This window comes from Schistocerca nitens, chromosome 8 (genome assembly GCF_023898315.1).
Source record: "Schistocerca nitens isolate TAMUIC-IGC-003100 chromosome 8, iqSchNite1.1, whole genome shotgun sequence".
In the NCBI taxonomy this organism is placed as follows: Eukaryota; Metazoa; Arthropoda; class Insecta; order Orthoptera; family Acrididae; genus Schistocerca; species Schistocerca nitens.
The window spans coordinates 611,004,142-611,069,413 of NC_064621.1; the positions used below are offsets into that span (position 1 = coordinate 611,004,142).

The following is a 65,272-nucleotide window of genomic DNA, read 5'->3' on the forward strand; positions in this document are numbered from 1 at the left end:
TGAGGGAACATTGGAAAAATAGGAAACAATAACAAACAAGAGAAGTTGTTATGTGCTCCCAGTTGGTGAATACGAAAGTAACGGTAAAAAAAAGAATTTTTAATTTTTTTGACGGGAACCGAAGAACATCAATGTTATGGATCAAAGACGTTTAAGCAGAGTTGAGGGAAATGGGAATAACTAAGGAAGAAGGAGGAGACTGAGAAAAGTGCAGAGCAAAAGGAAAAGTTTCAAGGGCTTCCAGGCGCAATACAGACAGTAGAAAGAGGAGAACAACATACGGAAAAGATGAATAACTACTGGAAAGTAAGGAGAAAAGAGAGAAGACATTAATTATTTCGTACGTTCGTCAGTGGGTGAAACCAATAAGAAATAATAATTACGTATTATTTAATTAATTAAACATACTACCAAAATTACGATCGTGTGAAAGTTAACATGAAACTTGGTAAATCCTCGCGGAGGTATACACTGTATCAACAAAATAGTACATCGAACTTTACCTAAGATACAGTTAAACTGAATTACTACTCGGTTCACTAGAGTGCCATCACTTCTAATTTTGATTTTCACTTCATTATAAAGTAAAATGTATTTACTGGTTTCACCAATTATCCTTACGCTCTTCTATATATAGAACCACCGAAAAATAGTTTCGGAAGTCTGCCTTAATCACTTTCGTGGTTAATATCTACATGATGCAGTCCATGATTAGCAATTTTCATGTTCGTGGCTCGACGTAAAAACTCATGGGTTGCTCTAATCTGATCGACATTTGAATGTCAGCGTCGCTAATATGTCCAGATCTGTTTGTTGCAGATAGTCAGTGTAACATCACCTCTCCTTGTAAATGTGTTAGTAAAGATTCAGTGACTTAGTCGGAGAACTATTTATGACTATCAGTTTTCTTTCAGATTGTGTAAATTTGCACTAAAGAAATTGCCATTGTCTACAGTTTATCCAGTGTAGTTATTAACATGGTTAGTTGGAAATATAAAAATAATTGATACCTTGCCAAAATGTGCTTTGACGCTAATAAATGAGAAGTAATCTCAAGTCTAAATCATCGCTGTCAAGTCCATCACTGGCCTGTTGGGTTAAAAGTCCAACCTCTTTCACAAAACGAGTCTTCAAATCATCCAGTGCTACCAAGGACACACAGCACCACAATTAGTTACACTGGCGACGAACACATTTCTCGCAACGAGAGACCAGTTTTTTACTACCGTCACTGTAGAATATTTGACTGTTGACAGAGCCACAACCTCACCTCTGCTTGCACTGCTTCATCTCTGTCAAAGTGAAGTCATCGAAGGTGTTCATCAAATTCTGGAAACAGATAAAAATCGGATGGGGCCAAGTAGGATGTGGAAGATGATCGATGACAGTCAACCCAACACATCGGAATGTTGCAGATGTCACAGCGCTCATGTGTGGTGCGGCATTGTCGTGGTGAAGAAAAGGAGCTCCATGTGTGGACGAACTCTTCGAATTCGTGCTTTCAGTTTTCTGAGGGTCCCACATTACCTTGCACTGTTCATGGTTGTACGTTAAAGCACGAATTACGAATGCATCACACCTTTAACATCACAGGAAAGCGTAAACATGACTTGACCTGCTGTTGGCATGGTCTTGAACTTTTCTGGCGTCGGTGATCATTCGTGGCTGAATTCTGTTGGTGCTCTCTTATTTTCGGGTTCAGAATGGTGAACTCAGCTTTCGTCGCCTGCCACAGAGTTGTTAAGGAACCCCTAATGGTACACAGCTTTCATTCTTCTACGGATTTGAATTGGAGGCAAGTTTTCTGCGGTTGGAAGCTAGATTACAGCACGCTGTTTCCCACGGGCCGACATAATTACGTTACACACCTTCATGTTACACGCTACAATTCGGAGCCCTCTAGCTAAAGAGTGTTGCAACTTGCGTCAGTGAAGCGGGAAAGTCGACCAAGTAATATGCATAGCATGGAATACCTCAACCAAGTTTGATAAGAGAATGAAAAATTGGAGGCATAACTTTTCAGCATGCCTTTGTACATTGTACTCTCTCTCTCTCTCTCTCTCTCCCCCCCCCCCCCCCCCCCCCGCTCTCTCCCTCTCTCTCTCTCTCTCTCTCTCTCTCTCACACACACACACACACACACATACACAGATAGATACACAGAAAACACACACAAATCGTTTGACAGGCTGACAACACTCACAACGTGAACGAAAACAAACGAACAGACAGTGCAGAATGAGAAACAGTTCGAGAAAGTGAATTGTAAATAGTGCATCGGAGAAAATACTGCAGAACGCCAAAAACCGCCAAGTGCAGATGTGAAAAGTCTTTCGACACCAGCCGCTGCTAGCATAGAGGAAAGGAGCAGAATACACAAAGAAACACCGTAAGTAACTTGCAGACCAACTTTATAAAGAAAACGCTGTTTTTAACCTAAAACAACCAAAAATGTACAAACGTATGTATCCAGTTTACAGAATAACCACGGGTGATGCTTAATAAATGAAAGATAAACGCGTCTGCTGTAATTATTTTTCATTAGACTGCAGTCAGCTCAAGACGGATAACCTGTAGTAACAGAACAAAACAGGATTGTTTGATTAAGAATGAAATTAATGTGGCAGGAATTACAGCCTGGAGAGGGAATTAAGTGTAATAAATCCTTTTTTATTCGTATTCATTAGAATTGCGCTTCATCTGTTATTAGTATCTATCTATCTTCCTGTGGCCGTCGGGCTGGGAAACCAAGGTTGGTGTGGGATCTGTTGCTGAATGACCCAGTACCACATGCATCTGATGTTACTGTCCATGTCTGCTAATTGTCTATTCCGTTCTTACCTGACTGACAAATCTAGTCTTATTTCTTTTTTGGATGACCTGGTACTCAGCCTCTGAGGTCAAATCTGGTGCTGCCGGCTGAAGAAGATGAGCTCATTAGAGACTGGACACAAGCTGGAAATGGGGATGGACAACGGCCATCTGCTTGTCACGGGAACCATCCTGGAAATTGCCTTGAGGGATTTAGGAAAACCATGGAGGAGAAACTGAATCTGGATGGCCAGACGCGGAGTTGAACCGTCGGCCTGCCCAATGGGAGTCAGTATGGCACACGTGCTCCTCCTGGCTCAGTTTCGCTGAAGAAGTGGCGACAGCCAAGTGCGAGCCGGGAAAGTGACATCAGTTTGAATACGTTCCCCTGGTCCTAACTCACGGGAGATTTTCCAAGCAAAATTAAATAAAAAATAAGTTTTCACTATAGTCAACATAATCGTCTTGAGAGATTCAGTAACTGCTTAGATAATTAAGAATTCTCATTTATTATTCTGTCTCAGTTGCACATTTTTAAAAATTAGATTTCATGTTTAGATCACTCTGGACCATCTTCACATCTAAGTAGTTGTGTCAGCAACCCGTGTTGTCTTCTCAGAAACACATATCAGGGTACAGTACTGTGACACGTGATTCCGAGCAGACAAGACGGGTTGCTGACGCAACTACTTAGATGTGAAGATAACTCACAGTGATCGAAACATGTAATCTAATTAAAAATGTGCAACTGAGACTGAACAATAAATGAGAATTATCTTTATTTAAAACATAAATCGTACCACTGCATTGTTTACAGAGCAGTGCGAAGACGACTGTATCAGCCTCTTTATTTGGTGCTGCTGAGCGGACTGTATGAACCAACATGTGACGTCCGCTGCCTGTTTTAGGAGAGGTTTATGTCAGGTTACGCAACAATAGGCTCTGGCTGTCAACTCGTGTCTTCGTCGGAGCCAGATAGCGAGCCCTCCAGCCTGAGTTTGGCCGGCAGAAGCCCTCAGTCAGCCATAGCAACCGCTGCCGACTGCACTATTCTCCCAAGGCATTGAAAAAGGTACGTTCCTAACCAAACGAAAAGAGGTACTGTTGGCGTCAATATTAGCTCTTGCTTACTTCTACATCTACGTCTACGAACGACTTTACTGTGTTTCGTGGGGGAGGAGTACCTGTGGAGTAAGTTTCATTTCCCGCCTTTCCTGTTCCATAAACGAATGGTGTGTGACAAGAACTCTTGTCGGCACACCTAAAAATGACTTCTCATTACCTTGATTTTCCCATCACGGTCATTTCGCGACATACACACTACTGGCCATTAAAATTGCTACACCACGAAGATGACGTGCTACAGACGCGAAATTTACCGACAGGAAGAAGGTGCTGTGATATGCAAATGATTAGCTTTTCAGAGCATTCACACAAGGTTGGCGCCGGTGGCGACACCTACAACGTGCTGATATGAGGAAAGTTTCCAACCGATTTCTTATACACAAACAGCAGTTGACCGGCGTTGCCTGGTGAAACACTATTGTGATGCCTCGTGTAAGGAGGAGAGATGCGTACCATTACGTTTCCGACTTTGTTAAAGGTTGGATTGTAGCCTACCGCGATTGCGGTTTATCGTATCGCGACATTACTGCTCGCGTTGGTCGAGATCCAATGACTGTTAGCAGAATATGGAATCTCTGGGTTCAGGACGGTAATACGGAACGCCGTGCTGGATCCCAACGGCCTCGTATCACTAGCAGTCGAGTCGACAGGCGTCTTATCCGCATGGCTGTAACGGATCGTGCAGCCACGTCTCGATCCCTGAGTCAACAGATGGGGACGTTTGCAAGACAACAACCATCTGCACGAACACTTCGACGACGTTTGCAGCAGTATGGCTTATCAGCTCGGAGACCATGGCTGAGGTTACCCTTGACGCTGCATCACAGACAGGAACGCCTGCGATGGTGTACTCAACGACGAACCTGGGTTTACGAATGGTAAAACGTCATTTTTTCGGATAAATCCAGGTTCTGTTTACAGCATCATGATGGTTGCGTCCGTGTTTGGCGACATCGCGGTGAACGCACATTGGAAGCGTGTATTCGTCATCGCCATACTGGCGTATGACCCGGCGTGATGGTATGGGGTGCCATTGGTTACACGTCTCGGTCACTCCTTGTTCGCATTGACTGCACTTTGAACAGTGAACGTTACATTTCAGATGTGTTACGACCCGTGACTCTACCCTTCATTCGATACCTGCGAAACCCTACATTTCAGCAGCAAAATGCACGACCGCATGTTGCAAGTCCTGTACGGTCATTTCTGGATACAGAAAATGTTCGAGTGCTGCCCTGGCCAGCACATTCTCCAGATCTCTCACCAATTGAAAACGTCTGGTCAGTGGTGGCCGAGCACCTGGCTCGTCACAACACGCCAGTCACTACTCTTGATGAACTGTGGTATCGTGTTGAAGCTGCATGGGCAGCTGTACCTGTACACGCCATCCAAGCTGTGTTTGACTGAATGCCCAGGCGTATCAAGGCCGTTATTACGGGTACTGATTTCTCAGGATCCATGCACCCAAATTGCGTGAAAATGTAATCACATGTCAGTTCTAGTATAATATATTTGTCCAATGAATACCCCGTTTATCATGTGCATTTCTTCTTGGTGTAGCAATTTTAATGGCCAGTAGTGTACATATCGGAGGAAGTAATACGGTGCCTATCCTTTCTCGGAACGTATGGTCTCGGAATTTTAACGGTAAACCCATTCTCTTGTAATGTCTGCCAATGGAGTTTGATAGGCATCTGCACGATGCTGTCGCTCTTGTTGAAGGAATGTTTAACGGAACGTGCTGCATTTCGTTACTTCTTCACTTTTTTTTCTATTAATCCCACCTATCACACTGATGAGCAGTCCTGAAAATAAATCTGTGGAGTGTATTGTAAGCCAATTCTTTCGTGGATGAATTATATTTCTTAGGATTCCTGCAATGATTCTCAGCCCGGTATCTGCACCGCTTGTAACTAGTGTTCGCTCCTCTTTGGGTTGCTTCGAACGGTTACTGCTAGGTATTTGGGTCTGTTACAGTTTTCAGTGAATTATTGCCATTAGTGTAAATGAACAACAATGTATCTCTCCATTAATTAAAAACAATAGCTTATATTATGTTGATAGTTATGACTTATGGTTGCCTGATTATAATTAAATAAAACGAATTTTTCATTTCATAAGCGCTTCACCTTTGTTATTTCAAAGGCGTCGTCAGTAGCCTGAAATATACATACGACGGTGGTTTGATAAGTCTACAAATACCCATGAAAGAATAGAACTTTTTGTTGCGCCTTCATGGTTGGTAACTTTGATTGCTCCAAGTATCGTACAAAGAATTTCAGTAATGTGCAATGTACAGTTCATTGTTGGCAGCCGTATGAATTGGCCAGAGTGTCAACTGCCACTGAAAATGGGGAAAACCGATTTTTGTACAGTTACTAAGCATTTTCATTTGACGGGCTGGAGTGCCTCACAAATAAAAACAGAATTAATACCTTTGTTTGCGTGCCCTCCCTAATGAAAAAAAAAAAAAACACCCCAACTCATCTCACAACTCTACCTACATACGAGACAATCTCACTCACTCTCTCTCTCTCTCTCTCTCTCTCTCTCTCTCTCTCTCTCTCTCACACACACACACACACACACAAAACACACACAAATCGTTTGACACTCACAACGTGAACGAAAACAAACGAACAGACAGTGCAGAATGAGAAACAGTTCAAGAAAGTGAATTGTAAATAGTGCAGCGGAGAAAATACTACAGAACGCCAAAAACCGCCAAGTGCAGATGTGAAATAAAGCCTTTCGACACCAACCGCTGCTAGCATAGAGGAAAGGAGTAGGATACACAAACAAATACCGTAAGTAACTTGCAGACCAACTTTATAAAGAAAACGCTGTTTTTAACATTGTTGTTGTTGTGGTCTTCAGTCCTGAGACTGGTTTGATGCAGTTCTTCATACTACTCTATCCTGTGCAAGCTTCTTCATCTCCCAGTACCTACTGCAACCTACATCCTTCTGAATCTGCTTAGTGTATTCATCTCTTGGTCTCCCTTTACGATTTTTACCCTCCACGCTGCCCTACAATACTAAATTGGTGATCCCTTGATGCCTCCGAACATGTCATACCAACCGATCCCTTCTTCTAGTCAAGTTGTGCCACAAACTCCTCTTCTTCCCAATCCGATTCAATACCTCCTCATTAGTTATGTGATCTACCCATCTAATCTTCAGTATTTTTCTGTAGCACCACATTTCGAAAGCTTCTATTCCCTTCTTGTCCAAACTATTCATCGTCCATGTTTCACTTCCATACATGGCTACCCTCCATACAAATACTTTCAGAAACGACTTCCTGACACTTAAATCTATACTCGATGTTAACAAATTTCTCTTCTTCAGAAACGCTTTCCTTACCCTTGCCAGTACACATTTTATATCTTATCTACTTCGACCATCATCAGTTATTTTCCTCACCAAATAGCAAAACTCCTTTACTACTTTCAGCGTCTCATTTCCTAATCTAATTCCCTCAGCATCACCAGACTTAATTCGACTACATTCCATTATCCTCGTTTTGTCTTTGTTGATGTTAATCTTATACCCTTCTTTCAAGACACTGTCCATTCCGTTCAGCTGCTCTTCCAAGTCCTTTGCTGTCTCTGACAGAATTACAATGTCATCGGCGAACCTCAAAGTTTTTATTTCTTCTCCATGGATTTTAATACCTACTCCGAATTTTTCTTTTGTTTCCTTTACTGCTTGCTCAATATGCAGATTGAATAACATCGGAGAGAGGCTACAACCCTGTCTCACTCCCTTCCAAACCACTGCTTCTCTTTCATGCCCCTCGACTGTTATAACTGCCATCTGGTTTCTGTACAAATTGTAAATAGCCTTTCGCCCCCTGCCACCTTTAGAATTTGAAAGAGAGTATTCCAGTCAAAATCGTCAAAAGCTTTCTCTAAGTCTACAAATGCTAAGAACGTAGGTTTGCCTTTCCTTAATCTTTCTTCTAAGGCGAGTCTTATCGTCGGTATTGCCTCACATGTTCCACTATTACTACGTAATTCAAACTGATCTTCCCCGAGGTCCGCTCCTACCAGTTCTTCCATTCGTCTGTAAAGAATTCGCGTTAGTATTTTGCAGCTGTGACTTACTAAACTGATAGTTCGGTAATTTTCACATCTGTCAGCACCTGCTTTCTTTGGGATTGGAATTATTATATTCTTCTTGAAGTCTGACGGTATTTCGCCTGTCTCATACATCTTGCTCACCAGATGGTAGAGTTTTGTCTGGACTGGCTCTGCCAAGGCTGTCAGTAGTTCTAATGGAATGTTGTCTACTCCCGGGGCTTTGTTTCGACAGAGGTCTTTCAGTGCTCTGTCAAACTCTTCACGCAGTATCGTATCTCCCATTTCATCTTCATCTACATCCTCTTCCATTTGCATAATATTGTCCTCAAGTACATCGCCCTTGGATAGACCCTCTATATACTCCTTCCATCTTTCTGCTTTCCCTTCTTTGCTTAGAACTGGGTTTCCATCTGAGCTCTTGACATTCATACAAGTCGTTCTCTTTTCTCCAAAGGCATCTTTAATTCTCCTGTAGGCAGTATCTATCTTACCCCTAGTGATAAAACAACCAAAAATATACAAACGTACGTATCCAATTTACAGAATAACCACGGAAGATGCTTTATAAATAAAGCGAAACACGTCTGCTGTAATTCTTTCTCATTAGATTGCAGTAGCTCATGACGGATAACCTGTAATGACAGAACAAAACAGAATTGTATGATTTAACAATGAAATTCGCCAACAGCCGTGCAGTTGAGATGTTATTTTATTTTATTTTTATTACCAGTTTCGGTATTCCATTATGCCATCTTCAGGGCATATACGTATCTCTAAAAAATAAACGATACTGGCATACTGGGCCATATGCTCCTGGACGTCGTAAATTCTAAACTGTATCCCGAGTACTTCTTCGAAGACCTGATTGCAGTTATGAGTGTGGTGGTGTCTTTGAAATTTTAAATTTGCAGGATCTCTCTCTGAAAGAACGCAACACTCACATTTTAAAATTGACATAGAAGATTCCATATTTCGGAAAACACACAACTTTATTATGGATAAATATTAATGTAGATGAGACAGTATAGCTGAGTGTTTTCCCAACTTCACGAGTTTGGAATCACCAGTAAAGTTGATCAGTCTTCCACTACAAAAGTTCTTTTTGATGATCAGCTGTCACAACTCACCGGAATATTTTGAAGCGGGTAATACTGGACAAATTCGCTTGGCTTCGAGCCTCGTTTAGAGGCAATGTTCCATCTCAATTTAGTTCCTTAGAAGACGGAATTCTTATTCATTGAAAACAAAAGTTGACAACATGGAATTTGACTAATTTTCTGCGCCAATAAGAGGTGAATATGCGCTGCTCAGTGGTAAAGCGCAACGAACGTTGATTCCATTTGACACAAGCTATTTCTACGGAGCTGTGTTTTCTCTGCTGCCAGAAAGATTGTACAGCGAGTAACAAGGTCAACCATTCTATTCGTTATTATTAATGAAAAATATGTTTAGTTAACCGTTTGATAATTTAAAACACGTGCATCAAATAGTCCATTGTTTCAGCTTAGGGTGTCGCGGAAAAATTCTAACGTAACAAGGGCTCTGGTAAAGGAGATAGTTTGGGAACCAGTACACTTTATAAGATACGTATATTGTAAATAGTGATGCCCCTTAGAATACTCTAAAGTTACTTTTACATTCGAAAATTTAGTCCGGTTTAGGAAGACTTAAGTCCCACCTGCTAGGAAGTCTAGAATCCAGTGGTAAACCTGGTATGAATTTCGGTAAACTCGCATTTAGTTCCTTCGGCAACAGTGCGGATCTGTACCGAGTGCTTCCCGGAAATGAAGTAACACCGCCTCCGTCAGGCAGCCGTTGCCCACTACCCTTTGGCACTCAGGGACGAACGGAGAGATCCGACTGCACAAGATCTCCGTTTGCGAATCCATGCTTCCCAGTAAGGCGATTTTCTTTCTCCAAAAAGAATATGCATGAGCACAAAACGTGTTCCACAGCTTTGTTACCGCCATAGGGAAATTAATGAATGCAAGGGGCGCTGAGTAAGTAATGCAACACTTTTTTTTCTCGGCCAGAATCAGTTGAAAACTTGGGTAATTTCTTGTGCGACATTGTGGAATATTCTCGCTTCAGCCCCTACAGTTCCGTGAAGTTCTGATTGGTGGCGGCGCTGCAAGTAAACTTTAAAATGTCGTCTGTAGCGGAAGCGCGTTCCAAGCAGAGAGCTATCATTGAGCTTCTTTTACCGCAAAACCAGAGCGTGGCAGATATTCATAGGCGCTTGCAGAACTGGCAGTGAACAAAAGCACGGTGAGTCGTTGGGCGAGGCGGCTGATCTCCCGCAGGCTGCTGCCGGCCGCAGACAGCTGTGACTCCTGCAGTGTTGGAACGTGCGGCCACTCTCGTTCGACGTGATCGATGGATCACAGTCGATCACCTCGCTACACACCTGAACGACCCTGTTGCTGACGCACTCGTTCACCAGTTGGGATACTCAAAGACCATAAAAAGCGCGTTTTACGAGACTGGTCGTGACAATTTTTGGGCCCAATGAAGGATGGACTCGACGTGAAGCAGTACGCGCATGATGGGGAGGTTATTGGTGCAGCAAGACGTTGGCTCTGACGTCGACCAGTAGAGTGGTAAAGTGCGGGCTACCAGCAAGGTGGCGTAAGGCCATTCCACTGAACGGAGATTATGTTGAAAATATGGTTTTGTAGTCAAAAGAGTGAGAAATAATATGATGTGTTGGAATCCTGAGTAAAACCAACCTACTTTCAGAAAAGAAAAATGTGTTGCACTTAGGGTTGCCATAATCCAAGGACGAAAATGAAGGACAAAATTCGGTGATTATAAAGATGTGGTTGAAACACGGACCGATATGTTGTGCAAGTGACCATTGGTTTGCATTTCAGTTGAATCTTCATCACTACTTTACAGTGGTAATTATGAAGATGTGGTTGGAACCTGGAATCACACAATGTCCTTCTTTCTGCACGTCAGCCAAATCTTCATAATTACCATAATTCAAATAGTAATTCTGTCAACAAAGAAGTTGTAATTAACAAGGAAAATTAATCCAAGCATTAATTGTGTCTATAAAGGAGTGGTCACTGATGAAGAAAATTAATTGCAATTGACATTAAATAACTTTATAATTAAAGCACTGGACACAAATTATTAACATGTACACAATCATGCTGCTACAATTGATATATATCTTTCGCTTTATGCTTGAAACCAGTCCTATTTCTCTGAGCCCTGGACAGAAGAAAGAAACTCGCTCCAGTTCTGAATCAGTCTGTGAAAATCTGTGCGATTTGTGTTTTTCATGTTATATTGGATTTGGAGCATTGCATTGACTGATGTTAAAGCTAGCCTGTTTTTTCCTTCTGTCCATTGTGCATTCACTAGGGAAAACACGCTCTCCACATTGGCATTATGCCCTGGAATGGAGAAATAGTAGTGCACAATAGCAAGCAGTTCTGAATATTGCCCTTTAGAAACACAATCCTCAAAAACTTTAACCCACTTTTTATGAGGCATCATCTCCAAATTCTGGTTATCTTCCTGTGTAAGAAAACATTTCAGTTTCACTGCCTGGTCAAACAGCAATCTCTCACCCACTTTGCAAGTGGTGTTTTCTTGCACCCACTTCAGGTACATTCAACTTTTTCCCAATCAGGTAAAGCCGTCAACAGTATCCATTCAAAATGTTCATGTTCGGATAAAGGCTTGCTCCATTTTATCAGATAATCTGTAACTGTCTGATAAAATGCCATGACATCCGAGCGATTCTGAAGCGGCACGGAGTATCAGCACAGGTTTCAACGGCTATCGTCTAGTTTGCAGGAGTTATGAAACACTTGATCGGCGACCAGTGGCAAAACTTACGTAAAATTTTTTTTTAGTTACTAGCCACTTTTTTCGCTGACATTTTCCTCTTCGTCCAGGACACCCGTCTTCGAGCATAAAATCGCGGACAGTCCGCGAAATCCGCTACGTATGGCAACCCTAGTTGCACTGCTTACCGAATTCCCCTCGTCTGTGCATCTATCGGGCGCCCGTCCTTGAAAACAGGAGTGTCTAGTGTGTGAAATCTTGGTTCTGGTGACAGACTGACCACGAGTGTAGTCTGAGATGTAGGTGAGGTTCACTGTTGTAAAGTTGGTTGTGAGATGGTGAGGCCACCGAATGTGAATGCTAATTAAAGGTTTTGCTAACAGATTAATTTGTAGCGTTGACTAATCGTAACGTTCGCGCCACATTTAATGCTCGTTGTCAAATTTAATGTACTTTGTCAAGCTGCAAGACATATTCAGGAAAGCTACATTAGTTAATGGGCACGATTCCGACGAGGATTTTGGTGCATATCATGTCCGTACCTATATTATAAAAAGCAAGTATGTTCCACTGTGAGCAGTACTAGTTGCAGGTTGCCTACCTAACAGCTTCCTGGGGCAACAAAAAATTGATTTTTAATGTTTCGTATACTTACTGACCGAATTTAAATATTTAACATGCTGTCAAATCGACTCTTCAAGAGGCACAACTCAAGTTCAAACCTTAACTCAATCTATATTTACATCTTCATGATTACTTCGCAATTCACACTTAAGTGCTTGGCAGAGAGTTCATCGAAACACCTTCCCACTATTTCTCTGCCGTTCGACTCTCTAACAGCGCACAGCAAAAACGATCACTTAAATCTTTCAGTGCGAATTCTGAGTTCTCTTACTTTATTACAGTGGTCATTTCTCCCTATGTAGGCGGGTGTCAACAAAATATTTCGCATTCGGAGGACAACGTTGGAGATTGAAATTTCGTGAAAATATCTCGCCACAACGAAAAACGCCTTTGTTTCAATGATTACCATCTCAACTCACGTATCATGTACGTGAAGCACCAATTTCGCGATAATATAAAACGATCTGCACTTCTATGAATAGTCCGGACGAGGACATACAAATCTAGTGTAGGTTGTGTCTTTAGCTGACTTGGTTCATCCTCTAAGTGTTCTGCCAATGAAACGCAGTGTTTGATTAGTCTTCACAAAACATTATCTATGGTATGTGATTGTTCCAATTTAGGTTGCTTGTAATTGTAGTTCCTAGCTATTTAATTGAGCTGACGGCCTTTAGATTTGTCTGATTTACCGTGTGACCGAAATTTAACGGATTCCTTTTAGTACTCATGTGGATGATCTCACACTTTTCGTTATTTAGAGTAATTTTCCATTTTTTGTATAATTCAGATATGATGCCTAAGTCATTTTGCAATTGGTTTTGATCATCTGATGACTTTATTAGACGGTAAACGGCAGCGTCAACTACAAACATTAAGTCAAATACTAAACTTAGAAAATGAGTGTATCTTGACGCAGCGTGACTCACAGTGCACAAATCATCCAGACTATATTCATCTAGTTTAGAGAGACAGAGCAATTAACAACCTCCAACAAAAAATTTTCTCGCTGACACAATAACGAAAGAAAAAAGTTTATCACTTACTACATTTTCTCATTTTCTCCGATACTGCAGTAAAAGTTTAGCAACAAGCGAGGTGGCGCAGTGGTTAGCACACTAGACTCGCACTCGGGAAGACGATGGTTAAACCCGCTTCCGGTCATCCAGATTTAGGTTTTCTGTGAGTTCCCTGAATCGCTTAAGGCAGAGTATGGTTCCTGTGAAAGGGGACGACCGATTTCCTTCTCCGTCCTTCCCCATTCCGAGCTCATGCTCCGTCTCTAATGACCTGGTTGTCGACGGGGTACTGAACACTAATCTCCTCATGCCCCTCCTCAAAACTTCAGCATCAGATGTGACGTTTTAATTTAGTACTTCTTTACTAACAACTCTATTCGAAATGTATTTTGCAGACAGTATCCCTATACAACACTGTGTGCACCTGCAAAATTATATCGTTGTGGATGGGGTTAAATACCTACATCACGGAATTTGCCTATCTTTTATTCTGTTGCGTTTGTACGCTTCGTTGCCCCAGCGACACACGATAAACTGTTGGAGCAAACTGAAGGAAAGGAAGGAAGGTAGACTGTGATTTAACGTCCCGCAGACAACCAAGTCACTGGAAACGGTGCCAGATTCCAGTATTTGTAGTTCTTATCGAATAGACATGACTACAGAAGTCGAACGAATTTGATAACCCACTGCTAGCATCGTAACAGGTCGTATAGCCCATACCAGAGTGTTACAGTCGGGGAAATTGATTCAGAATCCTCGGAAGGAAGACGACGTAGTTGTCGTGAAACCCTGTTGGGTAACTTCAGATAACCTGTATTCGAACAAGACTGTGCGACTGTACGTTTCGAGTAGGAACCGAGAGACTGACGTAAGAGAGATTAGCGGCGTACAGAGGCACATGAACAACGAATTTACCCTTGCTCAGTTCGCGCATTGAACAAGGACGGTGTACCGTCCGCCATAGACTCTGCAGTTAATCTTGGAGTAGCAGTTTATGTTGATGTAAATATAAAAAGAAAGTCGACTCAGATAACAGCAACCAGGCACAAACGTTGAACGACTTTTATTTCGTTAAAATGCGAACAGCTTTTGGCATTTTCTGTTCATTTTCTTAATGTTTACATTCCGTTTGGTTTCCGACTATTCATTTAAGTACGAGTTACATCACACTGATGCCAAAGGACAGTCTATTCACTGTGCTGCAGTAACAATACACTTCGTCACTGAGGTCTCTCAGAAGACCGTCACATAAGAAATAGTATTTCTAATTCTGCAGGGTTGTCGATTATGTGGAACAGTCCTAAGGAAATACGTAAGTCATGCTATTCAGTTATAAAATACCAGAGTGCCTTAAAACAAGCTCATACTCAGGAAGAGCAATGTGGGCAGTCAAAATCTGGCTCTCCTTGCATTCCAACTAGGTCACGGGGGAGAGAGAAAGCATTTCATCAAAGAAAAGCGTAGCTCCCATGTGCTTCGACTGTCTTTCCCAGAACAGATCTACAGCGGTCTTTACTGAACGTTGAGACCAACCACTTATTTAAATTTGGCTCATTTGCTATCTAATCGATTGTTGAAGTAGATCCAGTCCAAAACTTTCCTTGCATAACATTTGCTTGTACGGTACTGCTTCTGATAAAAGTGCATGCAAGAGCGGTTACACTGAACCTGAATGGGCTCTGCCTGGAAATGTTATAAGGTGAACGCTTCCCCCCCCCCCCCAAAGAAAAGAAAAAAAAGCTGGAGAGTAGTCGAATTAAGTTGGGCTATGCTCAGGGAGTTAGATTGGGAAATGAGACACTGACAATAGTAGACAAACTTGGCTGTTTGGGCAGAAAAATACCTAGCGACGAGAAACGTAAAGAGGGTATGAATGTGGAGGGTAAAACATGTTGAGCGAGATCAAGGCTTAAGCACGGTTAACCAGTTTAAATAGGTGTAGAACGCAGCAGTTTGTAGATACATATGAAAAGACCTGTACAAGATGGACTAGCGTGGAGAACTGAACCAAACCAGTCTTCAGACTGATGACAACATGAATAACAACAGAAGCACAAACGTATAGATTTTTTTAAAAGATGCCATAAGGGATTTTCTAACACAGATACTTGCAGTTTCCATTACGAATGAAGTGCTGGGATATTGCCATCTGGTGCGCTTTTTTTTTGGCATAACCTCCATCATTTTGTGATCTCAACCAGAAACGCACGCGGAGGAATAAACACAGTCCAGGGACGTACTCTTAAATGAGACTTCTGACATTTAAAGAATATACCTTATAACGTTCCTGCCATTGTATTGCTGTTTGTTCTCTTGTATTAAAGCAGGATGGAGCGAGGTGGCGCAGTGGTTAGCACACTTGACTTGCATTTAGGAAGACGACGGTTCAAACCCGCGTCCGGCCATCGTGATTCAGGTTTTTCGTGATTTCCCTAAATCACTCCAGGCAAATACCGGTATGGTTCCTCTGAAAGGGCATGGCCGATTTCCTTCCCCGTTCTTCCCTAATCTTTTATTTTATTTTTTTTTGTTTAAATCTCATTTTGTTCGTAAGACATCCATTAAAGTTCGTTGTTGATCGATTAACTCAGTTTTTTTATTACAGAGGGCTGCTAACCCTCTGACCGAACACGCTGAGTTACCGTGCCGGCTGAAAAAAAAAAAAAATCCGATGTGACCGATGACCTCGCTGTTTGGTCCCCTCCCCCTAATCAACCAACCAACCAACTAAAAAGCATGATGACAGTACGATTTGAAAAATAGATTTCATTGTCTTACACGACGTCTCCGCTTCAGAGTAACCTTTTACTATCAGTTCTTTTTACTACAATCAAACTTCACTGAATACCGTATGCGATAGCTCTCAACTGAGCTACTTTATTAGCATTTTAGTTAATCTTTCAATTGCTTCACACAACCAACTTTCTTATCCTAGCCTAGCGAATTATCTCAAAGTCAAAAGCTTGTGACTGACTCGTACAGTCACTACAACAGCTCGCCAACGACTGGACCGACCGACTCTTATATGCCTGCAGTGCTAAACGCAGGGCAAAATACAACTATTCTTGTGGCCAAATACGTCGTCTTATATATTCTCGCAACTCACCGATGCTATTGCTAGGTGCGTATGAACATATCGATGTTCGGACAACAGTAACGTTGCAGCCTGCACATTATGCATAACGTGAAGTGTCTCACTGGAGTGGCAGCCCTCAGGCTGAACACACACTCACATTCTCTTCCCCATCTCGGCACATTCCAAGCTAGTATTGCGTCTTTAACGACTTTGCCGTCAATGAGACGTCAAACTCCAACTTCCTTTCCTTTCATATTCAACTGCGCGCCGTTATGAATATCGAAGACAGAGGTGCTTTATCCAGGGATTTGTGATGAGGACAACCAAATAAAAACACAAATTCATTCAGTTGTAGCTTTACATTTCGCTTGAATTATTCATTCATTCACTTGAGTGAAACAATCTATGGAAGCAACTGAATGGAAACAATAGTTTTGCGTTTCAGCTGGATTGTTATTCATTCATCTCCTTTTGCGCGAAACCAACCTCTGGGAGCAACAGAATGAAAACAGTCACACAATCCGGTGGTGTTTTGCATGCTGACTCAGTTATTCATTTTTTCTTTTCAAGTGAAACCAATCATTAGTTTTTCTGTCAGCTGAAGCATGTATTCATTTCGTTCATTCAACTGATACCACTGTTTAGTTGTTTACTTGACTGAGTCACCCAGTTATTCTGAGTGAAACCAGCCTGTAGTACTTTCATTTTGTCATGTATGACTTTGTACACAACAATAAGGAGAGGTGAGCTAAAGAGCGATGTGGCAACTTTTGCCGTAGAAGAGCTGGACAAGAACAGCAATGGTTAGCGAACGAGATAACACAACAAACAGGAGATCTACTTACCTTGTATTTTCATTAGAAATAATACAGCAAGAAACAGAGTCCAGCTATCACAATGTCAACTAGAGTGAGGTCTGCTGTTCCCAGTGTCGTAGCGATGAGGCTCCACGCGCAAGTCCGCAGAGCGGCTGCCACAGGCTGTCCTATATACAGGGTGTTACAAAAAGGTACGGCCAAACTTTCAGGAAACATTCCCCACACACAAAGAAAGAAAAAATGTTATGTGGACATGTGTCCGGAAACGCTTACTTTCCATGTTAGAGCTCATTTTAGTTTCGTCAGTATGTACTGTACTTCCACGATTCACCGCCCAGTTGGCCCAATTGAAGGAAGGTAATGTTAACTTCGGTGCTTGTGTTGACATGGACTCATTGCTCTACAGTACTAGCATCAAGCACATCAGTACGTAGCATCAACAGGTTAGTGTTCATCACGAACGTGTTTTTGCAGTCAGTGCAATGTTTACAAATGCGGAGTTAGCAGATGCCCATTTGATGTATGGATTTGCACGGGGCAACAACCGTGGCGCGGTACGTTTGTATCGAGACAGATTTCCAGATCGAAGGTGTCCCGACAGGAAGACGTTCGAAGCAATTGATCGGCGTGTTAGGGAGCACGGAACATTCCAGCCTATGACTCGCGACTGGGGAAGACCTAGAACGACGAGGACACCTGCAATGGACGAGGCAATTCTTCGTGCAGTTGACGATAACCCTAATGTCAGCGTCTAAGAAGTTGCTGCTGTACAAGGTAACGTTGACCACGTCACTGTATGGAGAGTACTACGGGAGAACCAGTTGTTTCCGTACCATGCACAGCGTGTGCACGCACTATCAGCAGCTGATTGGCCTCCATGGGTACACTTCTGCGAATGGTTCATCCGACAATGTGTCAATCCTCATTTCAGTGCAAATGTTCTCTTTACGGATGAGGCTTCATTCCAACGTGGTGAAATTGTAAATTTTCACAATCAACATGTGTGGGCTGACGAGAATCGCACGCAATTGTGCAATCACGTCATCAACACAGATTTTCTGTGAACGATTGGGCACGCATTGTTGGTGATGTCTTGATTGGGCCCCATGTTCTTCCACCTACGCTCAATGTAGCACGTTATCATGATTTCATACGGGATACTGTACCTGTGCTGCTAGAACATGTGCCTTTACAAGTACGACACAACATGTGGTTCATGCACGATGGAGCGCCTGCACATTTCAGTCCAAGTGTTCGTACGCTTCTCAACAACAGATTCGGTGACCGATGGATTGGTAGAGGCGGACCAATTCCGTGGCCTCCACGCTCTCCTAACCTCAACCCTCTTGACTTTCATTTATGGGGGCATTTGAAAGCTCTTGTCTACGCAACCCCGGTACCAAATGTAGAGACTCTTCGTGCTCGAATTGTGGACGGCTGTGATACAATACGCCATTCTCCAGGGCTGCATCAGCGCATCAGGGATTCCATGCGACGGAGGGTGGATGCATGTATCCTCGCTAACGGAGGACATTTTGAACATTTCCTGTAACAAGGTGTTTGAAGTCACGCTGGTACGTTCTGTTGCTGTGTGTTTCCATTCCATGATTAATGTGATTTGAAGAGGAGTAATAAAATGAGCTCTAACATGGAAAGTAACCGTTTCCGGACACATGTCCACGTAACATATTTTCTTTCTTTGTGTGTGAGGAATGTTTCCTGAAAGTTTGGCCGTACCTTTTTGTAACACCCTGTATACAATGTGTACACAAGGTCCGGGAACACTTTCAATTATTTATTGCACAAGAGCTAAACACGTACATATGTCATACATATTGCATTTTGAAGAAAAACTCTGAAAGTTCTTTTTACAAACATTCGATATGCGGCAGACATCAATACGGTAATCGAATTCTTGCCGTACCCGTCCCAGCATGGCATCGTCGACTGTGGAAGTCGCTTCCCGTATTCTCTCCCGGAGCTATGTTACTTCACGTCCTAGAGGCGGCGCATACACCATATCTTTAATGTGTCCTCACAGAAAAAAGTCACACGGAGTGAGATCTGGTGATCGGGGAGGCCATTTCATGAAACAGCTGTCCCCTTCTGTAGCATGGCCGATCCATCGATGCGGCAGCTCCGTTTGTTGTTGGGTTGTTTCTGGGGGCAGGAGACCAGACAGCGAGGTCATCGGTCTCATCGGATAAGGGAAGGAAGGGGAAGGAAGTCGGCCGTGCCCTTTCAAAGCAACCATCCCGGCATTTGCATGGAGCGATTCAGGGAAATCACGGAAAACTTAAATCAGGATGGCCGGACGCGGGATTGAACCGTCGTCCTCCCGAATGCGAGTCCAGTGTGGCAGCTCCGTGTTCAGGTACCCACGAACTTCGCGATGAAAATGGCATGGAGCCCCAACCTGCTGAAAGGTGAACGGAGAGTCCGACTCCATTTGAGGCATCTGCCACTGCTGCAACATGTTCAAATAGGAATATCCTCATGAATGTCTCTCGTATGCGCTCCACATTCACTTCACTCACACTGGGACGTCCGCTTCTCTTTGCCGGGCACAAGCAACCTGTCGTAACGAATTTGTTGCAATTGAAAGTGTTCCCGGATTTTATGTACACCCTGTACTACGACGGCAGAGGGCGCTCGAAGTCCAGAGTCGCTGGAGGCAGGGCTCAGTGGACATGCACCATTGGGTTTGCCAGACCCCTCCTGACTGATTTCAGCGTCAGGCAGGAAGGAACTTGCCATTCCGTTGCCAACTGTGATGCCCTGGAGTTGTGGTTCCACACATTAGATGAAGTGGTATTACGACAGAGGGTAACTCCATCCCAAGGTCCACGAAGACGTCTCAGTGGGTGTGGCAAAGTTAAAATAAGCAATCTACACTTTCCTTTAGTTATGAACGGAAAGATTATTTCTTCTTTTCGTCATTTAAAACTGATAAATAGGTTGGTTGCTGTGCGTTAAATTTTTGCAGGTGCAGTCTGCCACTGGGATACAAAGCTGAGAAAGCTGAAAAGTTCTCTTACAGATACTTGAAAAAGGTAGGAACATTGCCAAATTTGCACGAAAAGGTGTGATGATGTCCAGTAATAGAAAACGATTTTAACCCATTAAGTCCCAAATTAATTTTTTTATTCCTTAATTATAATGTACATAGTGTATCAACCACAATAAGTACAAAAATAGCCAAAGAATATTTATAAACGCTGATATAATGGCCGTCCTCAAAGTAGGACACTGGTATCTAACAGTATTGTATACCATACTAAACTGTATTCAGATCTTAACTGCTTATTTCTTGTACAAAACACTTCACACACAGTGTTACACGGCATTTAACACAATATGTTCTTGGTTTCCCGTTGCATTTAGTTCTTACACATCTTCTTTGCGTGCTTCTTTTGTCACTCATATGACCAATTCCATCAAACCTGATGTCTGGTATCACTCTCAACTGACTTGATGGGTATTCCATTGGACGTCCAATATTCGGTCTTCCAGTGTCCAATTTCAGGTATGTAACTGTAACAGCACGTCTGAAATCCAGTAAATCCTGTGCATTTTTCCCATGTACTAGTCTGTAGAAGAGTCAGGCATTTACGAGGGCCATTTCCAGCAAACGTGTAATAGGACCCAGTACCATTTTTTCCCTCTGATTACCGTCGCATATTTTCCAACTAACCAGCCATGGTGGTCAACACCTCCCATGTACACGTTATACGACTTCAAAACGGCAGATTGTTGCACTTGTGTCTTCTTACTTGCGTGTTTTACTGTACCGCGTAGCTGCTCCCAAAGGTTTCAACTTGGTCAAAATAGGTACCAATTGTAACGCATCTGTTGTTGTGCCATCGAACAAATAAGACTTCACCATTCTTGTCGAACTGGTAGTCATAGTTTCCTCGAACTGTCTTTTTCAGTTCGTTGCTGCTCAGTAGTGGACAGTCACCGACTCGATTCTCTCTGACATTCTCAGTTGCTCGAAAACCCAAATTTCTCAGATGCATCAGAAGATCTCTGCTAGTGAAGAAATTGTCAAAGTACACACAATGATTCTCGGGTTTTTCAATGCAGTCCAACATGTTTAGGACTACTCTTGATCCCAATAGTAGGTCATCCCTTGCAGTATCTTCTGGATCCTTTCCACAGTATATATCAAATTTGAAACAGTAGCCACTTGCTCCACAAAGAGACAACAACTTATAGCCAAATCTAATAGGCTTGCCTCGGATAAACTGTCCATCTGGAACTGTATTATTTACTAATGGGTAACAAATTCATTAATTTACTTACATAATACACTGTAAATTTCAAAGTAACTATATATATATAGGAAGGGTCGTTACTTACCTCAGCAACAAAATCTGGTAAAATTACCACGTTATAAAAAGAAAATACATCAGCATTAGCAGAGTTTCATATTCTAACGTGCAGCAGTACAAATAACTGAAATGTTAACACCAAGTCCCAGTGTCCTATTTCGAGTACACCAAATTTTATACCAATGGAAAACAATGAATATAGCTCTGAGCTAACAATGAAAGTAGTTTAAAAGACACTGTGTTGACTATAAATAATCGCAACAAGATCTTTGCCACATATTTCAAATATTACTAAATTGTCGATAAAGTGAATACCTGTAATAACGAAAAGTGTGCCTTAGTATTCAATAATCAATTACTGGTAGGATTTATTGCTTTTACCGAGCGAGGTGGCGCAGTGGTTAGCGCACTGGACTCGCATTCGGAAGGACGACGGTTCAATCCCGCGTCCGGCCATCCTGATTTAGGTTTTCCGTGATTTCCCTAAATCGCTCCAGGCAAATGCCGGGATGGTTCCTTTGAAAGGGCACGGCCGACTTCCTTCCCCATCCTTCCCTAACCCTATGAGACCGATAACCTCGCTGTTTGGTCTCTTCCCCCAAACAACCAACCAACCAACAACAATTTATTGCTTTTAATTTCCTGTAAGCATACATTTGTTATAAAAAGCATCAACAAATGACGTAGAACTGTAATAGTTGCAAATTAATAATTTATTGTGTATTTATAAAGCTCTGTTCTCAAAATAGGACACTGGTACTTAAATGGGTTAATCTAATCTGCGCGCTCCACGTCAGCGTCCTGCTGCTGCCGGGGCAAGGGTGACAGCCGGCGCGAGGAGGTGGCGCGGTGGCCAGTCTCCGCTAACGCAGGTCCCAGTACTACTGCGGCCACCGCGCCACCTCCTCGCCCCGGCTGCCACCCTGGCCCCGGCAGAAGGAAGAGGCTACGGCGGCGGCGCCGTGTGCCACACTCCGAGACATTTTTTACATTGCATTTTTTGTGCGTTCTCATTTACCTGACTAAAATACCGCCGTGGCCAGTTTCGAACCGACAGGTTTTTTTCTTCAGACAGCTCTTTATTTCACATTGTGGTGAAAGATTTTTGGGACGGTGGCGTCATACAGTACAAAAGCACATTTAGAAGCGACCTTTTTAAAAGTAATTATCCACTACAGCGATTGAAGTAAACATATATGTAAGACTGAGAAGTTGTAGTTATATTTTACTTACGTCGAAAATCCCGCGTTATTTTGTTGGAACGTTGGCTTGTACTCACGAAATACTGTAGAGTATCTGCGGCACTTATACGATTTGTATATAATCAGTTGCGTAAAGTACCACACACACACACACACACACACACACACACACACCAAAACTCTTTTGTCACTTGGAAAATTAATGTGAATATGGCGATATCACGAATACAACAGCGTCAAAAAATTCTCATTCAGAGATATTACAATACATTCATTGATTTTACAGCAGAAAATTTACAAAGAATAAATAAAATACAATTATGTTCATTTGAGATTCAAGGAGCATTAATTACAAATAAAATCAACAGGTGTAGTACCAGTTCTTACGAAATGATAGCTAACTATATGTAAGTACTGTGATACACAGAGGCATTTGTGTAAAGTTTCACTCACATGCTTTCCAATTCAAAACATAGATAAACGTTAAACCTTTTTTATAACAACATGCAGTAAGTAATCGAATATAGAGGCAACATTAAAATATAGCCGAATGTTCAGACACACATTAATACAACTGTTAAATTAATTTATACTGTCCACTTGCCATTATATGTTAACATAATTTTACTGTCGTAATGTTTACTAATTTTTCATCTCTTAGCTTGTTCCCTGTGTATATCTGAATATTGACATACTATCTTGTAAGTAACACTTCTAACAAACTGGTTGCTACATCTGTTGACTTTGTTTGTAATTAATGTTCATTGAATGTTAAATGCATATAATGAAACATTTATTCCTTGTTAATTTGCTACTGTCAAATGAATGTTTATATCGTAATATCCCTGAGAGAGAATTACTTGGCACTGTTTTACCTGCGATATCTCCATCTTTGTGTGCATTTCCCATGTGGCAAAAACTTTTTGCTGGCAGTATGTGGTGTTTTACGCAATGTGGTTGTATACAAATCACGTAAGTACTGCACGCTCTCTACAGTATTTCATGAATGCAAGCCAACAACAATCCAGCAGAATAACGTGGGATTTTTGACCTACGTAAATATAACTGGGACTACAAAGTCTTAAATTTTTTTTACAATATGTCCGATCGCTATGAAGGATAGTTACGTTTAAATAGATCGTTTCTAACATCGCTTTTTACCGTACGGCAGCACCTTCCCAAGAATCCTTCCCCGCAAGGGGCAATAAAGAGCCACAAACTTAAGTAAACTCCAAAAAATGTGCATTTTGATATGGACAGCCATGTGAAGATAAAGCTGTCGGTTCGAGACCTGTTGCGGCGCTTTTTGCGTAAATAAACAGCGTTGTCAGTAGTGGCTGGTAGCTTTCTTCTGTGAAAGACTCAACCTGTATAACTTTTTCCAACATTTCCGTATCGGTCTCCAATATGCGACAATTCATGCAGCCCTTATCAGTTTGTTTGCAGTATCCCCTGTCCTCGTCTGATTTTACTGCTGTCGTCCTCCTCCATCCGCTTTGCCATTACAAAAGAAATGTTCAAATGTGTGTGAAATCTTATGGGACTTAACTGCTAAGGTCATCAGTCCCTAAGCTTACACACTACTTAACCTAAATTATCCTAAGGACAAACACACACACCCATGCCCTAGGGAGGACTCGAACCTCCGCCGGGACCAGCCGCACAGTCCATGACTGCAGCGCCTAAGACCGCTCGGCTAAACCCGCGCGGCTTGCCATCACAAATCGTACTTGTACAAGAGTCAGCGTCAGCTTAACAAGAAAAATTCAAAGAAGGTCTTTGATATTTTAACAGCATCGGAGGGGTATCAGCAGAGTAGCCAACCTAACAGTGGCTCCTAAAGCAGGCAGCATCCTTTTCAGCAGCTGCAGAGGCAGCAATATGGACGACTGGCTTAAAAGCTACAGCCAACCTGTGTCGGTACTGCAAACGGCTAAACGCGGAACGAAACTACAGCCGTTGTGTTTCATGAGTATATGCACACCTATTGTATTCCTGGACTGATGGCTACCACATCAACAATAAACCATATGTGATTTAAGATATTATTAATATTTTCGTAAAACACTTTTACGTACTTTAACCCACACTGGCCGAAGAGCAAAACTAAGTGCTGCTGCTGACAACCTGTTTACCACCACAGTGGGGCGAAGGGAGTGAAATAGCCACGAAAACAAAAATAGAAAAAAACTTGATAAATTTTTATAAAGTATGTTGAAGAATGTATTTCCTCTGAAATTCTGTCAAAATCACGAAGGTAAACATTTTCATGTATTATTTCAGGTTTCCGATGGAGGACATTCCGTGGACGGAGGCTGTGACCCCTGCGAAGTTTGATCACCTGCTCGGCCTGCCACAAGGCACCGTGCGAACTTTATCTGTGAAACGTCTGACGAAGGTCGGCCAGAATTACGGAAGCACCCTACTGAGTGTTCAGCTGCTTCTGCGAGATGGTGAAACGCTGGACCTTGTCGGCAAATTCATGCCTCCAACGGAAATGCAGAAAAAAGTTTTCGGTAGCGCGACGACATTTTTAAAAGAAATAAACGCGTACCGCTCCATAAACGTCGAACTAATTAAGTTGCAGCGTGAGAGGGGCGTTCCGGAAGAGGAGGTGTGCGACCCGTTGCCGCGGTATTACGGATCGCAGGTAAACAGTGCCGGCGACGACTCGGTGGCGGCCGATGACAACGCGGTGCTCCTGCTGGAGAACCTGGCCTCCAGCGGCTACCGGATGGCAGACCAGATGACCGGACTCGACCTTCCGCACGCCAGGATGCTGGTCAGGAAGATCGCCCAGTTCCAAGCGTCAGCTGTCGCTCTCAGGCTCCTCAAACCACAAGTATTTAAAGACGTTATCGAAGGCAAGTGTAAATTCGACAGCATACCGCCAGATGAAGGGAAGCGTATCATCGACGCTATAGTGGAACACATCAGCCGTTTTCCAGAGGTCGCTCCGTACTGTGATAAAGTGAAAATTGCTTGCGAACACATGAGCGACTTCGAAAAACTTTGGGCAGAAGTTGTGGAACCATTTGCTTCGCTATCACACAATGATTTGTGGGTTAACAACATGGTTTTCCGATACGAGGACAGTGAGAAGCCAACGGACGTTAAATTTTTTGACTTCCAGACTCTGACCTACTCTTCACCTGTAAGAGACCTCGTATTTTTCCTGTATACTAGCCTACAACACGATCTGATTAGAAACAGTGTAGATGAACTGACAGATGCTTACTATGAGAATTTCGTGGCTTGGCTGAAGAAACTGGGGTGCAACACAGCAGTCTTCACAAAAGCAGAATTCATGAAGGAAATCGACAGGGTCGCCCCGACAGAGATTATGCACATACTGATGATACTGAATGTAATTTGTGCTGAGGACCGTGAGAAGTTTTCTGCACATGACATGCAGAATTCTGGTCCTACGTTTTCTTCGAGTGAAATGTATCGAAAGAAAGTATTAATTACCCTCCAAGATTATGATGCAAGGGGTTGGTTACAAGAAAATTATACTAGCTAGAGTGGACCTCTACTTATCTTGAGACTGGATGTTCATGTTCTCCTACAATTCCATAAACAAATAAAATATCTTCCACATGTTCACGAGAAGCGCGTATGTTTTATTCGTTTACCGTTCGTCTTATCTGAACATAATTCACAATCTCGTTCGCTCCTCATCCTATCATCGAAGAATTACAACTCGTTTAATTTGTATATATACGAAGACAGTAACTTGTTCTCGAAAGAACAGTTACTGTTTATGACCGTGCAGCTATTCCCTGGAATAAATGATGACTAACTGACGCCGGCCGCGGTGGTCTCGCGGTTCTAGGCGCGCAGTCCGGAACCGTGCGACCGCTACGCTCACAGGTTCGAATCCTGCCTCGGGCATGGATGTGTGTGATGTCCTTAGGTTAGTTAGGTTTAAGTAGTTCTAGGGGACTTATGACCACAGCAGTTGAGTCCCTTAGTGCTCAGAGCCATTTTAACCATTTGACTAGCTGACAACCTCAGCTGCCGACAGGTGTTGTTGATATACCTCGATGTGGACAGCTGAAAATGTGTACCCTGACCGACATTTATTCCAGGAAATAGCTGCACGGTCATCAACAGTAACTGTTCTTTCGAGAACAAGTTACTGTCTTCGTATCTATAGTTATAGGCTAACCAGCCATTGACCTTCGTCTGTGCGAATGCGCACAGGTTGCCCAAACTCTTACGGGACTCGCCAAAGCGTGCGCGAGTAATGAGTGAATGGGCAAATGTCTATAAGGTACATTACATATGTAGAATTGTGGACAGTTGGGAGTGTGAGTCTCACGGCAGGCGTGCAAGGGATAAGTCCCTGCAGTCGCGCTATTCATCTGTGTCCTCGGTGGCTCAGATGGATAGAGCGTCTGCCATGTAAGCAGGAGATCCCGGGTACGAATCCCGGTCGGGGCACACATTTTCAGCTGTCCACATCGAGGTATATCAACAACACTTGTCGGCAGTTGAGGTAGTTAGTCATCGTTTAATTTGAATGCAATCGGATATTTCGAACGAAGACGACTTACAAACAGTTTATGCCAGGTGATAGGTGAACCCGTGTGCCTACTGCCCGCGACATGGCTGTAATTAAATGACTTACAAAATTAATAGCCAGCGTAAACAAGCATTCAAAAAATGGCTCTGAGCACTACGGGACTTAACTTCTGAGGTCATCAGTCCCCTAGAACTTAGAACCACTTAAACCTAACTAACCTAAGGACATCACACACATCCATGCCCGAGGCAGGATTCGAACCTGCGACCGTAGCAGTCCCACTGTTCCGGACTGCGCGCCTAGAACCGCGAGACCACCGCGGCCGGCAACAAGCATTCACTGCAATAAATGATGTACTTGAACCATGAACCATGGACCTTGCCGTTTGTGGGGAGGCTTGCCTGCCTCAGCGATACAGATAGGCATAACGTAGGCGCAACCACAACAGAGGGGTATCTGTTGAGAGGATAGACAAACGCTTGGGTCCTGAAGAGGGGCAGCAGCCTTTTCAGTAGCTGCAGGGCCAACAGTGTGGATGACTGACTGATCTGGCCTTGTAACATAAACCAAAAAGGCCATGCTGTGCTGGTACTGCAAAGGGGAAACTACAGCTGTAATTTTTCCCGAAGCCATGCAGCTCTACTGTATGGTTAAATGATGATGGCATCCTCTTGGGTAAAATATTCCGGAGACAAAATCGTCCCCCATTTGGGTCTCTGGACGTGATCAGGAGGAACAAAACTGGCGGTCTACGGATTGGAGCATGGAATGTCAGATCCCTTAATTGGGCAGGTAGGTTACAAAACTTAAAAACGGAAATGGATAGGTTAAAGTTAGATATAGTTTGAATTAGTGAAGTTTGGTGGCAGGAGGATAATGCAGGAGTAGGCTTAATAACGAGTAAAAAAGTAGGAGCACGGGTAAGCGACTATGAACAGCATAATGAACGCATTATGTAGTCAAGATAGACACGCCACCCACACCCACCACAGTAGTACAAGTTTACATACCAACTAGCTCCGCAGGTTAAGGAAGATATTGAGGAAATGTACGATGAGATGAAAGAAATTATTCAGATAGCTAAGGGAACTGAAAATTTAATAGTCATGGGGGACTGGATTTCGATAGGAGGATGGTGGTGGTGGTTAGTGTTTAACGTCCCGTCGACAACGAGGTCATTAGAGACGGAGCGCAAGCTCGGGTTAGGGAAGGATTGGGAAGGAAATCGGCCGTGCCCTTTCAAAGGAACCATCCCGGCATTTGCCTGAAACGATTTAGGGAAATCACGGAAAACCTAAATCAGGATGGCTGGAGACGGGATTGAACCGTCGTCCTCCCGAATGCGAGTCCAGTGTGCTAACCACTGCGCCACCTCGCTCGGTCGATAGGAGGAAAAGGAAGAGAAAGAAAAGTAGTAGGTGAATATGGACTGGGGGAAAGAGGAAGCCACCTGGTAGAATTTTCACAAAGTATAATTTAATCATAGCTAACACTTGGCTTAGGAATCACGAGAGAATGTTTGTATGCATGGGAGAGACCTGGAGACACTGGAAGGTTTCAGATTGGTTATATAATGGTTAGACAGAAATTTACGAGCCAGATTATAAATTGTAAGACAATTCCATGGTGAGATATGGAGTCTCACCACAATTTATTGGTTATGAACTGCAGATTAAAACTGAAGAAACTGCAAAAAGGTAGGAATTTGAGGAAATGGGACCTGGATAAACTCAAAGAACCAGAGGTTGAAGAGGATTTCAGAGGGAGCATCAGGGAGCGGTTGACAAGAACAGGGGAAAAGAAGAGGAATGGGTTGCTTTGAGAGATGAAATAGTGAAGGCACCAGAGGATCAAGCAGATAACACAAGAGATATTGAATTTAATCGATGAAACGAGAAAATACAAAAAACACAGTAAAGGAAGTGGGCGAAAGGAAATACAAACTTCTAAAAAATGACATCGACAAGAAGTGCAAAATGACTAAACGGGAATGGCTTGTAAAGATGTAGAAGCTTATATCACTAGGGGTAAGACAGATAATGCCTACTGGAAAATTAAAGAGACTGTCAGAGAAAAGAGAATCACCTGTACGAATATCAACAGCTCAGATGGTAAACCAGTCTTAAGCAAAGAAGGTAAAGCAGAAAGGTGGAAGGAGTATATAGAGGGTCTGTACAAGGGAGGTACTTGAGGGCAATATTGCGGAAATGAAGGCGGGCGTAGAGGAAGATGAGAAGGGACATATGATATTGCGTAAAGAATTTGACAAAGCACTGAAAGACTTAAGGCAAAACAAGTCCCTGGGAGTAGACAACATTCCATTACAGCTACTGATAGCCTTGGGAGAGCCAGCCATGACAAAACTCTTCCATCTGGTGAGCAAAATGTATGAGACGGGGGAAATACTCTCAGACTTCAAGAAAAATATAATAATCTCATTTCCAAAGAAATCAGGTCCTGGCAGATATGAAAATTACCGATCTATCAGTTTAATAAGTCACTGCTGCAAGATACTAACACGAATCCTTTACCGAAGAATCCAAAAACTGTTAGAAGGTGACCTCGGGGAAGGTCTATTTGGATTCCGGACAAATGTAGGAACACATGAGGCGATACTGACCCGACGACTTCTCATAGAAGATAGGTTAAGGACAGGCAAACCCACGTTCATAGCATTTGTAGACTTAGAGAAAGCTTAGAGAAGACAATGTTAACTGGAACACCCTCTTTCAAATTCTAAGGGCGGAAAGGGTAAAATACAGCGAGCGAAAGGCTATTTACAATTTGTACAGAAATCAGATGACAGTTATAAGAGCCGAGGGGCATGAAAGGGAAGCAGTGGTTGAGAGGGGAGTGAGACAGGGTCGTAGCCTATCCCTGACGTTATTCACTCTGTATATTGAGCAAGTAGTAAAGGAAACAAAAGAAAAATTAGGAGTAGGAATTAAAATCCATAGAGAAGAAATAAAAACCTTGACATTTGCCGGTGACAGAAATTCTGTCATAGACAGCAAAAAACTTGGAAGAGCTATGGAATGGAATGGACAGTGTCTTGAAAGGAGGATATGAGATGAACATAAACTAAAGCAAAACAAGGATAATGGACTCTAGTCGAATTGAATTACATTAGATTAGGAATGACACACTGAAAGTAGTACATGAGTTTTGCTATTTAGGAAGCAAAATAACGGTTGATGGTCGAAACAGTGGGGCTATAACATGCAGACAGGCAATGGGAAGAAAAGTGTTTTTGAAGAAGAGAAGTTTGTTAACTTCGAGTATAGATTTAAGTGTCAGGAATTCCTTTCTGAAAGTATTTGTGTGGAGTGTAGTCATGTATAGAACTGAAACATGGACGATAAACGGTTTAAACAAGAAGAGAATCGAAGCTTTTGAAATGTAGTGCTACAGAAGAATGCTGAAGATTAGATGGGTCGATCACACAACCAATGAGGAGGTACTGAATAGAAGTTGGGAGAAAATAAATTTGTGACAAAAACTGATCAAAAGAAGGTGGTTCAAATGGCTCTGAGCACTATGAGACTTAACTTCTGAGGCCATCAGTTCCCTAGAGCTTAGAACTACTTAAACCTAACTAACCTAAGGACATCACACACATCCATGCCCGAGGTAGGATTCGAACCTGCGACCTTAACGGTCGCGCGGTTCCAGACTGTAGCGACTAGAACCGCTCGGTCCCTTCGGCCGGCTCAAAAGAAGGGATCAGTTGATAGGACACATTCTGAGAAATGAGAGGATTACCAGTTTAGTACCGCATGGGAATATTGGGGGGGGGGGGGGATTAAAAATCGTAGAGAGGGAGGCCAAGGGAGGAATACAGTAAGCAGACTCAGAGGGATGTAGGTTGCAGTAGTTACTCGGAGATGAAGAGGCTTGCACAGGACATAGTAACATGGAGAGCTGCATCAAACCAGTCTTCGGACTGAAGACCACAACAACAACAACAACACATTGTATTACTATGTTAACTCTCAAATTGACGTAATTCACAAATCAAAGTCTGTTTATTCTAGAGAAACCACAACTCCTTCACGTTGGTTCAATACGAATCTGCTTGTATATGTAATAAGGACGATTATAAGTTAGTCTGCGAGCTGGTATCAACGCTAATAACGGATATTCACACGAGCTTCATAAGTTGACGTCTGATCTCGTAAATTTACTTCTGATCAACATGAAAAATTCGCCACTTGACGTTTTATAATTAATTTTTATATATTCAATAACATAGCCATCTATATAACTGATCAAATACTTCCCACCTTAACTTCCGTGTGTCTGTTTCCCACAAATCTATGCGCTGATATCGCCATCTTCTACAACATTTCGATACAGGACACCAATGATAACTCCAAATTTTTACACCAATCAGATTATTTTATTAAGGGAAGAACACGCAAAATGTAGTAAATAGAAAAAATTATGTTAATCAGTTTGGTGTAAAATACTGTATTAGTACCTTTGAAAGTAAATACTACAGGGTTTGTTTAAACACTTACAAAACGTTTGGAATACTAAAGTATATCATTTTCTCATGAGACCAGTCTCTGACTTAATCTTGTTTCTCTACTTATTTTGGTTTAGTCATCAGTTTATTGTCATTAAAAACTCAGACTTCAAGAAGAATATAATAATTCCAGTCCCAAAGAAAGCAGGTGTTGATAGATGTGAAAATTACCGAACTATCAGTTTAATAAGTCACAGCTGCAAAATACTAACGCGAATTCTTTACAGACGATTGGAAAAGCTGATAGAAGCCGACCTCGGGGAAGAACAGTTTGGATTCAGTAGAAATATTGGAACACGTGAGGCAATACTGACCCTACGACTTATCTTAGAAGCTAGACTAAGGAAAGGCAAACCTACGTTTCTAGCATTTGTAGACTTAGAGAAAGCTTTTGACAATGTTGATTGGAATACTCTCTTTCAAATTTTGAAGGTGGCAGGGGTAAAATAAATGGTTCAAATGGCTCTGAGCACTATGGGACTCAACTGCTGTGGTCATAAGTCCCCTAGAACTTAGAACTACTTAAACCTAACTAACCTAAGGACATCACACACATCCATGCCCGAGGCAGGATTCGAACCTGCAACCGTAGCAGTCGCACGGTTCCGGACTGCGCGCCTAGAACCGCGAGACCACCGCGGCCGGCAGGGTAAAATACAGGGAGCGAAAGGCAATTTATAATTTGTACAGAAAGCAGATGGCAGTTATAAGAGTCGATGGGTATGAAAGGGAAGCAGTGGTTGGGAAGGGAGTGAGACAGGGTTGTAGCCTATCCCCGATGTTATTCAATCTGTATATTGAGCAAGTAATAAAGGAAACAAAAAGAAAAGTTCGGAGTAGGTATTAAAATCCATGGAGAAGAAATAAAAACTTAGAGGTTCGCCGATGACATTGTAATTCTGTCAGAGACAGCAAATGACTAGGAAGAGCAGTTGAACGGAATGGACAGTGTCTTGAAAGGAGGATATAAGATGAACATCAACAAAAGCAAAACGAGGATAGTGGAATGTAGTCGAATTAAATCGGGTGATGCTGAGGGAATTAGATTAGGAAATGAGACACTTAAAGTAGAAAAGGAGTTTTGCTATTTGGGGAGCAAAATAACTGACGATGGTCGAAGTAGAGAGGATATAAAATGTAGACTGGCAATGGCAAAGAAAGCGTTTCTGAAGAAGAAAAATTTGTTAACATCGAGTATAGATATAAATGTCAGGAAGTCATTTGTGAAAGTATTTGTATGGAGTGTATCCATGTATGGAAGTGAAACGTGGACGATAAAGAGTTTGGACATGAAGAGAATAGAAGCTTTCGAAATGTGGTGCTACAGAAGAATGCTGAAGATTAGATGGGTAGATCACATAACTAATGAGGAAGTATTGAGTAGGACTGTGGAGAAGAGAAGTTTGTGGCACAACTTGACTAGAAGAAGGGATCGGTTTGTAGGACATGTTCTGAGACATCGAGGGACCACCAATTTAGTATTGGAGGGCAGCGTGGAGGATAAAAATCGTAGAGGGAGACCAAGAGATGAATACACTAAGCAGATTCAGAAGGATGTAGGCTGCAGTAGGTCCTGGGAGATGAAGAAGCTTGCACAGGATAGAGTAGCATGGAGAGCTGCATCAAACCAGTCTCAGGACTGAAGGCCACAACAACAACAACAACAAAAACTACTAAAAATATTCTGACAGATCTGAGTTACAAGTTATCCTTTTCTCCTCGAGTGAAATGTTAATGGTGTGTGCTAGCCATAAATATGTCTTACATACCCATTTAAATCGCTTAGGAGGCGAATTAGACATTACTACTTCGATGTTAATAATGTTCTTACAAAAAAAAAAACTAATATCGAGTGTCTACCATTAACAGTTGACATCTAACTGTCAGTGTGTAATTATGCCATTGGTTCAGAGTTGTAGTTAGTACTGTTTCGTTTACATGCAGCACCATTCAATGTTGTCCCAACTTTTTGAACTTCACAACATTGTTTAGAAACATGTCATCGCCTGCATTATTTACATTACTTTGATAATTGACTTACGCTAGTATTTAAATAATGTGAATTAAAACTGAAATGCGTTTTCCAATAAGAAAGAAGTAGTTTGATGTAGAGGGGACTGTTGCACCTTGAGACATTTTTCAGACTTCAGCGTCTAGTCAGCTCAGTTATACAAGTTCAGCATATTTTCTTACTCCATTTTTAAATTATGGCACTCATTTGTTATTTGTTGCAGTCTTTTTCTGAAATTACAAAACTTACAGTGAAAGTTTAAGGTTTTTCCAAACGTAAGAACACATTCCAATGTACAACATGGTCATGTACCTGGGAACAAATACTTCTCTGAAATTTAAAGCAATTGCAATCGACAAAATTTTGCCAGTATTGTATTTAACCATGTGTCCGTTAAGTTAGTACTCTACTACACACCACCAACAGTAAGTGAAATCAAATTAAGCACCACTTTCCAGACAGGTAAAATTATTGAGATAGTAAAGAAATCCAGTGCATTTGCAAGTATCACATGTTAAACTGTAATAGACCTCCTTCAGTATCGAGGCACAAGATGTTACGAGATCAAAAAGGTATGGTTTAATAGTCTACATGTTCTATAGATAGTTCTAAGAATTAATAGCACTTTATTGGCCTTAAAATTCAGTACCTGAATAATTAACAATATACTTCACATAGCTTTATTAAATTATACTGCACTTAAATGTGTATATTGTGAAATATTTACAAATGCTGCATAAAACACTACTTCATGTCTAACAACAACAAAAACCAAAAAAATGGCGGAAACCGATAATATGAAATGTAATATGGCAGTCAGAAAGACTGAAATGCTCATAGCAGCCAAATCTGATGTTTACGTTGTCCAGTGCAGAGCACGCTCTGTGCATTCATTCATTGACTTTGTCCTCTGTGTAAAAACAGATAAGATGTAACTGTGCCCGTTTGTACTGGAAACACAGGAAATGTGAGGGGCCTATTTGTACTTTGTCACGGTATCATGTAAAGATGTCCCTGTGCATATAGCACTTGACAATGAATCAGTTGTTCTTGAGACGAGACTGTAAGACATTATCTAGCTAGTAGACTAGATCTCAGTGCTACTAAAAGGAAGTCCAGAGCTAACTGGGATGCCAATAGCTTTTCGTTTATCCATAACTCATGACGCAGTTAGAGATATAAACTGATAATAAGATATAATCATCTTGTGGTGTTGCAGTTCTTCTTATGTCTGTGCTTGCTACACAAATAGGACGAGGAATTCCGCCTTATACAAGACACTTTTTCAGTTTCGTTTTACCCAGACATGTTTCAGCAATTTATGTGCTATCTTCAGTGGTTTTTATTATTTTATTACTGTAAAATTGTTGTTGCATATTAACATTTAGAGAAAATTTTGATACAAAATATTTACAATTGTTAATTAATAATTGGTGTAAATTTTATACATCATTTGCTCTACAGTTCACAGTTGAGATATGTATTAACGACCTGATGCACTGTTTGTTGTCTATTACATTACGTCTAAAATTCTAGTTACAGCTTAATTGTCAAAAGAGTGGATGTACGCATTGGTATACATACCTTGCACGAAGCTGTTTAGTATTTATGTTGGTAGCCAGTCTGCTACACAATCTACGACTTGTCATCCGCAAAAGGCAAAAGTAATTTTTATTTTTCTGTTTATTATGCATTTACGAACGGAAACGAGTATATATCACTTTTCTGTGTTTTACTTACGGCTTTGATGTTGTAATGTTTTCTCATATGTTTTGGCGAGGTGAATACGCTGATTTCTGTGACTTATGGTTGTTTCACAACGCACTTTCTACAAATTTTCAAACATGAATAGAGTTCTCGCCGCCATTACGTGTTGTTGTAGTTGTGTAGTATTCATTTGTTTCGTGGTGTGCTTGTCTGGGTGAGGTGCGCATGTTTGAAGTGTATTTGGCGCTTGTGGTGTTTGTTTTGTGTGTTGTAGATTCTGCAGGAGACTAGCTACCAACATAAATACCGAATAGCTTCATGTAAGGTATACATACCTTTTCTGCAAATTAAGCTATAACTGGAACTTTAGATATAATCTTATAAACAACATACAGTGCATCAGGCCGTTAATACATATCTCAACTGTGAACTGTAAAACAGATGATGTATAATATTTTACGACAGTTATTCATTCACAATTGCAAATATTTTGTACCAAAAGTTTCTCTAACTGTTAACATGTAAGAACAGTTTTACAGTAAGAACATTAAAAACCCACTGTAGATAGCAAAAAAGTGCTGAAACATGTCTGGGTAAAACGAAACAGAAAAAGTGTCTTGCATAAGGCGGAATTCCTCGTCCTACTGCTAATAACATATTTTATAGCAGTTTTATCACACTGGTATTCTGTCTCCACCTGACCCCTAAAATTAATTTGTACAATCCTTGAGTTCCATGAAGAATTTCAGAAGACACTAATGAGTGGTTAATTAACACGGAATGAAAAATCAGAACTTGATCGTTTTTATTAGTTAATAAGTGATTAATGTATATTGCTTAATGTAAAAGTTTCTTAAACTAACTTTTTAAGCGTTTTACCACTTCTGAATCAAGTCTTTTTGTGATATCACTATTTCTATAATCAAACACTAGTTTTAAATCAGTGAACTTTCAAGGCTGTATTACATCAACCACCACTTCACTTACAACAACTTCCTGGCAGATTAAAAGTGTGTGCCAGACCGAGACTCGAACTCGGAACCTTTGCCTTCTGCGGGCAAGTGCTCTACCCACTGAGCTACCCAAGCACGACTCACAGCACGTCCTCACAGCTTTAATTCCACCATTACCTCGTCTCCTACCTTCCAAACCTTTAATTCACTTACACTTCAATATCCTAAAACTAAGATTTTGTTTAATAATTTTCAACTGGACTAGTGCATGACCAGTCCTGAAACTACATTGAAAACTGGAACACTAACGCATGCAGTTATTATGACAAACTGAATGATCGACAAAGTAGTGTCCTATCACAATATCACAAATTAATTTCGCCGTTTTGCGATACCTTTTAATAAAATACTACACTTTAACAATTTTGTAAGGAATTTTGACATGTGCCTTTGATGTTCTTTGTTTAATAACTAGATCAATTTTCATAGGCTTAGACAAGAAAGATTCCGTACAGTCACAGAGCTACTGGGAACTGGTGTAGATGTTCTAGCGACACCTGGACGCGACTCCGTCATCGTAGCATTATGTAGGTTTATGTGACGTCAGACTGCTACATGCTGCAACCAGAGTGGTTATGTCTCTCCCTCCTCTCGTCTCCAGCGTGAGGACACAGTGTCGTCATATCTACATAAAATACACAAAAACAGCATCAATTACTAATTTAATTTACGTGATCGAAAAATGAAATAAATCCTAACAGCATCTCCATGAACATGTAAATGTCATATAAATCATTATAATGTCTTTCAGACATTTATTTCAGAGGTACAATGTGCAATCGTTGTGTTTAACTGTTTATACTACCACAACTCTGAAGCATGTAGCTTCATCTGAGATTGTCAGTATGTCAGCAAACAGCTGACACTAATGGCCTGCATCTTTTGAGTCATACAAGCAAACTGTTTTGCCTTCTCATCGTGTGTGCATTAAATTCATCTTACTGCCTGCCACCATATGTCTTGCTTTACATTACATGTCACTTGGCTGTTCAGTCATTTCATATGTCAAAATGCGATGTCAATATTTTTTTCAGTTTATACAAACCTTATATACATACTTATAAAATGTTACATTTAAGTGTGTCTTCCAGTTTTACAGAATTTTTACACATCGTCTGCACATAATTTGCTTTGACTATATCAGTTTATCTTACAAAATACATGGACATACATATATGATTCATAACTATTCTATGTCAAATAATTTCTGACGGTATGCTTTTATAAAATGGTAAAATGAAAAGTCAGTTATCAGTACAATATGTTTTTGCACTCACACGACCGTTAGAGATACATTCCTTTTTCTGTAGTGTTACTTTTGATCTATGATCATTTTCGCAAACCTCTAAAGTATTTATTGTACTATCTTTATTACAAAAATTTTGAAGATGTTTGTGAATCCTGTGTATTCACAGGTGCATGTAGATCAATTCCTTAGTGCCTCCTCCTTTCTGTGTTATTATCTCAGCTGCAGTAAAATCTTCTTATACTAAAAGTGTGATGATCTCTCATGAGGCTAAGTAAATATGTTTAATGTAAATCTTGTTAAATGCATGACGTTTCTGTTTTTCCCTGCATACTGTGGCATTAATACCAATATACATTAACCATTGCCGGAAACCGCATTGCTTTTCATCTTTTAATACCTTCATCTCTGTCAAATATTTGGCCGACTTACATGTCACCATAAACAAAATTCTCTTTGGTCGACTTACATCTCACCTAATGATAATCACTAATGCCCCATCAACCTCAGTGGCAGGACCATCCATCGCCTATAAACTTCAACATAAATCATATTCGCGAAAATACACGTCACCTAGTAAACACTCACTGCAGTAGCATATCAGTGTTCATACTTAATACAAGCTTCACATTATTATGACTGCAGGACAGTGTACTGGCTCTACCACCTTGTATTACCACCTATTAAATTACATCTACTTCATAACTTCATTATTTCTTCTTCTTGTTTCGAGTGGGCTTACTTTGGACCACGCTTGTTCAACTGTTGTGGTTTGATCCTTGCCCATTACTGTCGCATCCTCTGCCGATGTAACTCTTTCCTTTCTTCTGTCCAGAGGGTACCTTTCCTTTGGAGCTTTTCCTGAAATCCTCGGACTTTCTTCAGAGTGCGTCTCACAGGCTGTCTGTTATGGTGATCAGTTATTCCCAGTTTTCTAATGTCCTTTTCAGCTTCTGTTAGCCAAGTGGTGCAAACCTTGTTTTGCCAGAAGGTGGACAGACGGTTCGTCAATCTGTTTGGAGGCAGTCTTGCAAAATGGCTATAGAAAGCCAAACTTCTTTTTCTTGCGCAGTCAGGGAACCTCTCGATATGTTTGTAGAGTTTCGAGTTATATCACCTTCTGAATTCCCCATCTTCTAACGGGCCTAGGATCTTCCTGAGAAATCTCCTCTCTCCAACTTCCAATTTCTCCTTGATGCCTCTCTGGTTCATGGAAAGACATTGCATGGCATACACAGCTTCTGGTCGTGTGAGTGATGTGTAGTACTTAAATTTCAGGTTGCTTGACAGGCATTTTTTGTAGTAGGTGTTCATAATCAGTCGATAGGCTAGTTCCAACTTGTTGACTCTCATGTATAATGACGTTTTTTCTGATAAGTTGGGTTCAATCCATTTGCCAAAATACTTAAGCTTCTCTGTGCTTTTGATGTTTCCCTAGTCTAGTGACATCTCTCAGTTAGCTTCTTTGATGTTGGTGAAGAACTCTGTTAACTCCAGCGACACTTGAAGATCCACTTTGGCTCCCCGTTTTCTGAGGTAGTTTACCTGCATTGTTGCAATTTCAAGAGAATCAGCAATTAGTGTCATGTCATCTGCAACAGCCAGGCAATCTACTATCAGTCCTTCATACTTATGGCCCAGGAAGACACCACTCTCAACACCCAAATTGGTCAACTCCTTGCGCCATTCTCTCGCAAACGTTTCAAGGACACAGTTGAAGAGAAGTGGGGAGAGTCCATCCCCTTGTCTCACTTCAGTTTTTATCTCGAAGTTTTCTGACATCTCACCTCTAAACTTGACCTTGGAATGGGTGTTGGTCAAGGTTTCTAGAATGAGTATGCAGGTTTTGTTGTCTAGCCCTAGTTCTTGGAGTATTTTGTTAAGCATTTCTCTATCAACGGAGTCATAGCCCCTCCTGAAATCAACAAAGATGATGACCACCTTGTGGTTTCTCAGCTTGGAGTATACCAGTACAGTTTTAAGGTTGAGGATTTGTTCAACACAGGATCAGGTCTTCCTGGAGCCTCCCTGATATTCTCCCAGGTGACTATCCAGTTGATCTTCTGCCCTTGTTAGTAACGCCTTGGAGAGAATCATGTATGTTACTGGGACAAGTGAAATTACACAGTAGTTGTTTAGATCAGTAAAATCTCCCTTTTTGTGAAGTGGATGGATTGGAGCCATGTTCAAATCAGGTGGTAATTTCTCTGTTTCCCAGATGTCCTGGATGATCTTGGTGAGCTTCCCCATGGCATTGCTCCACCACATTTCCAGAGTTCAGCCAGCTGCCTTATTATTTTATAGAAGTTGAATGATTTGCCCAACTTCTTCCAATGACTGAAGCAGTGATTCCAGCTTTGGTGTGATTTATTTGTAGTCAAAGTCTTCGCTGGGTGGATCACAGTTGAGTGGGTTTTTAAAGTACTGAGCTAATAGGTTGCAGTTGTCCCTGTCGTTAAAAAACAGTTTTCCCTGCAAGTCTCTGAAGTGGAGACTTGGCGGATTGTATTTTCTGCATGTCTGCTTGAAGGTTCTGTAGAAATCTCTGGAGTTATTCTTAGCGAAGCTCTCTTCGATTTGGGTTAGTTTGTTTTGGGAGAAGGTCCATTTGGCTCCTCGAATTATCTTAGCTGTAAGCTTTCTTCGTTCCAAAAAGTTCCCCCAATCTTTCTTGGTTTTCTTACAATTCCACTTCCCCCACAGTGTCTATCTTTGGGTTGTTGCATTTTCATAGCCTACATTGCACCATGGATGCTTCCTGCTTCTCGTGAGGGGGCAAGTTCATAGGCCATCTTCACAAGAGTCTCCTTCAGTTGGTCCCAGCTGTTGAAATCTGTACTTTTCAGTCTCTGGCTTACTTCTTCTCTGTTCTTAAGTTGCTCTTCGTCAAATCTCACCAATTCGAGGTTCTGTATACTCTAGTGTTTCTAGGCTGGAGGGCCATTTTGATTTTTGAGAGGTAGTGGTCTGAGTCCAGATTGGCACTTCTTAATACCTTAACGTTTTGTATTTCCTTTTGAGATTTTCTTGAAATGGCCACACGATCTTCTGGAAATCACCCAAGTTGGTGTTAGGTAAAATCCAAGTCTTCTGCTTCCTTGACAGGTTTTTTGAAGGCTGTAGACTTCATAACCAACCCAAAAGTCCTACACAGATCCACCAATCGGTCCCCACTGCAGTTGGTTCTCTTATGTTCCAGATAGTTGCCCACTATATTTCTGTACTTTTTCTCTCTTTTCAGATGGACGCTGAAGTCACAAGCAGTATGATGGTGTGTCTCTCTGGAACTTTAGAGAGAATATCTTCTAAGTCTTTCCAGAATTTGTCAGTTCTGTCTGGATTGCATCTGTTGTCCTGGTTGATTGGGGCATGTACATTGACTACATTGTAGCCCCTGTTAGCACATTTGAGGGAGAGGATGGATACGAATGATTGGGGAGGTGAAGTCAATCACTGAATCCAGTATGTTGTGACTGATTATAAATCCTGTACCTTAGTGGGGTACGTTCTTTATCACCCACTGACCCACTTTTCCTTTGAGGATTCTGTATCCTTGTGACTCAAAGTTACATTCATCCATGAATCTGGTTTCCTTTAATGCTATCAGTACTATGTTGTGTTGTGTCAGTGAATTGGTTAGATGTTTCAATTTACCCACTTGGAGCAGTGAATTAGCATTAAATGTTGCGAAGCAGCTTTGCCGTCTTGGTCTGAGTTTACGTGCAGTGATTTCAGGATGCTCTGACTCATCCTCAAAGCATGTTGGTGTGGACTCCCCAGAATCCGAAGGTCTGCTAATGTCACCTTGGGTGATGGTGGATTGGTCACAATCTGGGGTAGTGCATTCAGCGAAATTTCCCACCATGTTCAGTTGAAGATTATTCAAAAATGGCTCTGAGCACTGTGGGACTCAACTGCTGAGGTCATTAGTCCCCTAGAACTTAGAACTAGTTAAACCTAACTAACCTATGGACGTCACACACATCCATGCCCGAGGCAGGATTCGAACCTGGGACCGTAGCGGTCTCGCGGTTCCAGACTGCAGCGCCAGAACCGCGCGGCCACTTCGGCCGGCTGAAGATTATTCCACTGTCCAAGATACTGCCCAAGTTGTTAGCTTGAGAGGCTTATTATTTGGGGTTGCCAGCCCTAGATAGGTTGCCTTCACTATGGCTAAGGAGCCCGGTCCACCTCACTCTTTACGTATGACAAGTTGCATGGGGGCTTAATTAAATAGAATGCAAATATTTTTAGTAGCTGTATGTCCGGCTACAAAGTCTCGTAACCGGTTGGCCCTGACTAGTATTAGTACGCAATCTGACTGCATAGAATAACAACAAAGAATGAAAGGAAATTTCCGTTAACACAATTAATTAATTAAGTCCCCAGCAACTATGAAAGCTACGAAACAACAAGGCACAAGTGTAACTGTTCTGTGTGTGGAAGTGTGATTCAACGTACACATCTGGCACGGTTCTTCCTCAATACGACAAGATGCTTTAAACGCCATTTACAATGAAGTAAAAAAAAAAAAACAGAAATAGTATGATTGCACATAGAAACCAGAATTACACTCTAATACATGAACACAAGCCAGATGCTTTGTTGACTGAACCTGTGACCAAAAGGCATTGTTATTTAGGAAATTTGAAATACAAAAATTTTTTGTTACCTCATATATATTGACGAAAAATACACTCTGATCATTACAACATCCCCATTCGAACAGCATCGGCTGTCTAGCCCATCAGAACAACTGCACACGACATGCTCACAACTAGTACTGCCATCGACATCCTCTCAACAAGCTCTGACCACGGCAACTTATGAACAAGCACTGCCCACAGCAACTTCTGAACAAGCACTGCCAGTGGAGGCGGCGGAGTAAAACTCTTTGGCGCAATCTCTGGCGCTGTGACTCAGCGTAGCGACCTTTCAAAGTGATGGTAGGAAAAAGGACAAGGCAGGGGCAGGATGAGGATAGGAAAATGGAGACAGGTTGGCCGTTGTGGGACATACTTTGTCTGGCTCCTCCACTTCGGTCTGTCCAGCTTGGGTGACCCTTCTGGTAGCAAAACTACCGCCCTCCAGATCCAGAGCACGCAAACCTCCTCGCCCACATGGACAGTGCCTCGTTAAGGCACTGTACCCTGAGGAGGAACTTCATTATTTCGTTATACTATATTGTACTGGTTAAGCCACTTCTTATGCTGCAGTGAACTTATTCAATGTCATACAATACCATGAGTTTTCGGTGTAATTTGTTCCCTAAGAGCTTTCATGATTATGTATTATACCTGTCACTGTTTTATTTAAAAAAAAATGTTATACTCATATTTTACTTTAGCCAAATACAGTGCGCAGGACTCTTTCTGTCCTGTGTCGTTAAATTCAACATTATTCATAACCACCAGCAGTTTGGATAGTGAGTCTGCTATTGTATTACTCTTTCTTTGAAAATAATCAGCTGTGAAGACACATTCCTGAAGAGCCCACGCTCATCACGCCAGTCTGCTGTAGGTTAATCTGCAATACGTTATAAACACCAGCACCTTACGATGTGTAAGTACTTTTCTTCCCATGAAATAGTACCTATACTTCTTAAGTGGCCATTCTATCGCCAGTGCCTCCTTTCCCAACACTGAATATTTTCTTTCCCATTTATTTAGCACACAATGTGCAAAACTGATAGTGTTTCTTTCCACTGTTTCGCCATTTTCAACGAACTGATAGATATGTACTGCCAAGCCATATTATTAACTGCCAGAAAAGATATAAGAAGGAAAATTTACATCAGAATGTACCAAAACGATATTTCTTCATAGTTCTTTCTAACAAACAGTAATAAATATTAGTCTGGGTGTGGTCTGACGCCATCAGCTGTTATAATGTGTCTAAGAAATTTGATTTCTCTCTTTCCAAACTGCGATCTGTAGAGGTTTGCCCTAATGTTTTTCTCTTCAAAGGCAAATAGTACCTGTTCCAATAATTTCAGTTTTTTGCAGCAGTTAATATGTCATCTATGTAAAACGAAAATCTGTTTAACAATTCCTCTCCCAGCACCTATTACAATAAATAAATAAGTGCCAATGTAGAAATTTTTAAGCCAAATTACAGGACTCTAAATTGAGAACTTCTTTCTCCAAAAACGAATGCAGTGTAATTTCTGCAAATTTCGGCTAGAGGAACTTGCCAGAAACTCATGGTAAGGTTAATACTTATTAATATTTTAACGCCATTACTCTTCTACAAAGCTTCTGACCAATCCATCTGCATCATTATTATTTTGTTGACGTTTCTTGTGTCTAATGTAATATGCGCCAATTCATCTTTCTTTGGGACTGTGATGATGGGATTATAGTGATCGCTTTGTGAATGCTCAATAGTGCTCCACTCCAACATTCTTTTTATTTCTTTACCCATTGCTTCGCTTTTTGCCAGTGGCATTGTATGAGGTTTAACTTTGAATATACCATGTGGTTTAACTTGAAAATAATGCTCACAGTCCATCATGAACCCTGGTTTCTTGAAAAATGCGTTTTGATGCTGAAGCAGTGTCTCCTCTCCATATTTGTGATGTCTTCTTTAATGTTTACATCTACTCCAGTTTCTTCAGATTGTGTCACTCCTGTACCTGTATGAATATTTTCTTCCAGACCAGTGATCCAGTACATTAATTGTTCCTTGATTATCCTTATCCTAGCATTATCACTGCAGCATTGTGTAGCCTAATTTCCTCCAAATCTGATCACCTTTTCTTCACCACCTTCTTTTATCCCCATTACATTCTTAGCAAATGTGGTATCACGCTGTTTGCTATCTGCTAGTCCAATCCTAATATTAAATTGGCACAAAGCCCTGGCACTACCACAGCATTTACAGAAAGCACCTTATTTTGCAATTAGTTTTTTTTTATGAGCTTACATTTGGTCTCATACATAATAACAACTTTAACCCCTTGTACTGATAAGTCTGGAGTCTTCAAATACTTCTTTGTTTCTTCATGTAAATTACTGGGGAGGAACTAATCTCACTGCCCAAATTATCAATTGCAGACATTCTCATGTTTTGTAAGCTACCTTCAACTTTTTGGTTGGTATGTGTCTTTCACCAACATGTACCCTCTTCCACGAGTGGATCTTTAATACCATCACTTATGTCATAACTACATCTTGGATTTATGCGCACTTTAAAGTATCCATGCATATGTCCACTAAAAATCTGGTAAATATGTTACAAAAACCCTAAAATATGCAGAAAAATAAAAGAAATTATTTCAAATTTCTCACATTTATTAATCTCAATGAAGAAATCATATGTAAATTAAAACTCAGTCATTAACTACTATTTATTACTGTTTCTCTCTCTCTCTCCCTCTCTCTCTCTCTTTCTCTCTCTTTGTCTCAATGTATTTTAGTATTAGCTGTTTTTACTGCAGTCAACTATGAAATACTTTTCACAGTTTTCTGGAAGAAACAATTTTCTTTTGTCACATAAAATGTTTTTTTAGGAAGAGAAAGATCTTTCTACTTCATGCAAAGTCACAGCACAGTACCGAAAACAGGCACTGTCACTTAACATCGAACTGGCTGTATAGTTGGGTGGCGTTTGCAAGCTGGGACCTAGCCTGCATGGATCCCCTGCCCTACCTATCCTCTGACTTACAACCTCGATGTAAAATAGTTCACACATAGTTATAGAGAAATGAAACAGAAAAATTTGAAAAATAGTTGACTCTTGAGCTCAGAAAATAATAATGGTGCTTTTGAAAAACAATATTTACCAAGCAATTAACTGAATTGTGGCATTGAGTTCTTTTTTTGTAGTATAAGAAATAGTATCTCGCCAAAAATATTGCTCCATCAAGACATTTGAAAGTTATTTTGAAAAGGCACTTGTTTGAAAACTCCTTGAAGCAATATGTTCTAAACGAATTAACCGATTTGGACTGCATTCAACGAGGTGTTTTAAGTACTAGAAATTGTATTCTTACAAAAGAGTCATTTGGTTAGGAAATCTCAAACTTATTTAGAAAAAATACTTTAGGAAATTTTTGAAAGGCGATAACTTTTGACCAAATCAGTCGATTTTGATCTAATACATGGTATTTGACGTTGTTTGTTGAGGAAAAGTTCTGACTAGATTTTAGAGTCCACCAGTTATACCGTTTTCAAAATTTTCTAGAAATTTAAGTTTACTGAGTATACACACACACACACACACACACACACACACACACACACACACAGTAATTATTGTAAAAATGGTCAGAATAGTTTCTGTTGTCATGTTTATTAAAAAATAGCATAATAGGAAATTGGCAACCACATTTATAAATTAACAGATATGGAACATAACATATTTCTTGATTTTCATACTAATGGAGAAATAGAACACATCTCTGGCGTTATGTAGTTGGTTTTTATTCTCGTCCTATATGTCAAGTAGATAGAAAACTTAAATAGACCATTAAAATGAAAAAGATAAGTTACATATTATTTTAATTGATTTCTGAAATGGAAGTGAAGTCCCATGCTTCTTGACAGAGCATAGGGGAACGATGTGGGAGACCCACACCGCCGCACTAGGCAAGGTCCTAATGGAGGTGGTCTGCCGTTGCCTTCCTCCGACCGTAATGGGGATAAATGATGATGATAAAGACAACCCAACAACACCCAGTCATCTCGGGGCAGATGAAAATCCCTGACCCCACCGGGAATCGAACCCGGGGCCCCATGCTCGAGAATCGAGAAAGCTACCGCAGGACAAGAGCTGCGGACGACTTCTGAAGAACCTTTGGTAAGCAATAAATACTCAAATTAGTAATTTTAGTCACATTCAGCTGCATACGAACAGAAATCTGGCTCCAAAACAACGGAAAAATAAAAGAAAGATCGAAGTACAAACAGCAGATCCGAATCCAAAGCAATCCAGGCTGTCTATATCTCAAGAGCATGAAGATCCTCAAAATCGGAACGAAGCGTAACCACGTTAATAAATTAGACTTCTAATACAGTTTTTTTAATCTAACACGTCCAATTTATAGGTTTCTAGGAAGAAGTTTTACCTGTAGTTTAACATTTTGACTATTTTTATTTCCAAAATTAAAGCAATTGAAATTTGTTAAAATTATCTATTTTAGACCAGGGTTACATGCATCGAAAAGTAAGCTATTAAAGAATGGGAATTTATGTTATATTATGTCCGATAAATGGTATGTGGCAGTCATAAGAGCCGAGGGGCATGAAAGGGAAGCAGTGCTTGAGAAGGGAGTGAGACAGCGTTGTAGCCTGTCTGGGATTTTATTCAATCTGTATACTGAGCAGGCAGTAAAGGAAACAAAAGAAAAATTTGGAGTAGGAATTAAAATCCACAGAGAAGAAATAAAAACTTCCAGATTTGCCGGCGACATTGTAATTCTGTTAGAGACAGCAAGGGACCCGGAAGAGCAGCTGAAAGGAATGGGCAGTGTCTTGAAAGGAGAATATAAGATGAACGCCAACAAAAGCAAAACGAGGATAGTGGAATATAGTAGAATTAAATCACGTGATGCTGAGGGTATTAGATTAGGAAATGAGACACTTAAAGTACTGTTATTTGGGGAGCAAAATAACTGACAATGGTTGCAGTAGAGAGGATATAAAATGTACACTGGCTGTGGTAAGGAAAGCGCTTCTGACGAAGAGAAATTTGTTAACATCGAGTAGAGATTTAAGTGTCAGGAAGTCTTTTCTGAAAGTATTTCTATGGAGTGAAGCCATGTATGCAAGTGAAGCATGGACGATAAATAGTTTAGACAAGAAAACAGAGGCCGCAATTCGTGGTCTCGCGGTCGCGTTCTCGCTTACCGCCCACGGTGGCCCAGGTTCGAGTCCCGGCGGGGCCAGGGATTTTCACCTGCCTCCAGATGATTGGATGTTGGTGCTGTCCTCATTATTTCATGATCATTCACGAAAGGGGCGAGATTGGACCGAGGAAAGGCTGGGAATCGGTATGGCCGCTGATAACCGCGCAGTTGAGCGCCCCACAAACCAAACATCATCATCATCAAGAAGAGTACGTTTCGAAACGTGATGCTACACTTCAATGCTGAAGATTAGATGGGTAGATCATGTAACTAATGAGAAGGTACTGAGGAATTTGTGACACAACTTCACAAAAATAAGGAGTCGGTTGGTAGGACACGTTCTGAGGCATCAAGGGATCATCAATTTAGTACTGGAGGGAAGTGTGGAGGGTAAAAATCGTAAAGCGAGACTAAGAGATGAATACGCTAAGCAAATTCAAAAGGATGTAAGTTGCAGTAGTTATTCGGAGATGAAGAGGCTTGCACAGGATAGAGCAGTGTGGAAAGCTGCGTCAAACCAGTCCCGGGACTGAAGATCACAACAAATTGTATATAAACAAGAAATACTGAAAATGCCGATTTATATTGTTTTTCGTAAGCTGGTAAAATTAATATGAAAATAATTTGTTTCATATTAATTCTAAAATTAATATGAAAATAATTTGTTTCATATTGCTTCTACCAGTGCACTAAAACAATATACATCGGCATATTCAGTGTTTGTTCCTCCTCAAAGCAGCACTGTCCATGTGGGCGAGGAGGTTTGCATGCTCTGGATCAGGAGGGCTATGCCGCAGCAGACAGATGGAGTGTGTCCCATAACGTCCTATCGATTGTTTCCTGTCCTATCCTATCCTAAGCCCATCCTTTTTCCTTATCATTTACGATTTCCTACAACACTGGGCAGGGAGGGCTCTAGAGGCATGGTGAAGCCAGTCTTCCTAAGGGAGTAAACCTGATACAAACCAGGATCTCCAGGTTGGGGGTTGATCATGGGGCTCACAACCCCACATTGGATAAAACATATTGTTACTAAACTCAAAGATAGGAACGGTCGGACTAATGATCCTGATGAACAACTCATGCAAGGAGAAGGTCACCGTAAACGGAGAAATGATATATACTTTGCTACTTGGAATGTAAGAACATTGAACAAACTAGGAGCTCTACATGGACTCAAACAAGAGATGGAGATATACCATATAGGAGTAGCAGCAATTTACGAGATCAGATGGAAAGCAGATGGTAACACGTTATTGTTGTTGTGGTCTTCAGACCTGAGACTGGTTTGATGCAGCTCTCCATGCTGCTCTATCCTGTGCAAGCTCCTTCATCTCCCAGTACCTACTGCAACCTACATCCTTCTGAATCTGCTTAGTGTATTCATCTCTTGGTCTCCCTCTACGATTTTTACCCTCCACGCTGCCCTCCAATACTAAATTGGTGATCCCTTGATGCCTCAGAACATGTCCTACCAACCGATCCCTTCTTCTAGTCAAGTTGCGCCACAAACTCCTCCCCACTCCTATTCAATACCTCCTCATTAGTTATGTGATCTACCCATCTAATCTTCAGCATTCTTCTGTAGCACCACATTTCGAAAGCTTCTATTCTCTTCTTGTCCGAACTATATATTGTCCACGTTTCACTTCCATACATGGCTACACTCCATACAAATACTCTCAGAAATTACTTCCTGACACATCTATACTCGATGTTAACAAATTTCTCTTCTTCAGAAATGCTCTCCTTGCCATTGCCAGTCTACATTTTATATCCTCTCTACTTCGACCATCATCTGTTATTTTGCTCCCCAAATAGCAAAACTCCTTTACTACTTTAAGTGTCTCATTCCCTAACGTAATTCCCTAAGCATCACCCGAGGTATCTCGACTACATTCCATTATCCTCGTTTTGCTTTTGTTGACGTTCATGTTATATCCTCCTTTCAAGACACTGTCCATTCCGTTCAACTGCTCTTCCAAGTCCTTTGCTGTCTCTGACAGAATTACAATGGCATCGGCCAACCTTAAAGTTTTTATCTCTTCTCCATTAATTTTAATACCTACTCCGAATTTTTCTTTTGTTTCCTTTATTGCTTGCTCAATATACAGATTGAATAACATCGGGGAGAGGCTACAAACCTGTCTCACTCCCTTCCCAAACACTGCTTCCCTTTCATGTCCCTCGACTCTTATAACTGCCATCTGGTTTCTTTACAAATTGTAAATAGCCTTTCGCTCCCTGTATTTTACCCCTGTCACCTTCAGAATTTGAAAGAGAGTATTCCAGTCAACATTGTCAAAAGCTTTCTCTAAGTCTACGAATGCTAGAAACGTAGGTTTGCCTTTTCTTAATCTAGCTTCTAAGATAAGCCATAGGGTCGGTATTGCCTCACGTGTTCCAGTATTTCTACGGAATCCAAACTGATCTTCCCCGAGGTCGGCTTCTACCAGTTTTTCCATTCGTCTGTAAAGAATTCGCGTTAGTATTTTGTAGCCGTGACTTATTAAACTGATAGTTCGGTAATTTTCACATTTGTCAACACCTGCTTTCTTTGTGATTGGAATTATTATATTCTTCTTGAAGTCTGAGGGTATTTCGCCTGTCTCATACATCTTGCTCACCAGATGGTAGAGTTTCGTCAGGACTGGCTCTCCCAAGGCTGTCAGTAGTTCTAACGGAATGTTTTCTACTCCCGGGGCCTTGTTTCGACTCAGGTCTTTTAGTGCTCTGTCAAACTCGTCACACAGTATTATATCTCCCATTTCATCTTTATCTACATCCTCTTCCATTTCCATAATACTGTCCTCAAGTACATCGCCCTTGTATAGACCCTCTATATACTCCTTCCACCTTTCTGCTTTCCCTTCTTTGCTTAGAACTGGGTTTCCATCTGAGCTTTTGATATTCATACAAGTGGTTGTCTTTTCTCCAAAGGTCCCTTTAATTTTCCTGTAGGCTGTATCTACCTTCCCCCTAGTGAGATAAGCCTCTACATCCTTACATTGGTCCTCTAGCCATACCTGCTTAGCCATTTTGCACTTCCTGTCGATCTCAATTTTGAGACGTTTGTATTCCTTTTTGCCTGCTTCATTTACTGCATGTTTATATTTTCTCCTTTCATGAATTAAATTCAGTATTTCTTCTGTCACCCAAGGATTTCTACTAGCCCTCGTCTTTTTACCTACTTGATCCTCTGCTGCCTTCACTACTTCATCCCTCAAAGCTAACCATTCTTCTTCTACTGTATTTCTTTCCCTCATTCTTGTCAATTGTTCCCTTATGCTCTCCCTGAAACTCTGTACAGTCTCTGGTTTAGTCAGTTTATCCAGGTCCCATCTCCTTAAATTCCCACCTTTTTGCAGTTTCTTCAGTTTTAATCTACAGGTCATAACCAATAGATTGTGGTCAGAATCCACATCTGCCCCTGGAAATGTCTTACAATTTAAAACCTGGTTCCTAAATCTCTGTCTTACCATTAGATAATCTATCTGAAACCTGTCAGTATCTCGAGGCTTCTTCCATGTATACAACCTTCTTTCATGATTCTTGAACCAAGTGTTAGCTATGATTAAGTTGTGCTCTGTGCAAAATTCTACAAGGTGGCTTCCTCTTTCATTTCTTAGCCTCAATCCATATTCACCTACTACGTTTCCTTCTCTCCCTATTCCTACTGACGAATTACAGTCACCCATGACTATTAAATTTTCGTCTCCCTTCACAATCTGAATAATTTCTTTTATTTCATCATTCATTTCTTCAATTTCTTCATCATCTGCAGAGCTAGTTGGCATATAAACTTGTACTACTGTAGTAGGCGTGGGCTTCGTATCTATCTTGGCCACAATAATGCGTTCACTATGCTGTTTGTAGTAGCTTACCCGCATTCCTATTTTCCTATTCATTATTAAACCTACTCCTGCATTACCCCTATTTGATTTTGTGTTTATAACCCTGCAGTCACCTGACCAGAAGTCTTGTTTCTCCTTCCAGCGAACTTCACTAATTCCATCTATATCTAACTTTAACCTATCCATTTCCCATTTTAAATTTTCTAACGTACCTTCCCGATTAAGGGATCTGACATTCCACGCTCCGATCCGTAGAACGCCAGTTTTCTTTCTCCTGATAACAACATCCTCTTGAGTAGTCCCCGGCCAGAGATCCGAATGGGGAACTATTTTACCTCCGGAATATTTTATCCAAGAGGACGCCATCATCATTTAACCATACAGTAAAGCTGCATGCCCTCAGGAAAAATTACGGCCGTAGTTTCCTCTTGCTTTCAGCTGTTCGCAGTACCTGCACAGCAAGGCCGTTTTGTGTTAGTGTTACAAGGCCAGATCAGTCAATCATCCAGACTGTTGCCCTTGCAACTGCTGAAAAGGCTGCTGCCCCTCTTCAGGAATCACACGTTTGTCTGGCCTCTCAACAGATACCCCTCCGTTGTGGTTGCACCTACGGTACAGCTATCTGTATCGCTGAGGCACGCAAGCCTCCCCACCAACGGCAAGGTCCATGGTTCATGGGGGGGTTGCATGCATTATGCTGTTGGAAATCAAACTTCCCGCCATTTTTTCTTCTTGAGGCTTAGGTTAGTGGACATAGCCTAACTGGTGTATTTTGCCGCCAAAATTCAAAACTCCCGCCATTTTTTCTCGAGGGTTAGGTTAGTGCACATAGCACAATTTGCCTATTTTCCAGCCAAAAGCCGCCATCTTGGATGACGTCACGTGCTGCTGCCAAGTCTAGATGCCGCCATCTTGGATGACGTCATCACCGCCATCTTGAATAAATTTGGCAACAATGCAGCATGTTGTAGCACATAGGTTGACCCACTACTAACAAGTTTCTTGATCAAGCTAAGTAAAAACAACAATCACTAACTCGAAAATCGAATTGATTTTTAAAATATTCTGAAGATACAAAAATAAAACTTAAGTGGTTTTCAAGCACTTGGCAGAGTACTATATTTCCATCTCTTGTTAGAAAAGGACTTCCATCAATCCACTGTAAAAGTAAATAAGCTTTACTGCTTTTCTCCTTCAGAACTATATATTCTGTCTCCTCCTGCTGACACTCCAGAAACTGAAAGTAATAGTACTCTAGTCACAAATTTGAAAATCAACTGAAAATGGCAGTTTCTAATTCTTGGGAATGTCATCGTTACAGCTGGTGACTCAGTCCGCAACATAATACAGACAATATCGAGTTCTAAAATGCACTGGCAGCGTTGAACTTTAATTATTTGCCGTACGACTGTTGAATGCTATTCAGTTGATGCTAATCTAATGAGCACCGTATTTTTTATACCAAAGTTGTTGTTGGTGGCTATGTTGTCATTTTTTGGTGCCCTTCCGTGGATTTAGAAACATGATAGGTAAGTCCTTCTACACAAACAGGGCAGTAAGAGAGAAATTTACTCTGGTGTTTCTCTTCTTGCTGAGGTACCCTTGTGAAATATTTGTGTTGGTTGGTTGGTTGATTCGTCGGAGGGCACCAAACAGCGAGGTCCTGGTTCCCATCGGGTCAGGAGAGGGTGGGGAAGGAAGTCGGCCGTGCCCTTTCAGAGGAACGGTCCCGACACTTACCTCAAACGATTTAGCGAAATCACAGGAAACTAAATCAGGATGGCCGGATGTGGGTTTGAACCGTCGTTCTCCCGAACGCGAACCGCTGTGCCACCTCGCGAGATGCAGTGTTTGTATTTCAAGAATGATTGTTGAAAAAGTAAAATATATGCATAAATATGCACAAATTAGTTAAATGTGCCCTTACATCTTATATGTCCTTTTATATGTTCTAAGGTGCTAATATGCTGCAGTCATAACCCAGAATTTTTTCACTTCCGATTGGCCCAGGTCCAAGCTGCCCTCTAATTTTCCTGTTCCTCATTTTCCATCTCTCTCATGTACGCGCTCACGAATTTGACCGTTCTGGCATTCTCTGTTGCTTTCTGATAATCTGCTCTATTCAAACCTCGCTGAAGAGCGTCTAGTCCAGTCAAACTCAGAAAAAAAGCCTGTATCTTGCCAAAGGTGGGGTAGAAGATTTTATTTTTTTAACTCGTTCATATTGTTGGAAAGGTTAGAAAACCAAGTGTTGCCAACAAAATTTCGCTTGGGAAAACTGTCTGCAGTCAAAAAACTTGGAAAATTTCGGACTTTTTTCAGTTTTTTCAAAATATCTCAGTTTCATTTGCTCCTATCGCTTTGACGTCTATTTTCTTTTTTAAAGAGCACAAAATTCTCTACAAATTTGATTCTTACCATTTTTTACTACTCCCAGTATCTAAGGCGCTACAGCGCGTCAAAAAATACAAATTTTTCAAATTTCGAGCAAAGTGACAAATTACCTAATTTTTGAACACTTATTTCACTTTCTATTTGTGTAGTATTACACATCATGTTATTCATTGGAATTTACCATCTCACTCTGCTGCAGGGCCAGGACAAACAGCATCCTATTCAGTAACTACGAACACATTCACGTCGGATTGCGTGAAGTTTATTTGTGTTACAATATGTAATACGATTGCATGCAGGTGCCGTACATTTTCTACAGTTGATTGAAACAAGATGCGTTTGATCACACTTCTTAAAAAGGAATTTCTGGAGTGTAGCATTGAAGTGTACCAGACACAAGAAGAAGATGACGTTATGATTGTAACATCTGCCATTTCAAAAACCAAAGATTTTGAAACTGTTGTCATCATAGGAGAAGATGTTGAGCTGCTTGTGCTCATGACCGGCTTGGGGCAAGGCATTGAAAACTTATTTTTCTTAAAGCCAGGAAGAGGAAATGCAGAAGACAAGTGGTTTTCCACTGCATCTTACAAGTTTGACTGTGAATATATTCTGTTCACTCACGCCTTTAGCGGATGTGATAAAACATCCGCTCTTTTTGGTCAAGGAAAAATTAAGTGCTGCAATATTTTTGCGAAAAATGAACACCTAACCTCAGCGCTTTGCACGTTCAATAAACCACATGCTACCCGTGAAGAAATAATAACAGCAGGACAGGTTACTATCGCATTGTATAGTGGAGGTGTCAGCAGTTCCCACACACTAGACCATTTGCGGTACCAGCTATTCGCCAAGTCTGCCACAAAAAGTGATGCTCATATCTGTCTCAAGTGCGCTAAAGAGCGATATTACAAGTACTACACACCCGGAACTGTCAACATTTTTTTAGTAACTGAGAATGCATTTATTTGTAATAAAGCTACCTATTTTTGATGACAACTTTGTGGCTTTTATACACAAGAATAATTACGTACCTAATTAGGTTGCTTATTGCAGCTAATAATAGTTCAGTTTCCTGAGACAATTTATTTTGTGTGCGCGTGTATGTGTGTGTGTGTGTGTGTGTGTGTGTGTGTGTGTGTGTGTGTCTTAATGATGTATTTTTATATTTATAGTTTTACAAATTCCAGGGCTGAGGTGGCCCATAGTGAACTTTAGGTAGTGATGTAAGATGTAAGAATCACAATAGTTGGATGCCCAGCAATCCTCATGTTGCATACAGAGAAATTGAATACCTGAAAGTGAGGTGGTAAATTCCAACATATAACATGATGTATAATGTATTTATACTACACAAACATAAACTGAAAAAATAGTGTTCAAAAGTAAGGTATCTTGCCACTATGCTCAAAATTTGAAAAATTGGTATTTTTTAAGGCGCTGTAGCGCCTAAGATATTGGGAGTAGAAAAAAATGGCAAGAATCAAATTTGTAGAGAATGCTGTGCTCTTTAAAAAAGAAAATAGACGTCAAAGCGATAGGAGCAAATGAAACTGAGATATTTTGAAAAAAAAAACAGAAAAAAGCCCGAAATTTTCCAAGTTTTTTGACTGCAGAAAGTTTTCCCAGGCGAAATATTGTTGGCAAAACTCAGTTTTCTAATCTTTCCACCCATATGAACGAGTTGAAAAAATAAACTCTTCTACCCCACCTTTGGCAAGATATATTTGCTATTTGACTGGACTAGTCCTTTCCCCCTCCAGATCAGCCGCGGATTCATCGCGGTCGTCAATTTTCTTCCCAGCTACGATGCATACCATTCCCCCTCCAGGCCGGTGACTCTACTATGCTGATTGTCATTACGCTTGTACGTCCGCTTTTCCTCCAGGCTTCCTGCCCTTGTCTGTTGCCAGACACCGAATGCTCAAGGCCATGCACTAAATTACTGACGTCACATTTATTAATGCTATAAGCTTCTCTTGCACCGATACTGGTAATTTCGGTATAAAAATTGCAACAAGGGCACATTCTTTTAAGAAGGTGGGAAAAATACATATTTTTCTCCCAGTAGCGCTGGAAAATTTCCTTGTAACTGCCACACCAGCTACTGGCATAGCTTCTGTCTTCAAATATTTCGATGGTGGCACAGTTCTGTGCTTCAGAAACACTTATACAAAATCATCAAATGTTTTCTCCGTGCCGGCCTATGTGGCCGAGCGGTTCTAGGCGCTACAGTCTCGAACCGCGCGACCGCTACAGTCGCAGGTTCGAATCCTACCTCAGGCATTGGTGTGCGTGATGTCCTTGGGTTAAGTAGTTCTAAGTTCTAGGGGACTGATGACCTCAGAAGTTAAGTCCCATAGTGCTCAGAGCCATTTTGTTTTCCCCGTTTTATTACTCTTGTTCCCAATCATGTGACGTCCACTTCAGAACTACTGGCAACCCTGTTGTTCTGACCAGTGTTCAGGACCAATACTGTCAAACTGTCCAATGAACCCTATGGGATGTATGTTACCTTTCATTGAGAAATGGTGGAACTTGTATGCACTAAGAAAATCAGCGAATCACCTACACCAGGGGTCAACAAACTGGCAATTTTAAATTATTGTATCTAGGTTTTCTCGTTTATTGTACTATTTGCTTATTTCGCGCTATCCTCAAAATGGCTCTGAGCACTATGCGACTTAACTTCTAAGGTCATCAGTCGCCTAGAACTTAGAACTAATTAAACCTAACTAACCTAAGGACATCACACACATCCATGCCCGAGGCAGGATTCGAACCTGCGACCGTAGCGGTCACGCGGTTGCAGACTGAAGCGCCGTTAACCGCACGGCCACACCGGCCGGCCGCGCTATCCTCAGATTTTAATTATGTTTATAATTAAAAGCCTCTAAAAGTGGATTCCGAGGTCGCGTTTTCATTAGAGGATGGGGATTAAAGTACTTCTTTGTGTAAACAAAGGGCCAGAAAAGTATTTGCGTAATATGCAGCGAAAATGTTGCCGTTTTGGTGACACTATGAAACAAAACATATTGGGTGTCTCACACCTTTTGGGTCAAATTGAAACAGATGATCGTAAATCCACAATGGATTATTATGAGACAGGGAACCAATGATTGGAAATCCATATTTATTATGTTATGGACATATAGCGTACACCACATAACAGCAACGTACCTCATAGTAATTGTTAAAAGTGGCGACCGTCAGCCTCAGTGGATGTACTGCAATGGCTCATGTAGTTCTGCCACACTCCCGCCCCGGAGGCTGTTGTACACTGGAAAAGGAGTGGGTGATAAACAGCATACACCCCTGACCACCAAACAGACTTGCTGTACAGAACTTAGCTCAGAGCACGTGTGTCATGTGGTGACCGCATGCGTCGCACCGGATCATTAACCTGTGCCGCATGCTTAGTTGTCCATTGCCACAGACATTTTGTGATGTGTCTATGGCGAGAGGTGTTATTGTGTACAGTGCTTGATGCGTTATCAAAGATGGTATGCTACTCATCACGATAGTTGGCAGACGTGCATGTAATGTACGGTGTGGCAGGATGCACTGCTCGTAAAGCAGCAGCAGCATTCCCAACAGGCGCCATCCTAATTGGGAGAACTTTATCTCTATGTCTACCAACGTATGAGAGCCAGGGTCGTTCACGCTACAGAGAAGCGGCCAAGGTTTCCGCCAGAGACATGTCCGAACACCAGAATTGAAGAGATGTTGTTGGATCATGCGACTGACCACCCAGCAACAAGCAGCTTGCCTGCAAAATGCACACTTCGAAGCATACAGTGGGCAGAGTACTGGTCGAACAAGTATTACGCCCCTATCACAAACAATGTCTCCAAACAGAGAGACCAACGGATTTTGAGCCACGCATTCACTTTGAGAGAGGTCAAGTTTCTCTCTCATTTTTTTTCCATAAATATTTTGTTTGAAATGAATATTGTTCCAACTTTTCGCAACCGGAGCGAGACTCCAGAGGTTAACAGCATGAGTGGATGTTGATGGAGGTAGAAGCATGAGGAATGTTTATGGTTATTGGTTCTTAGCAACGGCATGTTTGAAGCTGAACGCAAGTGGCGGCGAGCCATCCCTTAGTTGACCTTGCCGGACTGTCCCACAGTCGCAAAGGTGCCGACAGAGCATCCCCTGTCGAGACGGGTTTCCAGCAGGACAATGTCCACTTTACCTGCATCGGCGCCAGCCGAATGCTGGGCTGGGGGCGACGGACTGAAGGGACGCGTCTACACACTGGGGTTGTAAACAGGGCATTGTGGACTGCGCTACGCCTAATAAAAATTTAAAAGTTTTCGTGTTCGCCGAAAACTGCAAATGGGCCGGTGACCCACTTCCATCGGCCGCCTTGGTCGTAAAGGAAACCCTGGCGTCTGGGAAACGTTTAGAGGTAGAATCTTTATTCCAACATATAGCTAGGACTAACATGCTCCAAGGCACAGGCAGTTAAGATAAAGATCTGTAAGATTGCATCTGTTCGCTTGCTGCAGTGGGAAGCGACGCGACTTCGGGGAAAAACATCTGCTCCCACCGCAAATCTTAAAAATCGCTGTAATTGGCGGTTTCTTTTCTTACTTTTTTTTTTTTTCTGAGACGCAGGTCTCTTAACTCTTGCGCTGGTTCGTCGTAAGTTTGTGTTGGCGTGTAGGAGGGGAAATTTAGCGCATCTAAAGCTCTGTGATTGGCTCAAGTCGAAATGGAAGGCGTTGTCGTTCGTATACTGTGCCGAAAAACGAGAGTTGTTTCTTTCTGGGGAGGTGCGAGGCTCTTTGGCTCGGGACTTCGGTCTGCGAGGGACTCTGGCTCTGGATTTCGATCTGGAAGCAATTTCTGGTCGAAGCTCTGGCATGTGTTGTTGGTACTTGGGAGAAGTTAGACTGGAGAGCCTGTGGTGAACTTTTCACTGTACCGACAGTCTGACTTCAAACGTCTCTGACTAATCGTTTGCCGAGGGCACACTTATTCGATTTTGTTTAGCAGTCTCGAAGTTTGGCATCCTTGTGCGCTCTGCCGTATAAGTGAGCCGAATTGGTGCTCGGTACGGCCAGCGAACGGGTGTGTCATACACTGAGATCTTGCGTGATTTCAGGATTCTAGTAGGGAGCAAATTGCGATCCGTCTGCCTGATCGCTAGATCGTGGGATTTTTCATTTCTTTCGTGGGCGCGATCGACTCACAGGTGCCGCCTTACGTCTCGCCACTGCCGCACACGAGTCGCCATCTGCAAGTTACATCGCTTCACGAAGCAGACAGGGTGAAGTACTGCTGCTCCGGCCTTGTCTAGGCGTACAAACCCCAATCGCCACTGCTCTCTGCTGCATCCACATAGCCTAAGGTAGATTGAACAAGTCAAAGTCTGCTCAGCCTCAGATTAACACCGAGAGCGTTATCCACATTTTTAGGACCAGTGTATTTGACTCACCGTTGCCACCCAGGATCCTTGTCCATTGTGGTCTTAAACCACCTGTAAGTTTTTTACGATATTCGAAAATAATCTGTTTATGTTTAATTAGACCTGTCTTAGTTTCATTTGTTTCTAGTGTGTTTGGAAATATAAATGTTGTCAGTAAACTAAATATTGTTTGCCTTCTCAATTAAATCATCACTTTAATATAGTAACCCCAAGTGCTAATTTTCATTGCATACAACGTTAACAGGTAGCCTTTCATTGTGTACGACATTACCAAGATCTCCTACTTTTTATCGTCAAGTTTCAACTTCTGTCAATGGATTATCCACCACACTGCTGTAATGTCAAACTTCGTACAGTTCACGGATGGCCAGCTGGTGTGGCCGACAGGTTCTAGGCGCTTCAGTCTGGAACCGCACGACCATTACGGTTGCAGGTTCGAATCCTGCCTCGGGCATGGATGTGTGTGATGTCCTTAGGTTAGTTCTAAGTTCTAGGGGACTGATGACCTCAGATGTTAAGTCCCATAGTGCTCAGAGCCATTTTGTTTCCCCCGTTTTATTACTCCTGTTGCCCCTGCCAGTATGAAACGTCCCCTTTGAACAATTATACAAGACTGTGCTTAAACTGATACACAATATTTTTTTAGCGCAACGCAATCTGACTTTCAAAAATCCCTACAAAAGAATGGCCCTGACTAACATTAACCCATGCATTTCACAAATCGCTTACCTCACAAAAATCTTGGTTACTCGAACTACTGCAATACAGAAGCGCCACTACTGCCAGCTAAATAAAAGATTCAAACTACGGAAGGCACTAACTACTGATAGGCATAGTTAGCAAATGAAAGATTTTAATAGAGAACAAACAATGTATTTACCTTAATAGTCACAATATATATAGCAGTTCATGACAAATTACAAAACTCCGCCATCTCTCTCCCCACATCCACCACTGCTGGCGGCTCACCTCCAACTTTCAAAAATCCCTACAAAAGAATGGCCCTGACTAACATTAACCCATGCATTTCACAAATCGCTTACCTCACAAAAATCTTGGTTACTCGAACTACTGCAATACAGCAAGCGCCACTACTGCCAGCTAAATAAAAGATTCAAACTACGGAAGGCACTAACTACTGATAGGCATAGTTAGCAAATGAAAGATTTTAATAGAGAACAAACAATGTATTTACCTTAATAGTCACAATATATATAGCAGTTCATGACAAATTACAAAACTCCGCCATCTCTCTCCCCACATCCACCACTGCTGGCGGCTCACCTCCAACTGCGCAACGCTACGCGCTGTTCACATCCAGCTGCCGCTGCCCAACACTACAATGGCAGACAACAATGCAAACCAGCCACAGACCGCTACGTAACGTTGCCAATAAGAAAACATAAACAGCCTACTTACATAGCCCCCATACTCCCCACAAAAAATTTTACAAATTGTTTTGGGCACTGGCCAATACAGATTTGAAAAAATTTTTCATAATTACAGTAAGAAAAATATCAAATGCACACACTTATTAATACAATGTTGGTCAAAAGCTAAAATTTTCTCAGTCCATAAAGACAGTCCTGATCATTCATTACAGTGAAACTGCCGTTTCTTTTCTCAAAGTCTGAGCAGTAAAAGACAATGCACATGGAAGCAGTGGATTTCCATTCAGTCTTGAAGAAGTAGTGTTGTCCTTCCAACGGAAAGACAATGCTGACTCTTGACATGCTGACAGGTAATTGGCCACAACAGAGCAAACCCACAGCAGAGTCATTCGACGTTTTGAAGAATATTGGTAGGTAGGTCATCACAGAGCAGACCCACTGTAGTCCTGGTAGAGAGTATGGTATTGGTGGGCCACCATAGGTGCAGACCCACTGCAGTCCTTGTAGAAATAATGGTACTGGTGAGTCAGCAAAAGTGTAGACCCACTGTAGTCCTTGTAGAAATAATGGTATTGTTGGGTCATCAAAGATGCAGACCCACTGTAGTCCTTGTAGAGACGACCAGCAGCCATCTGTTGCAACTGTGCAGGTGCACAATCACCATCGAAGAGTCTTGTGGACAATATAGCAAGTCCATAAACCACCACTTGTGCACTCACAAAGTTTTTGAAATTGTCCTTAGAACCAGCAATGCTGTTATCCAGTCCCTTGCTGAGTTATTAACACACGTGGAAACACTAACAGTCCCTACTTCTCACATATTGTCCATATACTATGACCAACAGAAATGTGTGCAGTGAAATGTAACTTACAAGTTACTTAACTTGATGAGCTGCTGTCAATTACAATTTTATAACATAAGAATACAATTACAAAGGTACAAAATACATCATTAAAGAACATAACAATACAGATAACATTTGTAGTAATAGGGGCTTTACAAAATAATCGAAATAACATATACATCAGTGTTACAGGAATTATGACATGAGTACATACATAAAAGATCAGAATGACATTCGAAACAACTTCACACATGAGCATGAAAACAAAACAGAATAAATAATGTCTAAACATCTTTACAAAGTAAATAACACAGTATTAGAAAAATTCTACAACAGAACAACATCAGCTAAACACATAAAGACAGGAAAAACACAAATATACAAGAGTACACAAACACATAGTGGGATAACACAAGGAAAGGACAGGGTTTCTTTTACTGCAGTATTTTGCAAACAAAACTTTCTTTACTTCTCGGAGATCTCCCTTCGTTCTTCATTATTTCCAAAAAGTCCTATCTATACTTGCTTTCTGTACTTTTTTCGTATGACTTCTCAATGCATTTCATCGCAACTCATTCTCCTATATAGTCTACCCCCTCTTAAGCTAACTTAAATCTACTGAGCTCAGATGCTAAACTAAGGGACGAGGCAATGCAGCAGCACAGAACAATTAACATAAACAGCAATGACAAAAAAAATGGAAATTTGCAAAGCAAGCTACAGGAAATCTAAATTACCAAGCAATACAACATTACAACTAATATGAGCCAATGTGCAGCAACAAGAAAAATAAATCAGTAGCATAACTAGACTAACAGAGTAATGCAAAGTGAAATTTAATAGCACTATGCCCGGCAAGCAGAAGCAGAAAATGAAATATCTTATACCTAAACATGACATAGCTCAAGCAGAAAAAATAGTACACTAAAGATAACAACGCAGACAAGGGAAATGTCTATTCACATCTTAATGTCTAAGTAATTTAAGTGGTGCACCACAAAAACTAATTCTACAAAAATTACCAAGTACTCGAAAAGAAAATTATATATGCAGTTACTGTTATTAGTCCCTTCTTATTGTTCTTTCCATTCCAAGAGCTCCTTTTTTTAAGAATGTGGATTACAAAATTATTATTTAATAGATCTGTTGACAGAAAGTGTTCACATTAGCAAATGCATTTTATTTTATAAAAGCAATGCTGCAACACAGCTGGAAACTAGATATCAAATGAAATAAGCAACTATAAAAAGCAAAGCATAAAAATATCATTCAATAGTCATGTGACATTTCATAAGTTAGTAGAAATTCTGTCAACTCTCGTAGAAAGACACTTGTCCTAATCAGGTGTGCAGTTGTACGAATATTTCCCATCAATTCATAAGCATTTCAGTAAGTAGCACAAAATACGAGTAATCATATGTTTCCAAGTAATGAGCGTGTCGTATTTGCGATGCTTTCTACAAAGGAATGTCAATAGCGAGGTTAATGGCCTCTTTTTTTTTCACCTAATGGCTGTTTCTCCAGGTGGCTGGCACAGGTGGCCGCTCAAGACGCATTACGTCAAGGTCACTTACCTTTCTTACCGAAATATTTACGACAACAGTTTCCGCTACAGTGGCAGTCTCGTATAAAAATATTTCACAGGTCAAGAATTTGCGTTACAAATCTGTAGAAACAAAATCCTATTGATATAACAGTGTCCAAAAAGTTTTCGTCGGCATTGTAATACATTCACGCATTTACATACATTTCATAACTCTTAAAGTACGATTCTTGGTTTCCAACAACCTGTTTCACAAACCAGAGTGAGTCCCTAACCACTACTCATTATTCCTTACCTTATTCGTCGACACTTCTTCAATATTTTATGATAACAGATACGTAGCATACTCAAATAACTCATATAGCATCAGCTTATTGATCATAAACATACCGCAACAGCATAATACACATAGTCATCGTAATAATAACATCATAACACCTCAGTCAACTCTCAAAATCGTCGTAGCTTCCTCCAATAATTTCAAAACCTAAAAAAAATTCTCTGCTCATGTCAAAAGTGTCATCTGCCTGAAACGTACCTTAAAAATCATGATCCCATACCAAATACATCATTCAAAGTTCTCATAGTATCACAATGGTTCTGAAAATTATGAAGGGTTCACACAGTACACACAAAATAAAATTTCATAAGTGTGAAGTTATCCAGCTGTGTAATTGCGTAAACATCTGTCACTGACGTAGAAAAAAAAATGTTTGTCTCTCTCAGTTAAATGATCAGATAGCTGTGTAATTCTGTGTTAGAGAAATATGGTACTGATGTGTAAAGTTGTATAAGCAAATACCATATTAGCTAGGGCTCCTTGTGCTTGCCAAATACATGGTACACAAAGTAAGCGTGTACCCCCCTGAGGATGAATGTAATTATACCCTCAGGTGTTACAGATTACAGCAATGGAATGAAATGTATCACGGAAAACTTTCTTTGTAATTCAAAAATCTTTAAAAATAAATGTTTTAAGTACAAAATTAATCACTCAAATACGTGTCCTGTAGCGCTAAACTGTGCGTCATGTTGTAAGATAATCTCTGTGGAAGTCTCGTAGTTATCGTCCTCTGAAAGCTAAGTTCTGCAGAAGTCAATGTACTTACCTCATGATAAACAAAAGTGAAATGCTTTGTGTATAGATATCGTAGTTATTACGCTTATTGTTGTGATGAAGAAAGTACTGTACTGTAACATATTGTTGTGCTACAGAAAAGGCTGTCTCATTGTAGCTATACCACAAAAGTTACTACTAAAACATGTTTTACTTTCCAGAATAAAACAGAAAACTGTGCAGATATAAAACAGATACACCGCAAAAGCAACATTGTAAATTGTCACTCATTAGTAGCGTCGTGATAAAATCGTGTAGCTGTCACATAAACTAACCACTGTGTCGTCTGTCAGTGCATTCGTAATTTCTGTTTAAATAAGTCCTCTTGGTTCTTGACTGGATATTTAACTTCAAACATTGTTGCATGTTAACAGTTTCTTAAGTCTGACAAAGCATACTAGAAATGTGAAGTGAAAAGTTTTATGGCAAAGACAAAGTTAAAAAGCAGATTATCTTTCAATAAACGGTTTTACATGTGAAGTGTGGTGCAATCCTTTACTCTTCATCGTACTCACAGTTTGATTTGAATGCAATTAACATGTTGTATACGTCGGTAAGGAATGCTAAAATTTTTCTCAAGGTTAGCGTGTATGCTATTTTTCCCTGAGCCAGCCGGCGCAGGTGGCTGCCTGCGGTGCAAGTCATTGTCTGTTTCTTTGTTGGCGCCCGCCGTTATTGGGATTAGGAGATCGAACTTCTACAAATTCACTCTGACGAGAAGGCCCTGCCCTGTTTGAATCCCGCCAGTTCTGATGCAATTCAGGTCTGTCGTTACGAATATATCGTCTGTCATCATGTCGGTAGATTTCGTAGTTTCTTCCTTGTCCGTCACGTGGTGGAGAATTTCTCCCTGAATCGTAACTGTGCGCCGAACTGTTGCGTCTGAAGTTATTCTGCCTTCCTTGATAATAATTGTTTTG

General features: G+C 41.2%; 1 protein-coding gene across 2 annotated transcripts; it reads left to right on the top strand.

Annotated features, from left to right (window-relative positions):
- The first annotated feature begins 3,813 nt into the window (after positions 1-3,813).
- On the top strand, positions 3,814-26,416 carry LOC126199181 (uncharacterized). 2 transcript variants are annotated; one of them, XM_049935955.1, is made up of 3 exons: positions 3,857-3,883; positions 20,342-20,408; positions 25,175-26,416. In XM_049935955.1, exon 3 carries the CDS (start codon positions 25,182-25,184, stop codon positions 26,412-26,414), a length of 1,233 nt encoding a protein of 410 aa, XP_049791912.1. In that variant the 5' UTR covers positions 3,857-3,883; positions 20,342-20,408; positions 25,175-25,181; the 3' UTR covers positions 26,415-26,416. The 2 variants fall into 2 exon arrangements, with proteins under 2 accessions (XP_049791910.1, XP_049791912.1); XM_049935953.1 differs by lacking the exon at positions 20,342-20,408 and having other exon boundaries at positions 3,814-3,883.
- The last annotated feature ends 38,856 nt before the right edge of the window (positions 26,417-65,272 follow it).

Bases quoted from the DNA above. Each gene is read 5' to 3' on its own strand.
- LOC126199181 (XM_049935953.1), top strand. From the start codon at position 25,182: ATGGAGGACATTCCGTGGACGGAGGCTGTGACCCCTGCGAAGTTTGAT.